General features: G+C 33.5%; 3 protein-coding genes across 5 annotated transcripts; 1 reads left to right on the forward strand and 2 right to left on the reverse strand.

The window, feature by feature from the left end:
* The first annotated feature begins 2413 nt into the window (after positions 1-2413).
* Positions 2414-5824, forward strand: LOC120072251 (zinc finger CCCH domain-containing protein 14-like). The gene is made up of 3 exons (XM_039024675.1): positions 2414-2699; positions 3742-3802; positions 4803-5824. Exons 1-3 carry the CDS (start codon positions 2618-2620, stop codon positions 5587-5589), a joined length of 930 nt encoding a protein of 309 aa, XP_038880603.1. The 5' UTR covers positions 2414-2617; the 3' UTR covers positions 5590-5824.
* Positions 5825-31411: 25587 nt separating this feature from the next.
* On the reverse strand, positions 31412-41383 carry LOC120070721 (putative E3 ubiquitin-protein ligase LIN-1). 3 transcript variants are annotated; one of them, XM_039022573.1, is made up of 11 exons: positions 41187-41381; positions 40922-41097; positions 40580-40624; positions 38277-40010; positions 37518-37706; positions 36971-36998; positions 36228-36876; positions 35486-35630; positions 34883-35137; positions 33037-33346; positions 31412-31967 (listed from the first exon to the last, which is right to left on the reverse strand). In XM_039022573.1, exons 4-11 carry the CDS (start codon positions 39984-39986, stop codon positions 31798-31800), a joined length of 3456 nt encoding a protein of 1151 aa, XP_038878501.1. In that variant the 5' UTR covers positions 39987-40010; positions 40580-40624; positions 40922-41097; positions 41187-41381; the 3' UTR covers positions 31412-31797. The 3 variants fall into 3 exon arrangements, with proteins under 3 accessions (XP_038878501.1, XP_038878500.1, XP_038878502.1); XM_039022572.1 differs by having other exon boundaries at positions 38277-40005; positions 40922-41381; XM_039022574.1 differs by lacking the exon at positions 31412-31967 and adding an exon at positions 34270-34342 and having other exon boundaries at positions 33213-33346; positions 40922-41383.
* Positions 41384-55263: 13880 nt separating this feature from the next.
* Positions 55264-59305, reverse strand: LOC120070719 (ribosome biogenesis regulatory protein homolog). The gene is made up of 8 exons (XM_039022567.1): positions 59066-59305; positions 57873-58023; positions 57652-57703; positions 57344-57472; positions 56963-57080; positions 56539-56722; positions 56330-56443; positions 55264-55626 (listed from the first exon to the last, which is right to left on the reverse strand). Exons 1-8 carry the CDS (start codon positions 59158-59160, stop codon positions 55477-55479), a joined length of 993 nt encoding a protein of 330 aa, XP_038878495.1. The 5' UTR covers positions 59161-59305; the 3' UTR covers positions 55264-55476.
* Positions 59306-72089: the final 12784 nt, after the last annotated feature.

The following is a 72089-nucleotide window of genomic DNA, read 5'->3' on the forward strand; positions in this document are numbered from 1 at the left end:
TTTTGATTCATTAGAGTTTATTTTGTTTTTAAATTGTTAGTCGCCGTCAATTCTGGATCTCAATCATTGTTGTGCGGTAAAAGATTCACTGCCTTGAAAGTAAAATTGACACGACTTCAATACTAAATCGCGAAAGTCGGTTGCTCTCCAAGGTTAACACAACACCCTTCTCAGACGTGCATTGTCGAACAATGATTGAAATCGAGTGAAAACTTTGCTCATAATTAAATTATTTTTAACAGAGTGAAATATCATGCCAAACTCAAATCTCAGCATTGAGAACTAAAATAACAATTTTTTTTCCTTTTTATAAGAATCCAACAAAAACGTTTTTCTAAATTAAATGTAGAAAACATTTTAGATCTTAATTAAATACAAAAATGTTTCATTTCTAAATTAAATAGGAAAATGTTTCATATCTAAATTAAGTATAGAAAATTGTTTTCAAATTTAAGTTAAATATGAAAATATATTTAGAAATCTTTAGAAAACAAAATTTTATTTTTCTTTCAGAATTTCCAAAAATATTAACAAAAGTTGTTCAGTTTACATTAAAAAAATGAATGCGTTGTTTAATAATCTTTCTGAACGATAAAACTTACATAATAAATATCAACAAACTTCAAATCACACATCACATTTAAATATTTTACCGTATCAATTAATATCTCAATAAGCACTATATAAGGAAAAAAAAATCAAAATCCCATGTTTCTATTTGATAAGTCTCTCTTTTTATTTAAATTTATATATACTACTTTCACGATTTCATCCTAAAATTTCTTCCTTTGTTATTATTTCACCGATGGTTTAAACAATGAAGCCAAATTTTGATAACTAAAAAAGTAGCTTTCAAGGAGTTATTTTTATCTTTTGAAATTTGATTAAGAATTTAACTATTGTATTTAAGAAAGATATAAATTATTATAAAAAATGTTGATAAAATAGATTTAATTTTCAAAAATAAAAATATAAAAAATAAAAAAATTATTATACAGACCTCAATATTTATATGTTTAATAAACTAGCATGAATGAAAAGAGTAAATAATAATTAATTAATGGTCTTAATTGATTCACTCGATGAAGTAGTTTAAATTGATTTTTTCTTTTTAATTTCCTTGTCTGTAATTCAAAGAGGGAGTGGAGGGAAAGAGGTTTGATACTTTGGTTACAAATTAATTTACTTCAAAGTAATTATGTTGAATAAAGATAGAAGTGCAGATTAACTCGGATGAGCATAACTCAACAACATGAATTTGGTTATCAATTTCGAGGTTTGAGATTCAATCCTCCATCTTATTTGTTGTCAAAAAAAAAATCATCTAGAAAAATAAAATGTCTTAGTCATTGAGTCATGCTTGTTATTTTAAGGTCAACGGATTAAAATTAGTTGACCTACGTTGATATAGTACGGGAGGACTATTTTTCTTTTATGAGTTCAACAATTGAAAGATAAAACAATCAAAGAGAATAATATATTTTTTGTTTTTAAATTTTTGGTTTAGTTTCTGTTTAGTCCATAGATTTTAAACACTTTTATTCCTTAAATTTGATCTCAATCTAGTCTTTACATTTTCGAAATTTTAGAATAATTACGATGAGAAAATTTAATTTTAATTTAGAGCATGGATTAATAGTGATTTTTTCGTTATTTTCAAATTAATTGATAATCAATTTGTCAATAAAAAAAATCGTCACAAAACGCCACCTCTACAAAGTGTAGTAGATCGAGCTCTAGTCCATCGTGTAAAACCAAACTCACAAAAAAGAGACAGAGTCATTATAAAATATGTGAAACCGACTTTCTTAAGAGAAGGGGGAGACAGAGATGAAAAATAGTGAAACTTATTAATTATAATTCTTTTAAATTAATTGCAACACGTTAATATTAATAATGAAAAAAATGAGTATTTAGTTAAAAGTTGAGGTAAGCAGTATAAATCTCGAATCCTAAAAACCAATTGAAACAAAATTTAAATCTCAAGAGTAAAATTGTTATCTTTTTGAAACCTAAAAACTAAATTAAAACCAAACTCAAAATTTAATGACTAAAAATATAATATATTGAAATATGCAATTTTTGTATATATGACTCTCTTCGAAGCATGTTCATGATTGATGACCCGCTCTTCATAAATTTATGAATTTTAAATATGAAGTTAGAATTTATATTTTTATGATAGTGAGTCATCAATCATAAAAGTACATTGAAAATAGTCATTCATATGAAAAAAAAAAAAAAAAACTCTTTGAAACATATGAACTAAATAAATTATCGATTTTGAAATGATTAACGCTAAGGTAAAGTGAAACTAAAGAATAAATGGCCTTGAATAAAAACATCAAAACTCCCGTGCAGAGCACGTGAGTCACATCCATACAAATTTCAGTCCAACTCAGATGTCTCTCCACCTCACTCTTTCATCTTTTTATCAAACCCTATTTTGACCTAATTTTCAAATCCGCCCCTCCTCTTTCCATATATCCTTCTCGTCCTCCTCCTTATTAGGGTTTCCTAATTTATTCCTCCTGCCTTGCTTCATTCCCACTTTTCTCTTCTCCAAGGTTTCCTCTTCTTCGTTTCCAGTATTGGGTCGTGTTCGCTTTTGTCTTCAATGGACCTTGACGGTGTTCGCAAGAGGGAACGAACTGAAACCGCTTTGAATGGCAATGGCGGCTTCAAGAAGTCCAAGCCAGGTTCGTTAAGCTTCATAAATGCTTGTTTTTTTTACCTTTATTCTCTTCCCTTTTTGGCATTCTCGACGTCTTCTGTGTTATCTCATTTTTCTGGTTTATGGGTTGTGTTTCCTTGCTTGGTGTGTGTGTTTGAAATGTTTGTAGTATATGGATGCTCACTACTATTTGAAGGGAATGTATTTCGTTTGATTTCTGTATGGATGTTCGTTACTTATTTCTTCATCTTGGGTTATTGGTTGAATTGATAGTTAGGTTATTTTATAGCATATTTTTCTTTTTGGATTTACTTGCGGGTAATGCTGTTTTCATCCTCACTCTAGCTAAAGAAAACTCGCAAGCTTATTGTAGAACGACTTTGAATATTCTCTCTGTTCAAGTTTATGGATTTGGGTATAGTGTTTTAGTCTTATGTTCTCTTTTTGGTTTGGAGTATTTTTATTTGGTTTTTGAGTAGTATCTGGAAGTTGCTCTAGGTATTTGGTAATGTCTTCTTTCGAGATCTGGTTAAAGTCTTGGATGTGACGAGACTACTGTTTATGGGAAGACAATTTCACATCCTTTTCTAGGAGTTATAATTTTTTTACCACTGCAATTTCTTATAGGCTAAATTGCAAGCTATGTACATTTTTTTAAAATAAATAATTGTTGAAGTAGAAGGAACAATTTTTAGTCTGTTAAGTAGTGTAATTGGTTTAATTGGTATGTTATCCAGATCTTAGTTGACTTTACTGTTTTTATTTCAGTATATAAAACAATGTAAAAATTGGTGCGAAATATTTTTCTACCTTTCTCCAGCCTGGTATAGTTATTAATTTAAATGGAAATATATGGTTCAAGATTTTGAGATATGTTTTGTTTGAGAATATAAACTTTGGAACATGATTTTCTTTCTTCCTCCTGCTGGCCCTTTTCACCGCCGTAAATAGTAGTGTGTTGTCTTAGTGATGGAAGATGGTAAACACGTTATTAGATGTTTTAAGCTGGGAGATCAATAATACCCTGAAATTTTAACTAAGGAAAGTTAATTAATGTTCTCCGACAGAAATGGACTCCTTATCTACTGGTTTAGGAAGCAAATCGAGGCCTTGCACAAAGTTTTTCAGGTTCTAATCTTAACTTATCTAAAATGAATCAATAAATGCAGTTCCAGTCAATATATTGTCAATATTTTTTTCAAGTTCCAGGAAGATTTACTTAATTTTTCAAGTAAAATTATTGTGATTTGGACTAATGAATTGGTTAGTTAAAGTTGTTTCAGGTTTTGCATTGATGTAATCATAACAACAATCACTGAACTGAAATAGTTGATTCACAGGATTCCAGTGGGAATAACATTTTGCTGGAATTTGTCTAAATTGAAAGCAATACATTTGATGCCAAACTTGTATCTCTAAAGAGAATTAATAATTCTTACTTGGACCTTTTCAAGTAAGCAGTGTGATGCAGAATTGAATTGGCATCTTAAGTTATGGTACAGGTTTTGATCAAAGAAAAAAAAAAGTTATGGTACAGGTTATTCTATTTGTTTCAATGCCATCACATGAGCGATATATCCATTTTAGGTTGAAACGGGGTGTTTTTGTATTTCCTATAGGTGCTTCTAATCGTGCCTTCTACCAGTTAATGTTTTGTGAATATTGAGCAGCCCAACTTCTTTTATTTATTTTTCTGTTTGCAAGTCTGTACTTGTTATGCTAATTTTCTGACTTCTATGGAATTATTTTGTTGAATGATGTTCAGGACAATTGAAATTTCAATTCATTTTCCGTTAAGGTTTTGGGCATTACAATTTTATGATTCTGCAGTAAACTTGTTTCTGTTGCTGAATAGAAGAGTTATCTTGTAACTTGAAAGTCAGATTTCTTTTTTTTTTTTTTTGGAGCAAATTTATTGAAATATCATTCAGGACTTGGGGACTCGGAAAATATTTTTTGCTGCTCATTTCTACTCCTGAACTAAAATATAATTATTTTGTTGTATCTACTCAAGAATTTGCATTGGCTTTTTCACAGTTTTGTTAAATCTTGTATGGCTTTGTCAAAGTATTCTGGATTTGTGATGTTATAGTGAAGTTTACACCTTTTTTGAAATATTAAAATGCAGCACTTCTGGTTGCCCTTTTGGCGAGGGGTGTCATTTTGCGCATTATGTTCCGGGTGGATTCAAAGCAATTTCTCAGATGATCGGTCCTGCTCTTCCACCTGGGATTAGAAATCCAGCTCCTCCCCAATCCTTTCCAGATGGTGTTTCTCCTCCAGCCGTCAAGACACGTTTGTGCAATAAATTCAACTCAGCCGAAGGCTGCCGGTTCGGTGACAAGTGCTATTATGCTCATGGTGAGTGGGAACTTGGAAGACCGAACCCACCGCAAGATCACGGTGGAGTGGGACCAATGCAACAACCCAGGATGGGTGGTGGCTGGAATATGCCTCCACCACCACCTAACCATGGACCTGCGGCTAGCTTTGGGGCCTCTGCAACTGCAAAGATTAGTGTCGATGCATCACTTGCAGGCCCCATTATTGGTAAGAATGGTGTCAACTCGAAGAATATCTGTCGTATGACAGGGGCAAGGCTTTCGATAAAGGAACACGAGTCAGACCCTAACCTGAAGAACATTGAGCTTGAGGGTACTTTTGATCAGATCAATCTAGCTAGTTCAATGGTGCGCGAGTTGATTGCGAACGTTGGCGCTGCCTCGGCCAATAATGCCATGAAGCAGCATCAGCATCAGCAGCATCATCATGCTTCTGGCATGCAGCAATCTTCTGGTTCAGCAAACAACTTTAAAACCAAGCTTTGTGCTAATTTTACAAAAGGTACTTGTACGTTTAGAGAGAGATGCCATTTTGCTCATGGTGAAAGTGAGTTACGCAAACCAGGTATATGAATGAATGAAAACACTTTTGCCAGCAGTCTTTGTAGCAGTCAGCGCGATCTGTTCTTGAACAAAATGTTATTTTGTTCTGCTTTTCTCTGTTTGAATCATTTGTTAATTCTGAAATACGTTATCCGATTACTTTGTAAGACGAGCATTTTTCATCTAAGAAATCGGGACGAGATTTTGTAAGCTCTTTAACTTAAATGGAATCAGCTCATGCTGTTCTCTTTTTTACAATATTGTATGCTAAGGGTTTCTTTGTTTTAGACTTTTAGTTTTAATTTTCAACGTAGTGTTCCTTCCAATATTTCACTTGTAACTATTTTGTTTTTAATTTTCTGTCTATTTTCTTTCAATTTCATAACCAGGTTCACTTTTTTTTAGAAACATTTAAATCCTTGGTCAAGATCTGAAAAACAACCTCTTTTTTTTTTTTTTTAATTATTATTTTAATTAATTAATTAATTAATTTAAATTAGACCCTTTTTGAAAATGTCATTAGAAAGTAAACAAAGGATGTAATATTTAGAAGTTTAATTCTAAATGATGCTTTAGATTTTTTATATTTCTTTGAGAAAAATACCTTTTTTGTCATTGAGTTCTTAATAATAGGTTTAAGAGGTTCTTCAATCACTACAATAATTTGGACCTTTCCCGACGACACAAACCATCGGGATTAGTCAGAAAGAGTATCGGTCGAAGTTGTCGACGGACAAAAAATTGTTTGGAGGATCGTGGGCAAAAGCCTCGACATAACCTTCTCCAATGGTATAACATGCAATCGTGGGGTGGATGGAGAATTTTACTTGAATAATTTTATCTCCTTGGTTCTTATCGATTTCTTATTAAAAGAAGAATCCTTGATTTTAGGGGAGTTATACACATTTATCTCTTTTTATATATGAACTTCATGTATGAATGAAATCGATTCTCATATTACTTTACTGTGTGACTCTTATTCTTATTGTTTATCCTTTTGGGGGGAATTATTGTATTTTCAGTAAAATCATGTTTTGAAAATTTATTTGATATTTCTACCCTCAAATTGAATTATGTGCTAATGTCTTTTGTCCCTCGTTAAGGGGGAGTGTTCTATTGATTTCAAAAGGGGGAGAAATTTGTGAAATTAGTCTTAAATAGAATTAGCTGAAACTTAGTTGATTCTTTATGATGCATCTTAAATTTATAATGTTGTTGATTGTAATATTTCTTTTAGAAGGCATGTAGACAGGAGAAGAAACACAAATTATGTATTCATGTTTTATAGAGAACTTTTATGTTATATTTATTTATCTTAGTTATCCTTTTTTTGATTGATTCCAAAAGGGGGAGAGGTAATAAGAAAAATGAAAGCATGGTGTTACTGAATATATTCTTTGTGTTCAAGTGAATTGAAATTATGTGTGTTAATTATGCATCAAGAATATATTTCATATCACACACCTATTTGGATTTCATTTTTCTTGACTTGTTTGTCATCATAAAAAATGGGAGATTGTTGGTTTTTTGGCCCTTAATCTCAAATTAATTAATTAATGTTTTGATAATAACAAATCTAAATTAGTTTATTAAAAATTTGGGTGTTTTGAAGTGTCTGTTGTTTAGAGCTCGAAACAACGATTCCATCGCAATTTAAATCGCCCAAATCGGAGCTCAAATGAAGAAGATATAGGTGAAACAAGTTTAACGAAAAAATTCCGAGATGATGACGTGACATATTTTTTTCATCAAAGTGGACCATTGAAAGGTGCCACTTAGAGCATGGGATAAATGACACATGGTGGGCTTTTGATTTTTTAATTGATTTTAAAATGAAAATGAATTTAATATTATTTTATGTTTGTGTCTAAGGGCTAGTTGGACACATGATGAACTTTTACATTTGGTTAGGTTTTAAAAGAAAATGATTAAAAATATATATATATTATAAACATAACTTTAACATAGCTTTCGTGTGAACATGGTTCTTTAAGGCATGCTTATAAACATCAAAAGTACATATACTTAAACATAACAACATGTATTTTATACTTTGCATATGCTATTGAAACTTTTTAAAAAAACTAGCATGCGTTAGTCAACCTTACTAAACATGCTTCACAAACTCAATAAACTAGCATGTTTTCATAACTTAGGAAAACTAGTTTGTTTGGAACTTCTTGTAAAATGAATAGCATGAGAATAAACTTTATTAAAACTGGATTTTTAAAAGGGTGAGTATTAATAATAAGGGTGAGCCTAATATTAATAATAACTTTAGAGAACAATCATAATCACTTATGTCTTTGACAATCTTCCTAGGGCTGATATGCTTCTCCTATTGGTGTCAACCTTGTGGACATGACAACATATTTTAGCTTCTATCAATGGTCTCCTTTTTTAGACTAACTTTCGAAATTAAACTCATATTACTCTTGACATATTGACCTTACCTTCCAATGCCAACTTCCCTAGGTGTTGAACATTTAGGACTTTCTCTAGGTGTTAACTTGGTTTATGTGAAAATCTTTCCTTCGACCACACCAACCATGTGTCAATCACCCCACCTAGGCGTCTCACATGTTGTCCAACATCGCAAGAGCCTTCCCTTGGGCGTCTAAGTCATCTATGCTTGCTACACAGCCCCACGGCCAGCCCAAGGCGTGCTGATGCTCGCTACAACCCATGCACGTTCGGCCTCTTGGAGCTGTCTGCTTGTTCAACCCAAGTAGCTGCCTGTTTGTTAAAAAATTTCTAAATTCAATTAATAATTCAAATAACTCATGATACAAACCTTATCTCAGAAAATTTTCTTCTACAAAGTTGTTCAAAATTGTCTTAATAAGCTTACCTTAAAATTTTAGCTTTGAATTTTTTGTGGTTTGGCCTGAAATTGCAAACCCTCAACACTGGCCCAGATTCACCCGATAATCTGTCCTTTCTGCAAATTTTTCAGTTTTTAGCTCGATTCCTTTGGAGTTTCCTTCTGGTAGCCCTAGCTCATTAACTAGCCTCACCTCAGCTTTTAGATAGCTTTAAAATCACCTCAATAGCAAGGGCAAATCGCCAAAATAAGCATCTGAAGTCGGCTTACCTTTTATATCTGAAGCTGTGAGCTACTCTTTATTTACTAAATTGCCACCTAGCCCACTAAGTGGGATCAACCTATAGGATCATGACAACTGACCCTTTAAAGAGTCTAATTTAGTTGAAGTCCTTTGCAATATAATGCAAAACTTACTCTTGGTCACTTAACATTGCATAGTAACCTTAACAATTAGACACTTTCCTCCACCGCTCGACTTCCTTGCCTATGCAGCCCGTTTACACCTTGGCTTGGCAAGATCATCACCTCACCATGCCATTTTCCAATGCTTCGCATCGCCTAGCTCACTAACCTCCCAAGGCTTAAATTATCGTATGCCAATTACCAATGCATGCAAGCCCTTGGCAATCGCCCACACTTATGGTCACTTGCACAAGTTCATCGCCCATCTTTAGGCCATTGCCTTACATCATCACGGGACCCACAACTTAGACATCAACAAGCTTACCTAACCTCCGATGACAAGGTTGTTGCCACTAGTCCTCCTACCAATGCTCATGGCATCCAATGCCTAGCTTCATACTTAGCCAAATTTCTTACTTGCTAGGCTATGCCTATCCACCTGAGAGCCACACTTTAAAATACTTAGGACCTCCTTCAACACTCTTCTTATTCCTCAGCTTTTCCCTACAAATTAGAATTAACTTGTATTGTAACCCATTTATCATACTAACCACACTATTAAACATACTTAAGTATGGAAAATAAAGCTTGGGGGTTTACAAATACCCATTGACGTAACGCATTTTGACTGTTAATGGTGATGTAAGTTAAAGATCGGTTTGCGTAGATAATGATGCTTGAGCTTATTTTTTAGGTAAGTGACCTTGGTATCAAAATGCCTAAGGATTCTTAAATGATATTGGTTGCTTAAGGGATTTTCTTTATTTATTTTATTCTTATACAAACATGATATGAGACTAGAGAAGTTTAGTACGATTTACGAAGTAAACAAATATTAATAAGAATCGAGACTACTCAAGTCGAGAATTAGCTGGAGGAAAGACACCATAGCACCTTAGCTGATCTAAAAGAAAATGAAGTTTTTGCATTCATACAGGCTCAAACTCGTAATTAAGTACATGTAAGTGACCATCAACTTGATATTTTAAAACTTATTATATATAATGTATCGACCGATTCAGTTTTGCAGCTTTCTTTTCCTAACCTGAATCCTACCAACATATTTCAATTTTTAATATTTTTAACCCGACGTAACCAAACCGACCAGCTTCAAGCTGACTCGACAAGCGACTTTGGTTGGCTTAAGTGGGGTTTTCAGTTTTTTCTTGCACCCCTAATTTATGAGGAGGTTTCCAAGTACATGCCCAAGTACTTATTACTTCTTGGGACCCATTGATGACATGTAGCAGGTTAGACAAGTAGTGCCATTTTATCCTCCTAATACTATCTATGTATAACCGCGAGCGGATGGGTTCACTACTAAGTTACTGTGACCCTACAGTTTCCTTACTACATTACTCTGATCCTACAAGTTCACTACTATGTTACCGGGAGATGACACGAGTTCTTTATTATGTTACTGGGATTCAACGAGTTCCTAGTATGTTTGTGTGCCTTCGACCCACTAGTTGTGTGTTTGGACGGGTTAAATTGTTCATAGTATGAATGCACTTATTTGATATGAATGCAAATGATGATCCCAACAATGGGATTACTTATGATATTTTATACTCACCCTTTCATATTATATGTGTTTCACGTAAATGGAAGAACATATGGGCACACGACAAGAAGAATCTGTGACGATCTCAGGAGACAAGTTAAAAGCTTTCGCTCAATGTTCATGTTTTGTTGCAATTCTTAAAATACTAAATCTAGAACTTTTTTTTTCCTCTGCATTTTTTAAAATTTGAAGTGTTTCATGTTTTTAGTTATGAACTTTAGGGTACTCCGACCAATGATTTTACATTATTGACCATTCGTTTTGCTAATGGTGCTTATTTTAATAAACTTGTTTTGTTTCACTAAAATTAGTCAAAGGTTTTCATTCTGAAAGTTGCGTAAATGAAGTAATGACCATGTTAGTGGTTATAGAACAGTTGGATCCTTACATGTATGTTCAAGTGGAGATCAGAGAAATTGTTCTCTTTTATCGTCAAAAAGCATTGGAAGATAACCTACGATAATATATTATTATTCAATGGTCAACTTCTTGTTCGACGTTATATTTCTCAAACATTAACTCAAATTGAAAAAGATTTATTATGATTCATTGGGGTGAGTGAGTAGCCAAAATTCAATATATGATAACTAACATAATTACGTCGGATGCTCGTAAGAAAAATTTTCAACTTTCCATGCAAACTAAGAGCAATTTTTTAAAATCGATATTGATGATTGAACATTGTGGAAAACACCTAAGATTTGTTAATGGCAGCTTTGAAAATGAGAAAATGCTTCAAAATTATTATTGATACAAATGATTCATGAACCATGTGCAAAACTTGGGGGAAACTGATTACTTGACTAGATGAATTGATTATTTGAAGGAAATATGAAAAAATGACGTGGAACCAATTACTTTGTAAAATCACTCCAATCGAACAGCTAAAATCGACAGTTTCATCGATTCAATTCCCAGTTCATCGTTTGCCAAGCACACACGGGTCATAGACTCGGGCTAGTCAGGTCATTCAATTTATGGGCCCACCACTTACTCTTTTTTTTCCTTTCATTTATTTTCTATTGCTCGTTACTTTTTTTTAAATAATAATTAAAATATATTTCCCTTTTCCATTCGGTATTTTCCACTTGGGAAATTGTCAAAAATGGAAAAAATGGAGCAAAAAAATGGACCGACGAAATCAACTTTCAATTTTTTAGAAATTCCAAAATTACCCCATAAATATTTGAATTTTGTATGCATATGATTGTCGATTTCTTCAGACTTCGTCTTCTTCATTGCATCATCGAGCAACTGACTTTTAATACAATACACTTCTTCTTCTTTTTCGTCTTTTTCTTTATTCTTCTTCTTTTTCGTCTTTTTTTTCTTCATCTTCTTCTCCTCTCCCTCTTTGCCCAGTTATTCATCTCTCTCTTCTTCTTCTTCGTCTTTCTTCTTTATCGTCTCTCTTCTTCTTCACAATCTTTTGTGACTGTGTTTCTTTTCTTCCTTCTTCTTCTCCTTCACAAAATTTTATGCTACATTTATATATTCCTTATTCTATTTTTGTTATTTTTCCCCTTCTTCTACAAAGAATCGACTACCTTTTCTTCATCAATGTCTATCTCTTTTTTTTTTTTTTCTTTTTTTTTAATTGTATTAATATATCTATCACCATTGTTGGTTTTTTTTCTTTGAAATCGGACACTACTTTATCAGTACTCTATCTTTGTCTATCATGATAGACAGAGATAGATGCCTATTTTTGTCTATCTTTTTGTTTTGTCCCTGCTTTATTTTGAATTGAATTCACTACTTTCTATTATATCAGCGTGAAATACTTCTATTCGTGGTAGATAAACAATGATATATCACCATTTCTATCTATCACTCATCATTTTGTCTTTCGGTGATAGACAACAATAGAACTCTATTTTTGTCTATCACTGATAGACAGAGATAGGCACCTATCTTTGTCTATCACTGATAGACAGTTATAGGTGACAGAGATAGGCACCTATCACTGTCTATCTGAAAGACAGTGATAGAATTCTATCTTTGTCTATCACTGATAGACAAAGACATAACTCTATATCTATCTATCACTATTGGATATTTTCATTATGAGTTTCTTACATAATCTTAGTGACATTTTCATTATGAGTTTCTTATATAATCTTTTTTTCATTTGGCGGAATACCATGCCTATTTCTATAGTTTTTTATTTTTTTATTTTTATGGAGGACAATGAAATGATTATCATTTCTATGAGAGTTATGAGGTTGGTAGAATTTTGGTAGATGACCGAATAGACTTCATTGGTTTAGTTGATTTAATATATGAAGAGAATGAATTAAATGAGTCGGTAGATTTGTCAGTTTTATTGGATTTTGGTAAAAATAGTATTCAAATTGTGGTTTCGATAAAAAAGGACAAAGATATTTTTTAGTATTTGACTTTGGCTAAAGATGCAATCAGTAGATATTCATTAGTTGCTCATGTTCTTGCTTGTTCTTTGGAAGGGTCTTCTACTGCTATTAGTAGTGTAGGTGATGATGGTGATAGAATGTTATATTTAAGTTATTCTTATTCTTCTTGAAATGATAATGTTATAAGAGATATTTTTTTATGGTGATTTGAAGGGAAAAAATGTATTTGGAAGTAAAGAAGTACTTTCAATGTGTTTTTACATAAATGCAGTGAAGAATAATTTTCAATTTAGGACTACAAGATCAAATTTGAAGTTTGTTGAGTTCAAATGTTTACAAGAAGACTGCAAATGATATTGTAGGGCATCTGGGCATAGGAACAGTGAGTTGTGGATGCTAAGGAAGTACATTTCTGAGCATGATTGTCAATTGAATACAACTCAGAGTTGTCATAGGCAAGCTTCTTCATTAGTAATTAGCAATTAATAGATGATTTTAGGTTCATGTCTATTGATTAATCCATTCTTGGAGACATTCATATGACTCGTACAAAACTTAGAGTTAATCTAAGTTATCAAAAAGCTTGGAGGGTAAAAGAACACATAGTAAAGATATTAAAAGGTGATGCAGTTGAATTATACACCTTGATTCCAGGACTTTTTGAAAAGTTGAATGAAATGAATCCATGTATGAGAATCCAGGTATGATCCATTTTCCTTAACAAATCTCTATCTCTTTCTATTGTAGATAGAAAGTGATAGACAACTATTACTATCTATCAGTGATAGTTATCAATCACAGTATATCTTAGATAGATAGTGATAGTTGTCTGTCACAATCTATCTTAAATAGACAGGGATCATTGTCTATTACTTTCTATCTTAGATAGACAAGGATAGATGTCTACCACAGTCTATCTTAGATAGACAACGATTGTAACATCCCGAAAGATAGTTATCTCAAATTATTGAGTTTTAGTTGCTCTTTCATTTTTTTGGAAATAGGGATTAAATTGAAATAATTGAAAAGATTTTATTGGCTAAACTGGATTTAATTGAATTGAGAGATTTGGGAGTTTGAATTAAATTTGGAGATGTAGAGTTTTGGACGAAATTAATTTTTTTTTTAATTTGGAAAAATGAATGTGGAAGTTAAAATTTAATTAACTTGCTAAATTAATTCCAATTTAATTATTTTTCATTAATTGGAGTTACATTTATGGTTGAAATTAAATTATAAAAAAGATGATTCAATTTTATTAAGTAGTGGAAGATATAAAATATATTGGAGGTAAGTTTGGATAAAGATTTGAAGCATGCGATGTAGCTATCGTATAGACGATCGGGGAACAAGTGCCAAGTAACACTTACCGTGTGATCGAGTAGCCAGTGACTATGTGATGAAGCATGCTAGCCTACACGATCATTTAGTGCGCGCGCCTACCATGCTATGAGTATCCCATACTCAATAATCGTTTACCCCCATCGTTTACACAATCGAGTAGCCAATGCAAATCGATTAAGTAAATGTTTTACTTATTTATTTAGAATCAACCATATGATCGTTTAGTAAATGCTACATGATCGAGTTAGAACTTTTCTACTCGATCGTTTAGCCTAGGCTACATGATATGACCAACTCTTGGTCTTTTTCTTCCTCGAAGTGAACTGCATCTCCATGCCTTAAAGCTTCATCATGAGCGACTCTTACAAACTCAAACTCTTTGAATACAGACTTGGTAGCAAGTTAATATGCCCAAAAACAAAGGTGCCCTTACAAATTAACTTTTAAATGTAAAATAAAGTAACAACTAGAGCCATCATCCCAGAAACTCCATTAATTCACATCCACAAAAACATTTAGCACTTAAATGTAATGTGGACTTGCTTTAAAACCCACCAGAAATTTAAATGCAATTCAATACATCAATAGATTTGAAATATCAGAACAACCTGACTCTGATACCAATTGAAGGAACTATTATTCAAGAGAACCTTTGAGCAAAAGCAAGATCTTTCCAAGTCCATTGTGAAAGAATAAAGCATTTACAAGTATACAACCACAGTTATGCATTATAGAGAAAATTAGAGCATGCTTTAAAAGAAAAATACTAAAGATCAAGAGAACTTACCCCTGAAGAACTATTCTTCTCGTTCCCTTAATGTCGTAGAATAATTGTTCATCAACACGGACGTCATGCCTCAGCAATCTCCTCGATCACGAACAAATAACACTCGTCCCTCGAACCGTATGAAGACACCACTAGAAGGCTACCTTGGTATTTTTGGAGTAAGAATTCAGGAGGTGTGGGCTCTGTATGAATTTGGTAGAGGGAAGGAAGAAGTATACGATCGAGTAAGTGGGAGAAAGTGTTAGTCTATGGTATAGACAAAGAACTCGATCATTTAGAAAACAAGTGACTATCATATAGAAAACTCTTTGCACGATCATGTATGCTCTCAAGCTATCGTATAGCTAATTGTTTTGATCGTACGATTCTCAATCGCTTAATGATCTCTTCTTGTAAAAATGAAAACCATTTTCATTTTAACCATCAGTTATCATAACTGATCACAACTTCCCACTTGCACGATTAATGGAGAAAAGAAAATAAGCAACTAACAATTATCTCATAATTGTTTTTATTATAAATAAATATAATAACTAATTTATCATATTTTATTTATAACCTAGGCTTTCCCCCTTCTCGACCAGACGAAGGAGATATGAATTATATTCAGGCGGGCCAAGTCCTTACCCTGTGTTCTCTCCAGGTCGGGTCGGAGGCGAAGACTGGCAAAGTTCATCATTCAGTGATGGAGTGTTCATAGAAAATAAGGCATCGCCAAACGAGTGGCAGATTTTGATGGAGTCTTGCTTTGATGCTGGGGAGATCCATAGATCTGTATAGAGTCACTTCGGGACTCACTTCGCTCCCTTTCGAGGTGTAGGAACTAACTAACTGCAGCTCTCATTGCTGCTTGAAAGACAGAGACTCTTAATATCACATCATATGTAATATTTAAACTATAGTTTTTTTCTTCTTTATTTAATATAAATCATATTTGCATTAATTCCTCCAAATAATGTATCTAATACATCAAATCAATTATATTACATATAATTGAATCAATTTAATTATATCATATATAATCAACCTGCCTCTTGTTAATTTAAACACTTCAAACTAACCCAAAAACTGATTCTCAACGTGAATCCATTGAGCTACCAAGGGGACCTTACGGACTTGTAGCTTGAAGCTCCAACGGTACGTGAATAACTGATTAAACTCTTGAGTCAAGATATCCACCATCCGTTAACTGTCAGACACTCCACTAAAGACCGACAGATGCACTCTTCTCACTACAGATATATTTTTATGTCCATTGGATATAACTAATCAACAGTACGCTAACCATTCAAAGATCGCTCGTAAATACAGTTGGGCCAATTTACCGTTTTGCCCCTGTAGTTACATCTAACTTCTTAAGTACCATTGAATCCTCTAATGAATAATACATTATAGTTTTACTATGAATGAACACTTCTCGGGCCATGAGAAAGTGTGTAGCGCCACATTGTTCAAGCCTCGGAATCAACCCTTGAGGGGAAAATCTATCTACTTACCCTTGCTTCGGGGAAGGAGTGAATTCCATCTTGTGTAGCCGAGTTCTCAGCTCCCCATTCAGATGAATCCCAAAAGTGATAGGTTTGAGTCGGCAATCTGGCCACTTGCACCCATGCAAATCAAAGGACCGCTCTCATAGGCAAGAGTTCCCAACTCACTCAAGATTAAGGTCATGTTACCTATGGTCATCCTAGTGAAATAAAAGTCTCTGTCATGAACGATGTTGTATAACGAGACTAAACATTTTGTGGTCCGGTCTTATACAAACTCCTTTGCATGGGATAACCCCACTCGCATGTATCCATATGAACGATCAGGATCAGGCCATCTGTAGCACTTTACAACACTTGTAACATCTACAAAGCGGGTCATATCCGTAGTGTCACAAGGATAAGGTTTCCCTCCTTTATCCATATACTATAGACTATTTAGGTTATCACTTAAGGCATGATCCACTTGTATGTCTCCACACACATGCTTAAGTTACAACGATAACCAGGGATCTTAATTTATTAGTTTGTAGTTAATGTAACTAAAATACTCATATTTCATAACCAATAGTGAAGAAAATAACACATATTATTACATAAAAAAAGTTTGTTCATACACGTCTTTACAAACTACAGGACCCTACGAGATTTAGGGCATCAACCCCAACAACAAGTTCTTAACTTCAGTTTTAAATACCTTGAACATTGCTAATGAACAATTCATTTATGTTAAAAGATACTTTTAATTGTTCTAATAAGAGATAGATATAAGATTTCTTTTCATTTTAAAAACAAAAAGTACATTACCTAATATAATGAATCTATCTTCGGATAACAACTCAAGAAACTCTCACTGATTTTGCTGAGATAATCTCTCATGTTCAAAACTTGGAGAATTATCTCTTCTTCTACAAATAATCTTTAGGAACTAATTTCCTTGTTTTGCTTTCTCCGTTTTCTTCTCCGCAAGGTACTTTGGGCAGTTTCTTTTCCAGTGCCCGTCCTCGTTGCAGCATAAACATTTTCCTTTATCTGCACATTTAGCCTTGCCTCTACTATCAGTAGGAGTCTTCCCTTTCCCCTTACCCTTTTTCATCAGAACATTATTGTTCTTAGAAAAAGAAGGGCCAGTGTCCTAGAGGACAATTCTTTGTTGACCTTATTCATGGTGGTAACATTTACCTCCAATTCCTGTCCCTTAGGTTTCAAGATGGACTAATAAGTCTGAAGCTCAGAAGAGTGGTCAAGTTATATTCTATCTTTATTCATCATCACATTTGTGCGAAACTGTAGGAAACTCTTTGGAAGAGATTCTAGACTAAAATTGACTTGACTTTTCTCATCTATGAAAACTCTGTTTACTTCTGCCACATTGAAATGGACCATCATGTCCAGGACATGTTCTCTAACAGAGGCCCCTTCTTTCATACGACAATTGTAAACATACTTGATGACATCATGTGTAAGGGAGAAGAACGACTGTCTAAACATACCTTGCGATTCCATAATCTCTTTAGCGATATGCATGTGATCGTGTTTCTTAGCCAAAACATCAAATATGCTGGCAAGAATGTAGACTCTGGCTTTTTCATTCACCCTTGTCCACTTGTCATATGCACCCTGAACAGTTCGGTTTTTGTTTGGGCTGGTGAGGACATTCCTCAAATAAAACAAACCTAAGATCATCGATTACCAGTATTGTGTTCAAGTTTGATTTCCACATAGCATAATTGTTCCCATTAAGATTTTCAAAAACAAGCAATTGTACTAAAGAGCTAGTCATACTGAAAATATAAACAAATTCTATTAGCGAATTGATTTTTATACCTAATCAAATTTTAGCAAAGTAATAATGTGCAGAACTGTAGGAATCTCTTTGGAAGAGATTTTAGACTAAAATTGACCTGACTTTTCTCATCTATGACAGCTCTGTTTACTTCTGCCACATTGAAATGGACCATCATGTCTAGGACATGGTCTCTAACAGAGGCCCCTTCTTTCATACGGCAGTTGTAAACATACTTGATGACATCATGTCTAAGGGAGAAGGACGACTGTCTAAACAGCCCCCACGATTCCATAATCTCTTTAGTGATATGCATGTGATCGTGTTTCTTAGCCAAAACATCAAATATGCTGGCAAGAATGTAGACTCTTGCTTTTTCATTCGCCCTTGTCCACTTATCATATGCATCCTGAACAGTTCGATTTGTGTTTGAGCTGGTGAGGACATTCCTCAAATAAAACAAACCTAAGATCATCGATTACCAGTATTGTGTTCAAGTTTGATTTCCACATAGCATAATTGTCCCCATTAAGTTTTTCAAAAGCAAGCAATTGTACTAAAGAGCAGTCATACTGAAAATATAAACAAATTCTATTAGTGAATTGCTTTTTAAACCCAATCAAATTTTAGCAAAGTAATAATGTACCCAAATTTCACTATTTTATTTGCAATAATACTTAGTGAGTCAAAATAAGTGCTACTAAGGGGCAGTCAAATACTTCTTCACTAAAGCAAGACATTCTTGACTAAATACTATCTCTAGAATAACTCATATTTTGATAGTTATTTAGCTACTGTTTTTGGTCAAGAACTTACTAACACTTAGTAGTTCTGTAAATGTAACCCTCCATTTTCAGATCTCAGAGATTAAAGCCCCCAACGATGCTACCAAATTGGAGAGTCAAAATTGGGAAATGACCTAAGAAATCCTACCCATTTCTGGAGTTTGAGTTATTTCGAATCCTATGTTACAACCCTCCGAAGGGATAGCCGTGGTTAGCGACTAGCTAGTGGCGACCTAAAGACCAAAAACAGACGTAACATAGAAATCTCACAGTCCAAATTAATGAAAGAGACCGCATGACACATTAACACACATCCTTCACCTACATACTTGTTGGGATTGTTATCCTAATTCTCCCGAAGTCTCATTGTTTTGTAAAGATACACATTGTTCAAAGAATAAAATAAGTGTTATTTAATTCTGGCATTTACTCATATCCAATAAACAAAGCTCCTTGGTTATCTTATGTGAACTTAAGCATGTATATGTGATATACAAGTGGATCATGCCTTAAAAGATAACCTAAATCGATCTGTAGTATAAGGATTAAGGTGAGATACCTAATCCTTGTGACACTACGGATACGACCCGCTTTGTAGAGGTTTGCAAGTGTTGTAAACTATTACATATGGTTGATTCTGACTATTCATGTGGAGACGTGGAGCAGGGGTGTCCTAACAAAGAGTTTGTATAAGACCTGGACCACGAGATGACTAGACTCTGTATATAACATCGTTGATACTAAAGACTTGCATCTCACCTAAACGACCATAGGTGACATGACCTTTATCCTGAGTGTTTTGGGAACTCCTGCCTTTGAGAGTGGTCCTTTGATTAGTATGGGTGAGAATGGCCATATTGCCAACTCAACATGCCTACCTTTTTGGGGACTTGTCTGATCTGGGAGCTGGAAACTCAATCCACAAGATGGAATTCACTTCTTTCCCGAAGCAGGGATAAGTAGAGAGATTGCTCCCTTAAGGGCTGATTCTAAGGCTTGAACATAGTGGCCACAGCTTCTCTATGGAAGAAAAGACTAAGTCATAGTAGAACTATGACTTATGTTCATTAGAGGGATCAGTGATACTTAAGGAGACAGATGTAACTACAGGGGCATAACGGTTATTGGCTCAGTTGTACTTATGAGCGATCTGTGAAGGGTTGTCGCACTGCTGATTGGTTAAGATGAACACATAATATATCTGTAGTAAGAAGAGTTCAGTTGTCGGTCTTTAGTGGAGTGCCTGGCAGTTAACAGATGGTGGATCCCGTGATTAAAGAGTTTAATAAATTATTCGCGTACCGTTAGAGCTTCGGAGCTACAGGTCCATGAGGTCCCCTTGGTAGCTTGGATTCTGTTGAGGATCAGTTATTGGTGTTGATTTGAAATGTTCAAATTGACAAGAGGTATTTTGATTATATATGATATAATCGGTATGATGTATAAGATATATTTAGTGGAGGATTGATGTAAATGAGATTTACATTAAGTACCATGGAATAGAAAAAGAACTATGGTCTATATGTTTCATGAGATGAAATATTAAAACTATAGGTTATAAATATAGTATGATAAGTTGGTTATCATTTATGTTTATAATAATATTAATAATTAGATAATTAATTCTTTTTCTTTTAAATAACCAAAGTAGTGGGTGGTTATTGGATCATGGTAACCGTGAGTTTAAAAGGAAAGTGGTTTCCTATTTTGAAAAGAAGTTTTTACAAACATTTGAAAAAGTTTTTGAGTTTTCTCTCCGCGCAAAGAAACTCACGTAAGTCGTCAAGTAAACACGGATTTACTAAACGACAGCTGGACGAGCTAAACGATCGTGCAGTATTTACTAAATGATCATATAGCTTTGCAAAACGATCGCTGGCCAAAGGTACATGATCATGTAGAGTCTGTAGGCAACAGACCGAGCTAAATGATATAGCTAAACGATCGCATAGCTTTTGCTAGACGATCACATAGCTTTATCTAAACGATTGGGCATCGACGTATACGATAGGTCTCCGCCATCTCCCACTTGCCCAGTCGTGTACGCGATCGTTGTTTCTTCCATTCGTCTGCCTCATACCAAGTTCGAACAGAGCCTATCCTCTGGGTTCTCACACCGAAAATACCAAGGTCGCCTTATTGGTGGTGTCAGACTCAACTCGACACTGTCAAGGTTTTCTGGAGGCCGTTCGCTGTTGCAGAGGAGATCGTGACCAAGGAGATCGTTGAGGAGTTCGTGATTGAGCACGAAGTGTTCGTGATGTGTTGCTATGGTGTTGCGGTCATATAGATCGAGTGCTCGTGGTTGCTGTTGTTCGATTAGAGTCACGCAACGGAGCGTGGAGACACATTCTCATATGTTCGTACAACTTTTTCCTCTGTACATTTGTTATTCATGCTGTAATTTCTGAAATTATTTGTATAACTGCTTGTTTTGAAGTCGACTGTAAATATATGTTCATTCATGATTGTAATTTGGAATATCGTTCTTCTGCTGCTATTCACCTTGATATTGACCCATGGAAACACTTTCTGAATGGAGGTCACTTCCAGGGTGAAACGAAGCGTTGCTTGGATCTCACAGTGTAAACTCTTAGGGACGTGAGAGCAAAGAACAACATACCGTATATGTTATTAATCTCCCACTAAAGTGTTCTATTTATTTTTGGGTAAATCTTTACTTAGGAATGTTTCGGCTAATAAACAACCTAAATCTATGTGTTTATCCTAGTATAACATTTATAATTGGATTTAACCTACGGTATCTAGGTGATAAACCAATTTTAATACCTCACACCGCTCACATATCCTCATAAAACCAGTTAATAACACTAAATTATTTGACCATAATCATCAGGTAGGAGGTGTTCTGTTGACTATCAACTTAAGCACCCCCAGCTTTAGACAGGCTTATATACCAATTGAGTTTATAACCGTATTTTACAAGATGTCGACCTATTTTAACTATTAGAACAGGTGGTTAACCTACGTAAGCATGCTACTTATCTTTGTTATAGATTTTAAAGTTTATCTCCTTTTATAACACTTATAAAAAGACAATAAACTTATAACAAGCATCTACCATGCTTTATATAACAATTATATAAACATTCATTCCATGAATTTTATATCAAAAACCATGGAATCCGACATATGCATACTATACATTATAACACTTATAATATACTTGCAATGCATGATACATGCTTATCATATGGTGGGATTTTAAATCTACATGGCATACAATGTGCACACAATAGATAATTTATTTAATTCATACATTCACAATGGATCGGTTTTGGCATCCTAAGCTAGTTACAAGCTACACTTAGTACAATAATAAACAAAAACCATCCTCAAACCGCCTCCGAACACTTCGAACTAGCTTGAACCACTTGAAAAATGCTTGAACCAGCTTTAAAAACCCAAAAAATAGAAAACACCACCCAAAACCAATCAAAACTGGTCAAAGCAGTCAAACTAGACTAATCCAGATCATCTGAACCGACTGAGCCAACAACCAGGCGCACGCGGGTCAAGGGTCGGATGGCCGCGCCGGTTGACGGGTCGACTAGAGCGGATGAAGATCCGGATGGCTTGGATTGGCGTGGAACAGCTGGTGAACCTGAACGCAGACCCTGGTGCGGCTAGAGCTGGGCACGGGCAAAAGTGGGTCGAACAAGAGCGGGTTGCTGGGTCTGGAGTTGCAACACGTGTCAACGCTTCCTTGCATATTAGGTGTCAATCCAGGTCGAGTCAACGAATCGCGAACCGAGTTTGAGGTGCAGCCGGGTTTGTGAGCAAATTTTCACCAAAAAGAAGTTGTCCTCTTTGCCGAAAACGAGCAATTACAACCTAAAAATGACTTTAATGACTCTAACAAAAAAACAAACCCTTCATGGCACATTAAAACCCATAAAACACCAGGCAATTACAATAATTATTACAGCACAAGAGATAAAAAGGATGCCAAAACTGAAATGATCTACTTTAGCACATAAACATTCATCACATGAATCAATACCCACCACATGCAAAAAAAATAAACAAAATTGAGTACTTTAGGCATGCTCTGATACCAATTGATGGAACGAACACATGCGTGGCGGAAGGAAAAACGGATCTAAAGTACTCTAATTAGATTAATTTCAAAGTAAGAATGCAATTAAAACAAGTAAATAAGGATAAAAGAAATACAACCTTTGTAGACTTGAATCTTCTCCACATTAGTGCCAATCTCCTTACGAACAGTTCATAGACCACCACGAGAGTCTTTTTGACCTAGTCAATAATTTTCATATTTAATTATATTTTTACCAATTCCTTTTAATTTCAAAATTAAATCTAATAATTAATTTCAAAATTTAATTTATATTAAATCCGACAATAATCCCAATGAATATGAATCCCTATTCATAATCCTGATATTTAAATCTTATTTAAATATCTCCTATTTTCTTTCTCCTTATGTTTAATTCACAATTAAACATTAGGTTAAATATATCATATATATTCACACGTTGCTCCAAAAATCGAATTTAAACACTTCAAATTCGTTCGTCACACTGTTCTAAGGTTTAATCGATATGAGCTTGTAGGGGAACCTCATGGACCTACAGATCATGGGCTCCAACGATCCGAGATTAATCAACTAAACTCTTTAACCTAATTAACCACCATTCGTTAACTACCAGGTCACTCCATTAAAGCCCAGTAGTTGCACTCCCCTCACTGTAGATATTTTATGTCCACTCAATATAACCATGATTAGTAAGTCAACCATTCACAGGTTATTCGTAATAACGGTTTGGTCAAAAAAAAATTTTACCCCTGAGATTACATCTTGCTCCTTATGTCCACTAATCCTCTAATGAACAATTGGTTTGTGATCCAATCACTAAACCAAGTCCCTCTCGAGCCAATAAGAAGGTGGGGCCCCTTGTTCAAGACTCGAAGTCATCACTTAAGGGAACAACCTCTCTACTATCCCTAAAAGTAGGTAAGAGTGAGTTCCGTCTTGCACCCTATGTCCCTAGCTATCTATCGGTTCTTACCCCTGAAGTTGGAGGCTTATTGAGTTGGCACTGTTACCAACCCTCACCCATGCAAATCTAAGGATAATCCCGAATAAACAGGAGTTCATAGTTAGCTCAGGATTAAGGTCAAGTTACCTAGGTCATTGCTTTGAAATAGTCGATCTGAAATAGTAAACAACGCTATAAAGTAAGAATGACTTCTTTCTTGGTCCGATCTTATGCAAACTTATTACAGAGGACGCTCCCGCTCCTCATGTCAATACATGAACGAATCAGGATCACTTCATTTATAGCACTTTACAATAAATTGTAACAACTACAGAGTAGGCCGCATCCGATAGTGTTACCAAAATAAGATACTTAGCCTTATTTATATACTATAGACCGTTTTGGTTATTTACTGAACTTGATCCACTCTTATGTCTCCACATAAAGTTAAAGTATTCATATAATAGCCATGGATCTTTAGTTTATTGAATTTATTCTTCTTTCTAAAACGAAATGAGCAATTCATATATTCAATAACAATTTTATGGAATAAAACCTCATTAACGTCTTTATTGATAATAGAATAAGTTTATTGTTTACAAACTACGAGTTTTAGGACATAAAACCCAACACCATCAATATCACATCCCTGCTAATGAAAACTTTATGGGCAGTGGGATCCCACAAGCGATACCCCTTTACATCATCAGAATACACCAAGAATAAAAATTTCCTGGATTTTGGATCCAACTTTGTAGTTTGCTGGGCATTGTACATCACGTACACCAGACTTTTAAATATGTGGAGGTTCGAATAAGCACCCGACTTCCTAGTCCACATCTGCATTGGTGTCTTCAACTCAATTGTAGTTGATGGAGCACGACTCACTACATAACAAGCGGTATTGACTACTTCTGCCCAAAAAGTTTTCTCTAAGCCTGCAGCTCCCAACATTGCTCTTGTTCTCTCTAACAAGGTTTTGTTTATCCGCTATGCTAGTCCATTTTGTTGGGGAGTATAAGCAGTAGTGAATTGTCTTTTGATGTTTTCTTGATTGCAAAATTTCGCAAAATCGTTGTTTGTATATTCTCCTCCATTATCCTTCCGTAAACACTTAATCTTCTTATCAAATTGAAGTTCCACTTGTGCTTTGAAGACTTTGAAGACCAAACACACATTTGCTTTCTTCTTGATAGGATACACCCAACATTTTTTGGAGTAATCATCTATAAAGGACACAAAGTACCTTGCTCCTCCTAGAGATGTAACTAGTGTTTGCCATACATCAAAATGAATCAATTCTAGGATCACTTTGCTTTTAGAATTTTATGTATTGAACTTTAATCTGTGTTGCTTACTTATATGGAGCAACTTGGGGGATTCATAACCTAAAATCAAGAGCAAAAGGTTTGCAAGCTTACTTGGTCCATTTATGGATTGAACTAAGCTTCTCGATCTTGGAATATAAGATTTGATACTACAATCAAATCTTATGGCTTTGATCAGAATGTTGATGAGCCTTGTGTTTACAAAAAAATAATCAAAAGTTCAGTAGCTTTTCTTGTGTTATATGTAGATGACATCCTACTCATTGCGAATGATGTAAGTATGTTGACTAAAATTAAGAATTGGCTAACGATCTGATTCCCAATGAAAGATTTGGGAGAGGCACAATTTTTTATGGGCATTCGGATATTTAGAGATCGAAAGAATAAAACACTAGTCTTGTCTCAGGCATCGTATATTGATAAGATGTTTGCCAAGTTTTCGATATAGAACTCCAAGAGGAGTTTACTCCCTTTCAAGTATGGAGTTATTTTGTCTAAGGAACAGTGTCCTAAGACACCTCAAGACGTTGAGGAAATGAGACGGATCCCATATGCATCAGCTATTGGTAGCCTGATGTACGCGATGTTATGTACTAGACTTGACATCTGCTATGCAATGGGAATAGTTAGTAGATATTAGTCTAATCCAGGATTTGATCACTGGACTGTTATAAGAATATCCTCAAGTATTTTCGGAGAATGAAGGGCAACATCTCGTGTATGGTTCTAAGGATTTGTTCCTTACAGGATACACGGATGTTCAGACTGATAAGGATTCTAGGAAATTCACATTAGAATTTGTGTTCACTCTTAACAGAGGGACAATAGTCTGGAGGAACACCAAGTAGCAGTGTATTACTGACTCCACTATAGAGTTGAGTATGTAACGACTTGTGAAGCTGTTAAGAAAATTGTGTGGCTCAGAAAGTTCCTGAATAATCTGGAAGTGGTTCAAGATATGTCTAGGCTCATCACCCTTTATTGTGATAATAGTGGTGTTGTGGCTAATTCCCGAGAGCCTTGGAGTCACAAGCGTCGGAAGCACATAGAGCGAAGTATCATCTCATTTGGGAGATTGCGCATCGAGGGGACGTGATTGTCACGTAGATAGATTTGGCACACAAAATTGCTTATCCATTTACAAAGGCCTTCATAATTAAGGTGTTTGAGGGTTACCTGCGGAGTATGGGTCTACGAGACATGCCACATTTAGTCTAGGGCAAGTGGGAGATTTTGTACTGGACGCGTATTATGCCCTAGTTTACTGTTTGTGTACTTTTATATTAGTGTGACTTTTATGATGTACACCCCACTAGCTTTAGGATAAGTGGGAGATTGCTGGGGTTGATGCCCTAAATCTCGTAGGTCCTGTAGTTTGTAATTGTGATATATAAATGATTTATTTATTTAATGAAATATGAGATATTTTATTCGATATTTAGTAGCATTAATCCACAAAACCAATAAACTAACATCCAAGGTTATCTTCTATAACTTAAACATGTATGTAGTGATATATAGGTAGATTATGTTTAAGTGATAATCTAAATGGTCTATAGTAGATGAATAAGCCTGGATACCTTATCCTAGTGACACTACGAATACGACCCGCTTTGTAGATGTTACAATTGTTGTAAAGTGCTACAAATGATCTGATCCCGATCATTCATGTAGAGACATGTGAATGGGAGTGTTCTATACAAAAGGGTTTGTATAAGACCAGACCATGAAATGAATAATCTCTTTATATAATGTCGTTAATAGTAGAGACTTAAATTTAACCAGGATGACCATAGATGACATGACCTAAATCCTGAGTAAGTTATGAACTTCTGCCTATGAAGGCAGTCCTTTGATTTGTATGGGTGAGAGTGGCTAGTTCGCTAACTCAATAAGCCTACCATTTTGGGGATTCGCCTTATTGGGGAGTTGAGAACACAATTACATAAGATGGTATTCATTTCTTCCCTAATGTCAAGATAAGTAGATAAATTGCTCCCTTAAGGGCTGATTTCAAGGCTTGAACAATGTGGCACCAAACCCTCTCTTGGCCGGAGAAAGGTTTGGTTATAGTTGGACTAAGCTGATTCCAGGGCTTGAAAAATATGGTGCCACACCCTCTCTTGGCCGGAGAAAGGTTTGGTCATAGTTGGACTATGACTTATTGTTTAGAGAGATCAATGGTACTTAAGGCGTTAGATGTAATTATAGGGGCAAAAAGGTAATTTTGGCCCAGTTGTACTTACGAGCAATTTGTGAAGGGTCATCACCCTATTGATTGTTATATCTAATGGACATAGAAATATATCTGTAGTACGAAGAGTGCAACTGGATATTGAATAATTTAATTAAAGGAGTTTAATTAATTATTCAAGTATCATTGGAACTTCAATCTACAAGTCCATAAGTTCTTCTCTATAGCTCAACATGGATTCTTAAGAATTAATTTTGGATTAATTTAAATGATTCAAATTAATTGAGGGAGTTAATTATATATGATATAATTCATTTAAATTAATTGCATGTAATATAATTAATATAATGTATTTGATACATTATAATATAAAGTCTATTTCGAGAGGAATTAAGTATTTGAATATGATTCAAATACTAATTATATGGATAGAATTCATATTTAGTATAAATGTGATTTATATTAAATATCATGCATTATTGAGAGAAATAAAACTAGCGGCTATATTATATTTGATACAATATAAAAACTATAGGTTATTTGTTATATTTGATATAACATATAATTATATATACATATAATAAGTTAGTTATTATATATATATATATATATATAATTATTATTTAAATTTAAGTTAATTTCAAAATTAAAGGGAGAGAGTTGCAATTCCCTCCCCTTAATTCTCTCAATCAGGCTCCGCCTTTGAGCGATGGCCAATCTTTTACTGCCCTATCACGTAAGGGAGAAGAAAGACTGAATGTGTGAAGCATACGGGGGGTAAGGGCATTTTTTTTTCCACAAGAACTTCATCTTCTTCCCAGAAGATTTTATAGAAGGTGCTTTCTAATTTTTTCCCAAGAACTCACATATTTTTTTTTCTCTAAAATCTCTCCCTCTTCCCAAAAGATTTTAAAGCCCACACCTCCTGAAATTCTCAACCCCTAAAGAGAATATAAAAGGTTCGACTTGTGGTGGTGTCTTACCGCGGTTATTGGAAAATCAAAATTTTGAAGTTTCGTGATCAATTAGGAGCGATTACATGAAGACTATTAGCTTCAAGGGTAAGTTTATTATTATTCCCTTCTCACTCCTTTCTAATAAGCATGTTGTAAATACTATGTTGATGCATAATCAATATTCTATGAATTTTGATTCTGTGAAATATTTAAAATTGGGAACAATCCCGCTTCCGTTGCGGACCTCACAGTTCTTTCAAATACATTATCAGCTAATGCTAAATGAATGTCTGCCATAGCATTCTCATCCATCTCGTTTCATTTGTTATCATTTGTGCTCTCCGTCAGCCTCTCACCGATGGTTGCAAGGCAATTATCTTTTCTCAAGAAAGCCTTCATCTTCAACTTCCACAACGAGAAATTAGTTTCATTGAACTTCTCAATCTCGAACTTTGCTGTCATTACTTCTATCACAAAATATAAACAATCCTCAATCATGCCTTTTAATTTGGGTGAAAATATTTTACTTATTTTCTGATGTGGAGGATCCACCTACTAGTGGCAACCACAGAGCATATGATAAGTAGATATTAATACACAAAAATAAACCAAGCTTTGATACCACTTGTAGAGAAAAAGGATTGTGATCGAATAGAGTAAAATCACAATTAAAGTAGATTGAGAATAATAATTGTGAAGAAGAAGAAAGGAAAGAATAACACACAGTGATTTTACATGGAAAATCCTTAAACAAATTCAGGGTAAAAACCATGGGCAAAGATTGAAGAATGGCACTATATGAAATAGGATTTACAAGCTTTTTTTCCCTTATAGAGGAACACCAAGTTCTCTTACAAGAAGAAACTCTCTCTATTTTATCTCACTCATTTGTTGGAGATTTTGGGATGGTTTGGCACCCATAGGTCTTCACATATTTATAGTCCAAAAAAACTTGGTCATCAAGCAAATCTAATGGCTCCAAATTATTCTTGATGTATGTGAATGTTCCAATGGCTTCAATTTCCCTAGAGAGATGTGAAAGATCAAATGATCATGAATTGATCGTGAACAATGTGTAAGATCCAATGGCCCAAAATTTCTCCAAGAAACTTCTTAATAATAAATAAGATTCTTAAAAAATCTTGATAATTATCCAACACCAATAACTGATATTATTCATTAACCATGGGATTTAGTGTCATTTTAAGGTAGTTTAGAAAATATTTGTAAAAATAAGGTGATTTGCAAAAAAAAGGAGTGCTTTTTCTCAAATTAATTCATTGTTTTTTTTTTCATCTTTGTTATTTTAATTATATTTTATTGTGAATTTGAGGAGTACAACGAGAACTCGGATATGGAACAAATATAATATATTAATAAAATATATTTAAAATAAAATAAAATAACTAAATAATTAAATTAAATAAAGAAAATCATAGGAAATGGAAAAATATGGAAATTTCTTGCAAGCCTTTTGGATTTCTTACTAATACGTGTGCGTCTTACAAAACTCATCAAATGTCATTATTAGACAATTTGACAAGTAGGGGTGGATTATATGGATACTAATACAACACTTGGGAAAATGAAGGTATGACACATGATTAATGGACATTAAGCATGAACATCTAATAAGCATCTATTATCATAATATTTATAATATCTTTTTCATATTTGACAAATTTTTTATTTTAGATTTTTTAATCTTTTATACATTTTTTGCTCTAGATTTTTTTTTAATCTTTTAATCAAATTATAATGTATATATAATTTTCAAAACTTGTAAAGAAATTATGGTTGTTTTAAATTAATAGGTGGTCATTAAATCAACAAATTTCGTTCCTCATTACAAAAATAGATAACATTTCCTAAAAACCAAATCATAAAATTTGTTTAACAAAATCACACTATTAATATGTTAAAGAATGGGAAGTAATGGTTATTTTAGCCCTCGTTTTGCTACAATAAAATTATTTACAGCTGAGTAGTCAATACTTAAAATGACCAATTCTTCCTCCCTCCAATGTTTTCAATGACTTCACCCATTGATGATCAACTCTGGAAACCAATTCCAATGAAGACCATCTCTGACCCCTAATTTCAACGACTAGCTCCTTCGAATTAAACTTGAGAATAAGATTTTTTTAAAAAACCCCAGGAATCTTGTACAACAATATCTACATTTTAATTCAATTGATATAATTTAATAACTTATTTTCCTCAAGTTGATTAACAAATTTTCTTTGAATTGTTTATTTTCAAATTTTCAAAGTGGCGGGACCATCAATAGATGGAGTCATTGAAAACAATAGAGGGAAAATTGATCATTTTAAGTTTTAACCATTAGGTTGTAAATAATTTCACGATAGCAAAATGGATGTTAAAATAACCGTTACTTCTCATTGTTTTACATATTTATTGTGTGATTACGTTGAGTAAACAAATTTTATAATTTGGTTTTTAGAAAACATTATCTACTTTTAATTTATTGATTTAATGACTAACGGTGATTTTAAAACAACACTATTTTCCTTACAAGTTTTGAAACTTATATATATTTATAATTTGGTTAAAAGATTTTTAAAAAAAAACATATAAAGTAAAAAATGTATAAACGATTAAAAAAAATCTAAAATAAAAAATTTAAGAAAATTAGAATAACAAAGATGAAAAAAATTAAAACAAAAAAAAAAAAAAAACAATGAACTAATTATAGAAAAAAGATGCACGGTTGAATTGGCTAAACAAGCCAAAGAAAAAAAAAAGGAAAAAAATGAATATTCAATCTCTCCAACAGAGTGAATTAAATAAGACAACAAAATGCCTATATTTTTGCAAATAGTTTGCAAATTGCGTTATTTTTTCAAATACTTTCTAAAACTACCACAAAATGACACTAGATCCTCAACCAAGTCGCGAATCTCCATTCCAACTTAAAAAAATAATTATAATAATAAACCAATATTAGTCGAACATTTTCCAATAATACCAAGAAACAAAGTAGGCAGAGTCCACAAATTTACTGTCGCAATTGGTTGGAGAAAGGGAATACCATACTTAAATATACACTCTTCATAACATACACTCTAAATCATTTGAAAACGATTTCAAATGGCTCTACATAGAAAGCAAGAAAAAAAGTGACCGTTGTAAATACAACAATCGTCCAGAAAAGTGCTATCCATTATAATTATCCAAAAAAAAAAAAAAAATCTTTTTGTACAAATTTGTAGAGAGATGCTATTAATTTCCTAGTACTATTCTTTCACAGGGACTTTAGGTCATCCCTTTTTTCCCTTCTCATATCAAACCTCAGGAGATGTGCAGTGTTTCATCATGGTAGTAAAAAAAAAGGGTTAGTAATTAGCTACAAAACCGTAAACTATGAATATGAATCAAAATTTTTCTTATCTTCTTTTCTTCCGTTCAAATATCTATCTTCCCTTGTAGAAATCATGGCATAAAGTTGCTTAGCAGTCTGTGAGATTTTCGCAATGCTTCTAAGAGGATCTTCAATCTCTTTGCGCATAGCAATCACAATTGGCCTGTATTCTGCATCACACAAGGGCATTATAGGTTGACAATTTGCCTATTTGTATTTATAGCATCATGAATAAGTAAAAGATAATTTTCCTAATTAAACAGGGTGTCTATATAAAAATAAAATTCTAGGGATTAGTCCTCTCTCTACTCGATCAAGTAGTTTTTCTCTCTACCATGATGACCTAATCAAGTTCTACGGGAAGTTCAAGAGAGAGAAACACAATCTCTTTCAAGATTAATGAGTTCACATAGACAATAGTAACTGATGGTTCTCTCTCTCTTCCCCCACCCAACAACAATCTCCAATTCTCTAATCAACTATTTTGATGTCCCTCAAAATTGGGTGATCAGATTCTAATTTCCTATTTCTCTATGGGATAAATGACAGTTGTAACTTATAAGATTGAAGATGTTTTATGTAAGTTTGCTGACTTTTCTGGATTGAGCATATTAGCAGAACCATTGGAATGGAGACTGAAGGAATGAGTCAATGACTACAGGAATGAGGGATGGGGGATTGAACTTTCAAACTCTAAGGAGGAAGACCATGTCAATTTATTGTTGAGCTAAGCTCACTTTGGCTACTGAGGGAATGAGTTGATCGATGGTATTACTCGTTGGAATTTTAATAAATGGATTGGGACTATCCTTGTTTGAACTTATTTATAGCACCTATGCTACACAAATATATGCAACCCAAATCCATATGTAGTTTGTTTATATGTCCATCCATATGCTTTTTCATGAGTGGTTTGTTTTACATGAGTGCACATGCATTCGGTAATATCTACAAGGACTAAAATGTTGTTAGATGCTATGAAACAATATGCAAAAACGATAAAACTCTATGAAGCCGGTTTTCTTATAAAGAGATACTAAAAGGGCCAAATTATACAAAATATCCCAAAGAAATCCCGAGATTTGTATTATAGCTATCAATCTACAAGAATACAGAATTTATAAACAGAAATCTGCCTTGTGAACACAATGTCGTATGTAACAAGCACAAATTGAATACCTAGACTAACAGAAGCAGCAGAAACAACCAAAAAATAAAATAAAAAATAAAAAGACAAACCTGCAATTTTGCTGAGATTGAGCAGACAAGTTGAAGCAAGAACCTTGTGTTCAACTAGCATACTATTTTGCAAGCTATCTTTAAGCATACAGATAATATCTGATATGGCTAAGGAATGAAACTTTGGAGCAGAAAGGAGAGGTAGGGTAAAACTCAACCATGTCAAAGTTGATAGCCCTACCCCCACTAAATCAAGGCTTCCAGTAGCCAAACATTTAGAAACGATCACAAAAAATGATTGCTTCACACTCTTCATCAAGGATAAAGTCAACTTCCTCTGCCATTCTTCAATTGCCTGCTTTTCATCATCCTATAGTTTGAAACCAAACACCAGATAAGTAGTTAGTATATAGGCCAAACTATTCATTCCAGCAAATAGTATTTCATGAAATAGCAAGAATAAGGGGGTCGAGGGAAGTGGATTTGTAACGATTAGGGAAGTCGATTTGTAACTATTCAGAAACTATAAAAAAAATTAATTTTATAAAGTTTTCAGTTCTCTTGCTCCATGTTCAGATAATTATTTCAGACAATTTGAGGAGCATGTTCAGACTGAAAAATACCAACATTTAATTAGCCATTAAAAAATTGGAACGTAACTGACAACGACTACAATGCTGAAATTTCATGGCATAACACCACCTCTCTCAAGTGCATTTATCATCTCCTTTCTTCTTTTTTGATGGGAAACATAGTGTTTCGTTAACATAAAAGACACAATTTAAACGACCAATGGAGTTGAATCCAATAGGTCTCCATATCAAACATAGAATAATCGAAAAAGGTTATAGATTTAAACACTAAAAAGGGAAATAACGTTCTAAATCTAATCTAGAGTTCTTTCTTCTCAGTCTTAGAAACTTCAAAAGGTTAAGGCTTATTGGAGAACAAAACAAGTATATCCATTAGTTGAGAGGAATGAGTGTAGAATTAGAATGATAAGTAGAAAAATTACGAGGTAGCGAGAGAATAATAGCATCAAAGGTTAAAAAATTCTTACTAGCAGAGCATTACCCATATCACACCACTTCATGCTAATGTTAGTGTAATACCCGATATCATTCGTTCATAATATTGGTCATTTTTATATACATTAATCATGAAAACTAAAACCATTAAAAGACTCCTTGTGTAAAAGCTATATCATAGATGATTAAATCAACAAAATAAATGACTATCAATATTCGTTCACATCCATGCACTTCTTTTATGATAGTAAACAGTAGACTCAACTAAAAACTTCTTTGGAGGGATAGGAACACATATATCGATCTTGAATGAGACGTGAGACAACAAGACAAAATACCTGTCCAAGAGGCAATAGAATAAAATAAATAACCCCCCAGCATATACCATAAAGGAACAACAAAAATGCTTTGAGAAGAAACTCCATACTGAAACAAGAAAAATAGAGAGATCCCTAATGTGATGGACCTTCATGTGGTATTGTTCATTGCAGGGATCTTTAATTATTTCCATGAACAATCATCTTGTCTTTTCTTTTTTGTTTTGTTTTTTTCTTCTTCTTCTTTATTTATTTATTTTTTTTTTTTTTGGAAGAGAATAATTTTGAACCTTTTTTTTATAACAATTTCATTTTTAGTTTCTTATAAATTTATTTTTGTTTCCTTCCAATTTCTCAATTATGATTTTCACCTTTGTTCAAGAAACACAATTCAAATTCTAATAACAAAAACATGTTTTGAAAATTTCTTTTTATGTTTTCAAACTCTAAAAACTAGTAGAAAGTGGATAATAAAACAAATGGAAGTAATATTTATAAGTTTAATTTTAAAAAATAAGAAACTAAATGGTTATCAAATGCAACTTTAGTAGTTGAAGTTACCAATATCTTTTTGTTGTCCATTTCTGGATTCTCTTCTTTATAGTCAATAGAATTCACTTCACAATTGTTAATAAACCCTGCGTCTTTTAGCGTCGAAATCCCAAACGTCTCAGGCAAAGAAAAGTGCCCCCCCAAAATTAAAATTGCTTTGCAACAGCTTTCTCTGATCTTCTCATTAGTTAAGCTAGAATCAAGGGCTTCGATAATGGCATCAAGAGCTTCTTCCATGTACATGCTGTGGTTCAGAGATTCTACCTACAATACCAATATATCTCATTAATCTAATTGTATGCCTGAATCCATGCATAAATGCATATCTTAATGTGCAGGGGGGCTTAGGTTTAGATAGAACACTGAAATGGACATTCAACTGAACCCATCCTTTTTAAAAAAAAAAAAAAAAAAAAAAAAAACCAACTTGATGGAGCTAAGCACCAAGTAATTTTCAAATCTCATGAAGCATAATTAAGAATAAACAAGACAGAAGTTAACAATGATATACTTCTTGACACATTACAAAGTAGAACGACACCAATTTTCAAAGCAATAAATAAAGTTTGCATTAGTAAGTGCCTTTTAATAATCAAAATTCAAGAAAGTTACCACTAGGTTGAAGTGTAACAGAAGTACAGCAACAAGTGGCCTTTGCACAGGGGGAGAATTTTGGAGGTATACAAGGATAGCCTGCAGTGTATCTTCTGAATCTTCACTCAGCAAGCGGCTTAAAAATAAACTAACATCTTTTCTCCTGCAGCAATGAAAAGGACAATATTAATCGCTAGTCCTTCAAAAAAAATTTCCTTCAACTTAACTCAGATAAGACCATTCCAAGAGACATGTTTTGCCCCCCACAACCAGTTTCAAATGATTTATCTAACATTCCATTCTATATCACTTGAAAGGAATCAAGTTTCCTTTCCCATTGATATCAGTTAACACACTTCGGGAAGAATTTTCAAGAGCCTTCCGCTAGCAGCTACTAACATAACCTTAAAAAAATCTTTTCAACCTTAGGCAGTTACTCTCTCCTCTTAGAGATTCTGCCATTCCCCTCCACATCATGATTTCAACGCCTAATCAGACTGTCCCACCCTCAAAGCAACTACAAGTGCTTCGTCCTAAGTTGCCTTCTCCTTGTTTCTTTTTAAATAACTTTATATAAAAAGTTAGAAGTAAAAGGAATGTGTATCATTGTACAACTTGATAGCACAGTCGTTAGAAGAGTCGGGGTAAAGATTTCTGGGTTTCTTGTTAACAACGCCAGTATATGTACTAAGAAGTAAAAGGAATAGCTATAAAGCGTTGCCAGCTTCTACGAAAGGTAAGTTGGTAAGTATTAAAATACCTCTCGAGGCAAATTAATTTGGTCAGAAGCTGCACGACACTTTCTAATGTCTTAACCTGATTGCTATAAAGTAGATTGACAAGAGAACTTATACTAATTTCATTAGCTATCTGATTTCTGCACTGTCCATCTGCTTCAATACAACAAGATAAGAGTGCCAAAATACGTGTCTTCTCTTCCAGATTTCCCGATTCAAACAGTCGAATAAGAAACCACAAGTATCCATTAGCAATAAGATAATTGGCATTCTCCATTGCTTCCACTTTGCCACAAGCAGTTAGAAACTGATCTAATATAAATATTGTCATTTCACTCTTGTCTTTAGTCGTAGATTTTCCTGAACTGTTCACTCTCTGAGAAAGGCAGGCCAGAAGATTCCTCCGGCGATTGGAATTCCAATTTTTAATGACACGTTGCAAAACAAGATTCGTAAGAGGAATGGCCAAAGTTTCCAATTTCTTTCCTGTTACAGGACAAGTTCTGTGTCCTTGATCAAGCCATGCCTTGATAGCCGTCTTCTCAAAACTTTGACCAGTTTCCAGGGTCACAGGATCTTCATATAACTGTCCAGTTAAAGGGCAGATGAAGTCCTTAGGGATGTTCAAGAGAGAGGATCTTTCATCAGAGGACTCATAACTATCATGTGGCTCTGTAACATGAAAGAAATAATAATAGTAAGTACATTAATATAGCATAATATACCAAGAGTAGGGTATAAACGTACCTAAGACTTCTTAACTTACCTCTTAAAGAGGGATTAACTTTGATAGGCTGCAGACATAGAATAAAAGATTAAAAAGTACAATTAAAAAATATAAAACAAACAAAATCTTTGAAGTAAAAAAAAAAAATTATGGAGAATATTGTAAGACCCCTAATCTTGGGAATAGTAAGATTATTAGTAAATGTTAGGATAAGTATTAGAAGGGGCAAATGAGTAATTAGATATGAAGTTTGTTAGGGATTTTAGTAATAAATAGAAGGAGAGGGGTTGGAGGGGGGTGTTGAAGAATTTGGTGGGAATTTCCATTTGGGAACTTGGGAGAGACTAGCCCTCTCGAAAGGCTAAGGTTTATCTTGTTAGTTTGTGAGTTTATAGCATATTTCAATACATTTTCCTATATTTCTATAATTGAATTGTCCTTTAGTTTTTCTATATCCTTTAGTACCGTTCTTGTTAGGAGGGTTCCTAACAAATATCCACATATTTACAAGAGAATAGAGTGATGCATGGCTGAAATCTGAAGGATCAAATGATTTAAAATCTTCAGAAGCATGCGAATGACTTACTTCAAGGCAGGGTTGTGCAAGCTTTTGTCGACTATAGCTGTTTTCTTTTGTATGTGGCTGAGCATGCAGCACTTCAAAGTCAATTTCATTATTTTTGCATGTTGTAGAACTGCAGGAATCATCACTACCGTCCATTTCAGATAGAACATTGATATTGTACGTCTTCCATTCTTGTGCTTTACAATTTTCCTGCAGAAAATTATTGAGCATTTAAATATGGTCGGGTCATAGAGAAACAGATGGACAGAAGAATGGCAATTGAGAATAACTAGCATAGGTTAAACCCCTTCTTTTTTCAAGAAAGTGAACAAACAGTCCCGTTATAGCAGGAAGAGACTAAGAGAGATTTGTGTTTAGTTTAGAGGTTATATAAACCCTGATCCTTAATACATAGCCGTCAAAACAATTTGGCTCCCACCAATTAAGATTCCGTATATGAATTTCTATGTCAACACATATACCTATGCACTTTATTCTATGGAAAAACAAGCTTAATGATTACACCTTCCATGGCACACAGTTCAGTAGCTAAGACCTGCAATATGGTAGCGATCATTGCAGAAAGTTCTTGATATTGCTAAAGTCCTAAACGACCGACAATCTTTCTTTTTGAAATAGGAAACAAGAAAATTTCATAACAACCTATAATCTTTTTGAAAGCTCTTCAAGTTATCAACACAACAACTAGAGTTAAGAAGGAATATTTATAATGATATAAGACATTGACATGAAAGAAAAAAAAATTGAGGAAATACTTACGAAAGAGGATGTGTTCTCCGTTGTGCTTCCTGTAGAATCCTCATCAGTATCTTGATCAAAGTCTTTAACTGTGTCAGAGTAGTATATCTGTGTATGTTTTGAAACAGTGGAACTAGTAGAGCTTCTGACACAATTGTCAAGTTTCTCTAATTCCCATTCACTTTCAGTATCTGGAGCTCCCTGATTCTTTGAGGTGGCAAACATAGCCTCATATAGTTTTTTACTGACCATCAGATTAGGTGAGACAAAATCACTTGGAAGAGTCGTTGCAGTAGAATTATTAAGAGGAATTTCCTGATGAAATCCCTCAAAAGATGCAGCTGGGACCACGATGGAGGGTTCAGAAGCTTCAATTCCACTGATCCAATCCTTGTAGTAAACAGCAAATTTACAAGTACCAGAATCCAGGGTTTCATAATACACTGTGTCGAGAAGTTTCTGGTTTCTTGACTGGCTTGGAGTATTGACTAATGAATCAGCTTCATGGTCATACCAGGAATTTATATGTAATAGATGTGGAAGAAATAGCTCGTCCCATAGTTCTGGAAACAAAACGATCCGTGCCTGAAAGGGCAGATTGCAAAATACTTGTAAAATATGCTTGGCTGCACTATTTTCTTTATTTTGTATCTTGAATATTATACCGAGATAGAGATGTGCACAAGCAGATAATTTTGAATTAGATGTCCCAAATGTAAAGCCATCCTTTAAACCATTTGTATTCAGACCTGCTATCATACTCAGCTGCAATAATGCTTTCTTTAAATCCTTTTCAGTTGACAGTCCTTCAACAGCTTTTTCTACTACGTCAATTGCTTGTTCAAGGTTGGCAACAACCTTGGAACTGTTGCATTTTTCAACTCCATTAACATTCAGTGGGTTGAAACTATTTTTCCGAAGCATCAAGCGGAAATCCTTGTCTTTGAGGAAATATTTAAGATGACCATTAATGATAGAAACCACAGCTCGGACAGCAACTACATCTAAAGCAGGAATAGAAACTGAATTTACAAAAGTATCGTGTGTTTGACTGTGATCATCTTCAAAGTTTCTCCAAATGCTTGTACTGTCGTTGGTTTTATCATAAGATCTCTCTGGAAAATATACAGCTGTCTTATTGCAATGATGAAAATTTATACGCCCAAATAAATTTTTCTTCAAACTGTTTCTTTGCCTTTTTTCCACATCTATGTTCTTCACTGACCACCTCTCTTTATATTGCTCCTTTTCTTTGGCTACACATTTTACTCCATGCTGGACATGCACTTCATTAGAATATATGCCCTTGCAATTCTCATTTTCTTCCTCAGAAATATATCTATCTCCTCTTTGTGGTTTATCCTTGGCTAAATTCACAAGGCATGGTTTTTGTTCTATTACACCATCATGTCTTTTCCCATCAAGTCTCTCCACGTATTGTTTATTTGACTTTTCATCTCTCTTTTCTCTGTATGTAAAATTACCTCCTTCTGCCAAATTCTTCATTATACCTCTTGAACGAAAATCTCCACTAGAGCTATGCCGGAGTAGAGAAGGCTTCATAGTGGTTCTACCTTGACCACCCAGATCAGAATCTAAGTTTCTTATTTCTTGGGAATCATCGTTAGAGGTGCTTGTGGCATGTGATTTGAATGGCCCTTTAGACTTCCTTAACCTTCTTTTTCCTCTAAAACCTTCTTCAGCAAGAAGCTCCTCCAGAGATGAAGCCATTGACTCTGAATAATTTCCTCTGCACTAAATCATTTGGTAAGTTAAAAGAGGTCCTCGGAAACTTTATTTTAAATGCTCGGCCCAATTGGCCTGAAGAGTGGGATACATTTTTGGTCAAACTCATGCAAATGCACTTCTAGCATATTGAATGTTCTGTAGTCATTGCACATGAACACAAAACTGAAAGGAATTATGATTCTCGTTTTACCATGAGTACTCTTAAATTAAAAGAATAATGTAAAAGTTGAAATTCAAAGTTCTCCCTCTAATTTATCTCCTAAATTTTAAGAATTGAAAAATTATTATTTATAAAAATTTAGGATGTATGTAACACTCCCCCACCACAACCACCACCACCCCCCCCCCCCCCCCCCCCCCCCCGCGCACAGCTTAATGAAAACAAAGGGAATGAGCAAAGGCAAAGCAAGCACGAATACATCCAGATAGAATTTCCATATCCCCACGTAAACCACTTCTCCTTGAAATTTTACAAGAACATGATTGACCCAGCAAGTATCCACTCCAGTATGCCACAATAAATGCAAAGACGAGATAAAAAAAATTATACAAAAAGACAAGGAATGAAAACTTACCTAAAATGATGAGTCCTGGGGATGAGTGTCTTCTGTTATTGATAACTGATCAAGCAAGAGAAAGATCAGAGTTGTTATAGATTCAAAAAATAAGAACTGCGAAAATCAAACATCTAAGTAATTTTAAATGAAATGATTTAACAATTTTTGTCTAATTCAAAATCACTCCAAAATACACTTTTAATCATTCAAAATCAATTTGAATGGTATGCAAATCATGTTTAAAAGTGTATAACCAAAAATGATGATTACATGCAGATCCTGAATTGATTTTAACCGCTACAAAATCACTCCCAAAAATGGTCTAAATTTGTAACCAAAAAATGTAGAAGAATCACTCACCACTTGGGTGTGCCTTAGAGTGGGAATTTCATCGAACATCTAGAGGCATAAAAACCCAATACGAAAAAATGAGCCGATCCTCCTGTAATGGCTTGAAACTCCAAATGGGGTTCCAAACTGGGAAACACAGGGAAAGTGGGGGAAGCTTCGGAAATGACGAGGATAGAATAATGGACCTGGTAGAAGATAAAAGGGCGCCATATAAAAGACTGCAGAAGACAGAAAGTTCCAAAGAGAGGAGAGAGAGGAAGAAGAAGGGACTAACACTGGGCAACAAGGGAAATGATGGAATGGGAAGAGTGACAAAAGAAAGCCGACGAATGAGAGAGATCTTTGAAAGAGGACCTCGTCAATGGAATGAAATGAAGGATTTTTGTTTTTGCTGTCATCTGTGCTCTGTTGAGTCGGCACTTTGAGCATTCACTCTTCAACCGTTTCAACTGCCGCCCGCCCTGTCTTTAATCATTTTATAATTCTTTTTGTTTGGTTTTTTCTTATTTATTTATTTAGGCCAGTTTTCGTTTTCTTTTTTTTTTTTTTTTTAATTAACCACTTCTTCCGCATCTAAATTTTTTTCTTTGTTATTCACTTATGTTTTCAAAAACCTAAGCCAATTAAAAACCTAAAAAATATAGTTTTAAAAAAAATAAGAAATCAACTATTGTACTTAAAAGAAATATGCAAATCATTGTAAGAAATTGAAAAAAAATTGGTTTAGTTTTTTATAGCACAAAAAATGTGTCATCTTCCTCTTCTTAATTCGAGGTCATTACAATGTTTAATTTATTTATTTAGTATTTTTACAGATTTTGAGCGCCTCGGAGGTAGAATTGATCGTTATGAGCCATTCGGAGTTAATTTAATTAGGAGCTAAATTGAGTAATCGACTTCAAAGGAACTGAAATGATGAAAATTCTTCTAGGAAAAGTGTTGTTAAACTCAACCGAGCGTAGCATTACGTTGGAAAGCAGTAGCTGGCCATTTCATACAACGTCACTACGTTGCCTTCAGTGTAATTACGCTTCAGATGTTGACAGAGGCACTCAATGCGCATCCACGCTCAAGAGCGTAACGCCACCGTATCGCTACGTCGAAGTTTACATTGCAATTTAAGGACACCGTAATTATGCTTAGCTCAGCGTAGTTACACTACCGTGATTGCTATATAACAATTTCTTCATTTAAGGGCAAAAAAACAACTCCATTCTACCCCAACCAAATTTCTTCTCCTTCTATCTCTTCCACTTGTATTTTTCTTTCTTTTCCCTCATGTAATTGATGAAGATGATGTCGAAATTTGTCTTCTTCATTTCATGGGAAGGTAAGTTCTAGGTTTTCTTTAGTTTAGAGTATTTTAGGATGAACTCTATGTAATTTTGGGAGTTTTGTTTGGATGTGATTTTTACATCTTGACTATGGGTTTCTTTTCTGATTTTATTCCTTATAAATGGCATGATTTTGTTATTGATTGACAACCAATACTTTATTATGTAATTTAAACGCTTGAGGTTAACTTGTGATGTATGAGATGTAATTATGAGTTAATTTATAAGAAGCAAAAGGTTAGATAGACTTGTAATTGGTTGTCTATGACTAAGAGCATTGTTCCTATTGACCTAAGGGAAAGCATATTGAATGTTTAACTAGACGACGAAAATTAAATATTTATCCTAGCGTAAGCCCTAAAGCGTAATGTGGTTGGGTAAATATGTTTAAGTAATTAGGACCGTTGGTTGCATTTCCAACCAATTGGGCTAGGCATAGTTAAGAAGCTAAAATTACATTTGAATAATTCAATGAACAAAGTTACATTGAGTCATTCTGATCTTTATCCTCTAAGCTAGAATGCCTCTATTAGTTGCATTTCTGCACTTTATTTTCTAAGCATTTCCAATTATTCAATCTGCAACAACCCCCCTCCCCTCCCCATTGACCACTTTAACTAAAAATGAACATCGAGGAATTAATCTTCCATGCTTCCCTGTGGTTTGACTCCGGACATTCCACTTGTGCTACTAGTTAGTATAAGTAGTTAAATCGGTAAGATTATAAATTTATTTGATTTGTGGTCTTTTGGGAGGGACACTAAAAAGGCCTTGATCAAATTGGCATCGTTATCAGAGAAGCCAATTAGTTCTTTTTGGTAGATTTTTAGTTAAAGTTTCTTTTGTTTTGATTTGTTTTCTTTTTGAGTCAGTTGAGCATGATAGGATTTCCAAATCAATCTTGAACGTTCAAAAGCCGAATTGTAGATCTTAATGACGAGGTAAGTGGGCTTAGCCGCCAAATTACCAAGTTAGCCTCCTTGGTTGGCCACATGATGGGATGGAGTTAGCAGCAAGCAGAGGTATGTAGGAGTTACCTACTTGGGGGGCATCCTACGCAAGCATGCCCGAGGTTGCAATGGATCCCGGCATCCCAAGGATTCGTCGAAAAGGGGTATTATGATCATTTGGACTACAAGTCTCATCGTTTTATATGGGAGGAGTCCATTGTCCATGGATACTCAGGATGGCAACAAAGCATGGACATCCAAGATTTCACAACACCCCACCAGTCGACTCATGCTCAATTTCAGGGTCAGGTAAGTCTCTAGAGGCTTTGGTTTTGGAGCTTGCTGACAATACTTTTGAGTTTCAGCAAGACAACTTCCGTAGGTAGTAGGAGTTCGAGTGCTTCCAGCAAGATAATCTTTACCCTGAGGCAGAGGCTAGAACTGATTTGCAAAGTCTCAGTGACCTTGTTGCTCGGCTTGCAACTTCAGTTGGGAAGCCAGATGAGTCGTTCCCAGACTATTCCTTGGAATTTCCAGACACTCAGAGGCATGAGGTGGTCCATATCGACGCGGTGGAGGAGGAGGTACCACTTCTAAGAGATTCGTGCCCAGGTATAACTTTGGAGTTCTTAATTTTTGAACTTATTAATAGCTCTTTTCAGTTAGGATATTCAAGTTCAGCTATAAAGCATGGCCGACTATGTTACCCAGCTAATGGAGGTCATGCAGAGATTAGAGAGCCAACTAGAGCAATCCATCATTTGTACCTCAGAGGTAGAATTTCTTGCGGAGTGCTACTTCTCCAGTAATGACGAGGATATCACGCCATGCTTGCCAATTTGTGAGGCTAAGGAGGATCCCAAGCCTAAACCCGATGGCTTCCAGGTGATAGAGTTAAAGGCAAGAAAAACTCCATCATGTTCTAACTCCTGGTATTTCGTATATTTTTTAGTTCTCCCTCTCTAGTTCTCATGAGTCTATTGAATCTTATTTCATATATTTTTTTAATTCTCCCCCTCTAGTTCTCATGAGTCTATTGAGTCTTTTTTTTCTTTAGACTCTCTAGAGCCATTTGAGTCTTATTGAGTCTTTCCTTTCTTTAGACTCTCTAGAGCCATTTGAATCTTTTCATTCTTTCTTTTTTCCTTTTTTGTCTAGTTCAAAAAATTCACAAATTTGACCTATCAAGTTCTCTTTAAAAGATGAAGAATCTTATAGCCTTACCAAGTTATATTGACTCATCTAAGAAAGGACCAAAGAAATACAATAATTTCTTTATGCTTGACAAGGATCAGATGACGTTGAGCAACTAACGTTAAAAATTTTCCCTTCCTAGAGGGAGCCAGGTGAAAAAAAATTACTGCTTTTCTTTATTGGTTTCATAGCTTAGCTTATTCTTTTTCTTTTTTAGGTTCCCTTCCTTTTTCCTAAAAGAAGAAGAAGATCAATTCAAGCACGAGCCTTCATACCATCATCTCGTACTAAAAAATATCATCAGATGAGGTTTTCTGTTCCCTTGACTCTTTTATTTTATTGGGCTTAGATTAGAGATACATTAGGGATAATGTATCATTTTAAGTTAGGGGTGGGTATGTTGTGATAGTTTAGGGACCTTAAGCGTTGTGCTCGAACTATGTTTGTGTGCTTGAAATATTTGCTTACTCTTTTACTTGGTTTGTTATGATGGATAGTTGATGACGCACCCTCTTTGTGATTAGATTTGCATGAAATAATGTTTGAAGAGCATAATCATGATTTTTAGCCTTTTAAAAAAAAATCTTATCTCTCATGCATCTTTAGGTCCTTTGTCTACCGAAATTAGGTCTTGCATGCTTAGAATTGTATTACGTGGCTTATATTTTTGTTGTCAGCCTAAAAGGCCTAGGTGATAGGTGTTAAGTGATTGAAAACTCAACCTAGTAATGCATGCATAAGTTTTTTGCCAAACTTTTGTTTTGTATTGTAAAAGTCAAATATAATTTTAGCTTCTTAACTACAGGCAAGTTTGAATTATTCGACGAATAAAGTTACATTGAGTAATTCTGATCTTCATCCTCTAAGCTAGAGTGTCTCTATTGTTGCAACGCCCCCCCCCCACCCCCCCTCTCAAATTTACCACTTTAACTAAAAATGAGTTTTGAGGAACTAATCTTTCGTGCTTCCCTGTGATGCAACCTCAGACTTGCCACTTGTTCTACTAGTTAGTATAAGTAGTTACTTCGATGAGATTATAAATTTATTTGATTTGTGATCTTTTGGGAGAGACACTAGAAAGGTCGCGATCAATTTTCAAGAACAAAAAACAAAAAACGAAATAGTTACTAAACGGGGTCTTAATGTTCTGTTTTGGTTTAAATATTTTACATCAGTTCATTTTGGCTTATATGCTTTCAAAATGTCTACTTTTATCAAAATACTTTTAAAAAGTGATCAGTTTATTCTTTTCATTTTTTTTAGCATGATAATTCATTCACCATACTCAATTAAATAAAAATGGGCATTAAGGACACCAACTTTATAAGTCAGTGTTAAATAACTCAACTCTACCAATTTCATTAGCATTGTTAAAGTTTGCACATTTATCGAGAAATTTTATCTTCCTCTCTTTCTCTCCTTTACACATTTATCAAAGAACTTCATCTTCACAACTATGTACCTCAAATACAAACTTCCTTTTAGTACATTAATTAATTAAAACATCAAGCTTTAAAAAAAAAATTAACTCTTACCTTCTTCTTCTACTATAAATTAAAAGTTTATGGTAGTCAATCAACTTAACAACGATACCCATCTAGTGTTGTGGTCGAACTAATCTATTAGTTTATAAGTTTAAAATTCAACACATTTGTTAACTATTAGGTAATGGTTATAAATTTAATGTTTAAAAATTTATTACCTTTGTAAGTTTAAACATCGGTAACTATTAGCAAATGGTTACAAATTTAGTTTAACTAACGATAAAGAAAATTTGAGTATAAGATGTTGATGGAACAACATGGGAAGAAAACACCTTTTTAAAAATAATAAAAGATGATTAGAAAGTTACAAATCACGAAATTTTAAGAGTTAAAATATGTATTGCACGTGATAATACAAAATAATAATGATAAAAAAAAATCAAAACTTTTCAAAACTAAAACTTATAAAATAGTTTTACATCTCAAATGTATTATTGTACAGTAACACAATATATTAAATCACCACTATAACGCGTAAATATAAGTTTTCAATGTGTATACGTTTAACATAAACTATTATAACGATCTTAATTAACATTATTATTAAAAAAAAATCTTAATTAAAATTTAAAAATAACTTACTTTTACGTTAAAATGAAAACTATGCTAAATTTCATTCAATTTGTTCAAACTTAATTTTTTTATTTTTTTTTTTAAAGGAATACACAAGCATTTTCATTTAGGAAAAAACATATTATTAAGGGATTGTTTGGGGGTACAACATGAGATGGTATAACATGGGTTGGTATATCATCTCAATGTTTGGGAGCCCATTATCCTATCTCACCGATCTGAATTGTTTGTGGGCCCATTTTCCTTCCGTGTTTTGTATCTTACCGTTTCATTTTCCTCCACGTATCGTGTGTCACGTTTCATTTTCCTTTTACTTCACGCATATCGGTAGTCCTCTCTCTCACGTCTCTCTCAACCATACTCGATCGTTCATACTCGATCATGCTTGAACATACTCGATCATACCCGATCGTTCATACTCGTTCATGCTTGAACATACATGATCATACTCAATTGTTCATACTAGACCATGCTTGATCATACTCGATCATACTCGACCGTTCATATCGATCATGCTTGATCATACTCGATCGTTCATACTTGATCATACTCGATCATATTTGTTCATACTCGATCATATTGTTCATACTCGATATAGCAGAATTGAACTTGATGCTTTTTATTTCTCGATAAAGATATATTTATACATCATATAATAATGTAACAAGACCATGAAGGAAAAGGTATTGCATGCGCTTGTTGGACAAAACTAACTAATTACGTTCTCAGTGTTTGCAAGTTGTTTTGTTATTATTTTTTGTAACTTCCCCTAGTCTCTTATTCCATAGGTATCATATATTTGTTGATTTTTTGTGACTTGTACAAATGGCTTGTGGCATGTGACTTTTAAATATGGATGCAAATATTTCTAAGTTGTAAAATGGTCATGTATAAGGTTATCAAATTATATAAAATCTTTTGAGGGGAATGATTTTATGAATTTCATATCCGGTCTATTTTTTTTTTTTTTTATCAGTGGAATGAATTTAATGAATTTATATCCGGTCTAAATTAACACTATTTTGTAAAACCATTTGGCTTTCTTTGATGAGAAGTTTGGAATGAATAATATAACATTTAACTGTATACCATATCTTGAGATTGGAAAGAATAAAAAATGCAATCAATGTCTTATTCCAAATAGGATGGATACAATAATTGGATTATAAGATTTAAAAAAAAAAAAAAAAATAGGGTTCATATAGGCAAATTATTATAGAGTACAAAAACTAAATCAAATAGCACTAACATATGAAATCTGCACACCCAAACACAGACATGTAAACTCAGACATAATAACTCTGCACACCCAAACACAGACATGTAAACTCAGACATAATAACTCTACACACCCAAACACAGACATATTAACTCAGACATAACAACTCTACATACCCAAACACAGACATCAGAATTTTGCACATCAGAACTCCTAACATCCTATATCATCTCAACGCCCCAAACAACCTCTAACTTATATGCAAAAGCCCACTGACCCTTTATCGACCTCAATCAAACATCTAAGCCAATCGAAGAATGTATGAGACCAACAACAAGAAGAAGGGTGGCCAATGCACGGGTTGCCACATGATGGGCCAACTTATTACACTCTCTTTTAACACGTGCATTTGCATGTGGTAAAACAGTGGAAAATTGTCGATTTTTGACCTAGAAAGTTTTTTCCGACTAAAAATAACCTCATTTTAAAATCTATTTTTTTAACCTATTTTTCAACTTTTTAAATTTTAAGTGGAGGGATTCACCATGTAAAAATAAAATTTTGCCACTCAATATAATTCGAAAGGACAAATGTTATCATAAAGACTTCTTCTTCCCATGGAAGTTACGATTTTCTACTTCTTCTTCTTTTCGTTGAGTTTTCAACCATTGTTGGACTCTCTTCTCGCAAAGACTCCCCTACCTCTATAAAGAAGACCCATCTTTTGTGGTTGTTGGACGTCTTCTGTTTCCCTTTCACCCGATTCGAATTTTGACAAAAGGTACACAAGTACCTTTTCCATTTTCTTTTTTTCTAAATGATTAATCGATTCTATTTTTTATAGGGACAGTCTGTGTGATTTCTGGTAGGAATGTGTAGTGAAAAATCCCAAATTATTTTTTATCAACGACATATTTTTCATTTCATCCTATAAAATATGTGTTGTATGGGGGAAAATGTTCGTATGGGTTCGATTTTGCATTTTTTGGGTGTATTGAACTTTACGAGACAAATATCTCATGAAGTTGTTACAAATATTTGTCTCGTGAAGTATTCGCAACAGTGAAAAGTTTGTAAAATAGCTTGAAAGCTCTCTGTCAATTGTCTCATAATGTTATAAGTTTGTCTTGTGAAGTTACTTGACGAGACAAAAGACAGAAATCAACTCAACTTTACTAGAGATAAAAGTCAGTCTTTTGTCTCGTAAAGTTGAGTTGATTTATGTCTTTTATCTCTTCAAGTAACTTCACAAGACATATATATAACTTTACGAGACAAATGACAAACTAAGTCGTATGTCTCGTAATGTTGTAAGTTTGTCTTGTGAAGTTACTTAACAAGATAAAAGACAGGAATCGACTCAACTTTACGAGACACAAAAGTCTTTTGTCTCCTATTGTCTCGTAAAGTTGAGTTGATTTTTATCTTCTGTCTCGTGAAGTAACTTCACAAGACATATATATAACTTTACGAGACAAATGGCAGACTATCTCATTTGTCTCGTAACGTTATAAATTTTTCTTGTAAAATTACTTCACGAGACAAAAGACTTACTTAAGAACCCAATTTTACGAGACAAAAGATAGTCTATAATCTCGTAAAGTTGAGTTGATTTCTATCTTTTGTCTTGTGAAATAACTTCACAAGATGTTTAGAACATTACGAGACAAATAACAGAGAGCACAACTCAAGCTATTTTACAAAGTTCATGAGATGTTGTGAATACACCCAAATAACTTTGGTGATGGCTCTCTGGCTTCTTTCTCGTGAAGTTCGAGCTAGCAGGGTCTTTTCTTTCACTAGAGATTTTAACATTGTACCATGTTTCGTGGCACGTATAGGTAATTATTATGGAGCCGAGGATCAAGCCAACGAGATACTTTAAGGCTTTGTTATCTTCATGTTCTCATATGGCTAAGACTTGTATGGTGATCAGTATGAAGTTAACGAGGGTTCAGTTAGACATGTTTAGGCAGACCATATTCGGACTCATCTTAGATAGTACTCTCTCCCTCAATGGACAACTGATACATCACCTACTTCTTAGGGAGGTTGTGGATGATAGACCAAACGTAATTTCCCTGTTTGGGTCTAGGGTGTCATTTGGTAAGGAAGAGTTTGACCTCATCACTGGGTTTAAGGTACGAACGCGAGTGATAGGGAGGGAGAAGAAGCAAACTATACCATCATCGGTATAGTGGATGATTGAGAGATTTTTTGTAACTACGACTAGAGTAGTGTGATTTTCGAAAAGACAAACAATATTCTTAAGAGAGCTCTCACCAGTGATATCAATCAAGTAGAACCCAGGATGTTAGCTAGATATAGCCTGTACAAATTCCCATTCGCCTTACATATTAGTTCACATATGTATTCTATGTGTTCTTTCTTCTCCATTATCGTCAATTGTTTTTCATGATTTGATTCTATCTTCCTGTTTGTAGTTGTGGGCGTATGAGACGATTTCTTTGCTCAGAAACCTCATTACAACTTGAACTCGTGAACAGCCATTCCACATTTGTCTCGATGGGAAAGCAAGAAAACCCCAACATATGCCTTATTGGATAGAGATATTTTCAATCCATGATGGGTAATGGATTTAAAATTCTTTTGATATTTTTAAGTTTATGTTGCTTATGACCCTTAACTTGTCACATGCAGGGAAACCCGGTTATAATGATACGACTAGTACCAACAGAGGACGAGGTAGCTCACATGCATCGCATAGTTCCTACCCCTGAAGTACTCGTCCTCCTTCCGAGGTCTATTGGTAAGGGTGAGGATCGTCATGCTGAGGGTGATACTGGCCACGATTAGGGTGACCGTGGTGATGAGGGTGGGGGCCATCACGATAAGGGTGACGAAGAGGGTGATCATGGCATCAAATTGGATCATGTCTACAATGAGAGTGATCACGATAATGATGAGGGTGATTATGGACACAATGACCACCAAGACTAGAACTGGGTGGATGTTGAAATGAGTTGGGTGGAAGAAGTGTAAATTGCACTTGTAAAGACTAAATCTAATAAACTAAGATCAATGGTTATTATATGAATATTTGAACTTTATGTAGAGACATAAAGATGGATCAAGTTCGAGTAAATAGCCAAAACGGTCTATAGTATACGAATAAGGTTGGGTGCCTTATTCTGGTAACACTATTGGATGCAACCCACTCTGCAGTTATTACAATTTGTTGTAAGGTGCTACAAATGAAGTGATCCTGATTCGTTCATGTATTGACATGAGGAGTGGGGGCGTCCTATGCAATGAGTTTGCATAAAATCAGACCAAGAAATAAGTCATCTTACTTTATAATGTTGTTTACTGTTTAAAATTGACTAAATTACTTAGATGACCTAGGTAGGTTGGATTATTAACTCATTTGGATTTAACTGAATTCAAATAAATGAAAATTTTATGGGTTGAGTTGGTTCATGAATTATCCGAACCAACCCAAATTTATTCTTAATTCTAAAAAATATTTTTTTAAAAAAATTACAATGGTAGCAAAAAAAAACATAAGAGTATTTGGATATAGCAATGGTTTTCTAAAATTGTAGATATAGCAAAAAAAAAAAAAAAATTAAACCAAAATTCTGACTTTTTTATTTTTACGATTTTACCCTCATTTATGTATCAATAGATATATCTAATATACTTTATATTTTGTTATATCAGCCAATTGATCTACATTATATTTGTTAAATCAATCAATTCTTTATTTAAATAATATCATTTATATAAGTGATAGATCATGACTTTAATTGTGTTATGGTCTATTTTTTTGTTTGATTATGATAAATTTTATTTTTATTTATTTTCGTGTTGTTATAGAGTTATTTTTCTTCTATTAGTTCAATTTTGATATAGATGGTACATGTTAATTAAATGCATTAATTTTGTCAAGTGATATAACACATATAAATTATATGAGTTATTCTATTTTACTTTCAAATTTTTTATATGATTTTAATAGTATATAAGTTATATTTTATTTGGTATATCAATTATATAATAAATATTTCATATTTTGTATATTAATTATATAATTAAATATTTGGTGTATCAGTAATTTATCAAAACTCATTCAAATTTTATTTAAATTGTAACATATATGTATCAATAGTATATCAATAATCATTAAAAATTTATTTAAGGTACATTTTTAGTGTGTCAATAGTATATCACTCATGATCTAAATCAGCATGTTGTTGAATCTTGGAAATGATCTATATCAGTAATCATTAAAAATAAATTTTAATGAATCTTGAACATATATCACTCTGATTTAATGAATCTTTCTATCCAATATGTATGTTGTCAAGTGGCGTAAATTGAGGAGTTGGAGTTGGCAAGTTTCTGTATGGGGCGTTGGGGGATTTGGTCTAATCGTAAGCTAATTAATCATCGGATGAGGGTGCAGGAAGCTGAGGGGCGTAAGGAGAGAGTGTTGGGCATTTTTTAGAAAATTTGTTACAATAGTTTTTCTCGGTTCACCTCGCCTATCAATCACTGAGATTTACATGAAAATTTAATTTTTTTTTTCTAACTTATCCATTATTTTGGACTTTCTCGATAAAATCTCGGACAATTAATACCGAGATTCTAAAAAAGTTTCTAAATATTATATAATCAAAACCTCGGTGTATCACGGGCAAAGTTAATACGGGCTTTCTCGATGAAATCTTGAGCAAATTAACACCGAGATTTTTTATGTTTTCCCAAATCTTTTTTATTTATTTGCAAATTTTGATCTTTTACATAATTTTAAAATCACGGTGCACTTGAGATCCATTTGAAAAATCATAATTGGTAAATTCATTTGAAAATTTGAAAATTTATATAATTGTGGAAATAAAAATTAGGGTATAGGTTTTAAAGGTTACGTAAAAATTTGATATAAGATATGGTAAAAATAATCGAATTTGAAGAAAACTTGAAAAAATATAAGATCTGAAAAGATTATATAATATTTGAAAAAGTTAGAAGAATCTCGTTATTAATATTGCTCAAGATTTCATGCAGACAAAAAAAACGTGTTAATTTTAAAAAATAAAACTTCAATAGTGTTATTTCTAACCTTTAAAATTCTCAAGATGTAACTAATATTTGGGTTGAAACTGATTCTCAAATATTAATTAAAGTCATTCATACAAATTCTATGTTTAATTCCTCAATTAGGAAGATTTTAAATAAAATTAGATAGTGAATCAGTAAAAGGAGGTCAATGGGATTTTATCTTGAGATTTTTACATGAAAAATCTTTTTTGGATCCTATATTTTATAAATGTCTTTAAATATGAAAATTTTTAAGAAAGCTTTTTAGATATAATTATGGACAATTTTTCCCTTTTCGCATCAACCAATTATTTTTTTTTATTAAACAAAAAATTCCACAGTTTCCAAACATTCTTAGCAATTGAGAGAGAATTTGACAAATTTTTATTAATTGATGTGTTGGAAAGAGAATATGCGTTTATTATATAATATTAATAGTTGAGAATTTTTTCTCCATTTGCAATTAATATGATTTTCAATCTATTTTTATCTAAGAAACATTTTTTGCTTTTTTGTTTTTATGTATATACACAAGGTTTAATTCAGATATATATAACTATATTTCAAATATATATGAGGTTATTCTAAATGTATTTAGAAAAAGTACAGATTTAATGGTGTCGTATAATATATACTTCTTAACTTAATTATAGCATCATTTCAATTGAGTTATATATTTCACATTCTTTGTCATATATACACATATATATTTAGTTGTTTTCTAAATATATACCTCCTATTATATGATGCTAATTAGACCATAATCTAAGATAGATGTATTATCAAATTATTTATTATTTAAAAAAAAAACCAAATTTGTAGAGTTCAAATTCTTAAGCTAGTGCTCGAAATGTTTTAGTAATCTTCTTTTCCCCACAATACAAATATTTGATGGTATACTTGAGGAAGACGATATGCAATAAATTCATATATATTTAAAATTGAAATTGAAAACAAAATATAAAAATATACCCGTCCCCTTGTCCATCCATCACAACTTCAACTTCATTGACCAAATCAACCGATGTATATGAATTATTTGAAGTAGACTTAGATATATATATGAATTATTTGAAATAAACAGTCATGTATATTTAAACAATAGTGTAGATGATACTGTGACCAAATCAAAATTTTGAAATTTTGGGTTTAAAACCATAAGTTTGGAAATTTTGAAGGATCTTGGAGGAAAAATTGGAAAATGTCACACCTATATATATATTATATAAAGTCGAATATCACAGAATAACTATATTTAAACAACATTGTAGATGATATTGCATATGCAATAAACCCATATATATTTAAAAGTGGGGGAAAAAAATACAAATACACCTAGAGTCGTCGTCCATCCATCTGGAATCTTAGGTTCGTTGATCAAATCAACCGATATGTATTGATTATTTGAAATAAAATCGGGGATGTATATGAACTTAAAAATACATTTGTTTAATTATATCACTTATATATCAACATATGTTCAAAATTCAATTTCAAGTGTAACATAAGTGTACCAATAGTTTATCAATATTCAATCAAAATGTTTTTTTTTAAGGTATTGTAATTAAAGTGTGGGATGGGGGAATCAAACCTCAAATCTCGATGTCGATAGTACAAACACTATGTCAATTGAGCTACGCTCTTGTTGGCCAATCAAAATGTTACTAACATAACGGATTGAACTATTAATAAATATAACTTATATACTTTATCTTTGATATATTAACCAGCTTGTATATCACATATAAAGTATACGGATATATGAGATATAATACTGACATACATGTTGATACACCAATATGCATAAATTCGGTATAATAAAAATAAATATCTGTTTTTATGTTTTTTTTTTTTTTTTTTTGGCTATATTTGTACATTTTGAAAAACCATTGCTAAATTTGTAAATTTAATAATGTTTTTTTTTGGCTGTTTTAGCAAATGCCCTTCTTTTTCTTATGGTACTATATATATTGATTTTAATTTGACTAATTATCATGATTTTTTTTTAGATAATTTATTATCCAAACTCTTTAATTTTTTAACACTATAAAAAAAATGTTTTTATAATATAAATTCAAATTGAGTTGTTAAACTTAAAATATATGTAAGTAGTTAAATAAAATTTTTCATATCCACATTTTACTTATTTTTATAACAAAAATTTAAATAACCAACCCAACTCAAATATTTATAGTTGGATTGGGTCGAGTTCATTACTTAATAACGGTTGATTATGTTGAAGAAACTCACAACTCTAACAATTGGGTTGGATTCAAAAAGTGTTTCAATCCAACTCAACCCAATCTACGAACACTCCTAAAATAAATGTCCTCATAATGATTGGATCTCAGAGAAAAACTATCTTACACTTCAATATAAAATTTTAAGAATTAAAAAATAAACAGTAACAAATCATAGGCAAATCATATAAACTGAAGATGATTTTTCAATATATATATATATAAACTGACGATTCAAAAAGAGAACTAACAGGGCAAAATGGCATAGCTTAGAACTGGGCAGGAATTCACCACTAAAATAAAAATTTTACAAAATTGATTTTATCTCATGGGAGAGATGAGTTGGAGAAAAAGAAATTTTTTTAGAAAACTGGCATTCCTTCACTAATAAATAATGATGACAATGATGGTACAAAATTCAAAACTTCAATCAGAATGTAAGCAGATCATTTTGCCTTTCCATGCTTCGAAGATCCCTTCTTCAATGGCTTCTTCTGGAGTTTCTTATTTGGTTTCAACTTGCTCGACATTGATGAAGACTTTCCTCGTTGGTTTCTTTGTTTCTTTTCCTTTTTCACGTTGTACATATTGACAGCCTGAAAATAAAGATGAGGAATCCATAATAGGCTTAGAAATAATAGATAATTCAAAATGTCAAAACGAGCATAGCTTAGCGGTATTCGGCCTATACTCTTTCGCTTCAGGTTAGAGATGCAAATCTCTATTCTCCCACTTACTTGTACGAAAAAAAATTATAAAATCAAATTAAAAAATGCTTAGAATTTAATGTGATTATAAAAGCCCTTCTTCTCTAGCATACAACTAATTGTCGATACATGTATGCATGATAAATCATACATGAAAATTTATCACAAGATCCATTTGCAACCATGTAAATTATCTGATATAAAAAAGTAACGTGGCATCTACTTATTCCAATTTATAAGATGAAATAACAAAAAGAGGCATGTTTTTATGCTCGAGGCCATGTCATCAGAGTACAAAAGATCGATCGTTTAAAAACCATAGGAGTTGCATTGCATAAAACAAGAAAAATTATCACAAGATCTATTTGCAACCATGTAAATTAGCTAATATAAAAAAGCAACACGGCATCAACTTATTCCAATTTAGAAGATGAGATAACAAAAAGAGGCATGTTATTACACTCGATGTCATGTCATCCGAGTACAAGAGATCCATCCTTTTAAAACCATAGGAGTTACATTGCATAAAACAATAAAATATATGCATCTATTCATCATTCTTAAGTAGAGCTATGCAATTCAGCAGTCATACCTTACTAACGTTGAGAATCTCGTGTGAGTTCTTGGAAATTAATCTGTTAAGAACTTTCTCAGTTTGCTCTTTTTCTTGAGAGCCTATCCCTGTTCCCTCCACTACAGGCAGAAACTGCATGCAAATACAAAAAATGCATCACAACTTTTTACGAGAAAAATAATGTAAACCATAGCATAAATCCAGATCAACAGGTTTATTCAATTAACCTTGCGATATTTTCCTTGATGTTTTGCAGGTTTTTCGCCTGTCAACTTCTTGTCAAATTTTCCACCACTGGCCGTTGAAGTTGCTGCCATTCCAGCTACATTTCCAAGTTCATCCTTGGTAATTTTCTTAGGTGCAGCTTGAGTTCCCGTTATAGGCAAAGCAGTGGCAGCTAGTTGGATATGGCTAAAACAGTGAAGTTTATCCCATCAAGAATAGATTGTGTGAGGAAAGGAAGATATGAATGAAGATGCGAAACATGAGAAAAGCAACATGGATAATGTCTTAGATCTAATAGTTGCCTAAAACATTTTGGAAAAAACATTGATCAAGCTATAAAATTCAATGAAACTCGTGTATAAACTGAGATTGAACAAAGTGTGGCAGAACTTATATCAACAACCAGAAATGACATAAGAGGTAAACCTGGGTAGTGCGCCAACTTTTGCAGCTTGCTTCAGATTCTGTAATCGATTCTTTTCTTGCTTTTCAACTCGCTTTTTCTTATCGGCTCGCCTTGCAGCAAATGGATCCTCCCCAGGCTCTGCAAGAAGAATCAACCATGGTTAACATCCGTTTCAGCACTTTTAACGTGTCATAGGCATAAAGTGCAGCCAGTAATGAAATCCAATAATCAGTTGATTATCTGGATGTCCCAACTCAGTGCATATCTGCAAATCAAGTTCACAAAAAGCAAAAACGGGAAAAGAGAGAGGAAGAGAGGGAGAGGAGGAGGGGAAGAAAAAAAAAAAACTAGAATAACCAGTAGTACCAATAGAAGGATTAATTATAAAATAAAAATACTACCATCAGTCATCTTGGCCTCAATTATGGGTATGTTCTCCTCATCATTAGCACGATCATAACCATGGCGACGTTTCCATGTACCTGCCTGTTCATCATACACTCTCTTATCTTTTTTACGCTTCTTTATGCCTGCAAAAAAAAATTTTAAAAAACAATAATTATGAATGAAAAATAGATAGCTGTCAAATTAACTAAATTTGTGATGTTACTTCTTCTTTCGGTTTTTTCCCCTTTATTTTGGAGGGGAGGGAATATGCTATTGCTTTCTCAAATATACCCTAGCATAGGGTGCATATCAAACAACTGACCTTTTTTTTGGGCAAAAAGTTCCCATTTTGTAGGAGGTTTCGGCTTCGGCAACTGGAAAAGGAAAAGAAAAGATCACCTAAGCCAAGAACCACAGAAAAAACATTTGCAGCCACTGCTATTGGATACAGTACGATCAATGACAGTGGTTACCAAGTGAAGAAATTATATAGATTGAAAGAGAAGCAAATGAGATGATAGGTAGAGTGGCACAAGGCCTTACGGGTTTCTCTCTTGGCAATCTTGTAGTAGGAGGAGGCAGCTTCACAAGGGGACCATCTCTGTCTTCAGTTGAAGGCAGGTTGAAGAGATCATTGGCAATAAATTGAACTAACTCTGTTCCCTTTTGCAGACATTCATTCACTAGCTCCTCCCTAGTAATCAAATTAAAATAAATAAATAACTAAAACTAAGCAAAGATAATGGGAAATTATCAGAACTAACCCTTAAATGTTTTCATCTTGCACAACTAGCACCCTTTTGGAGAACTCATTGAAATAGTGTTTTTTCGGTCTTTCCCAACCAAGATCAACCCCGAAATTCGAATAAAATTTTAAACATCCAAACTATTGATTTTTTTGGCTTTCCCATTAGAATCTCAGCTAGGATAAACATCAAGATTGTATATCTTTCCCAAATCTTATACCAAACATTCAAAATTTACTCTTACATGAATTTCCAAATCTTCTTTTTAATTTTGGGAAAGATTAAGTAAGATTTGAAAAAGATTACATATGATCACTCGTCGTGCTAGCCAAGATTCCACCAAAAGTCCAAAAATTTGATGGTTTGGATGTGCGACGAAAAGAAGTTAAATTTTTATCTGAATTTCGGGGTTGGTCTTGGCCTGGGAGGACCGAGAAAAACTTTCTCAATGAGTTCTCCAAAAGGGTGCTCCTAGTTGTGAAAGACTGAAACTTTTTGAGGTTACTTCTGAAGATTTCCCAGGTCCTCTTCAAACAAAACAAGCAATTGTATATTCTAAACATTGAAAAGAGCCTCAAACAGAAGAAAGTTAAGGATTCGTAAGTTAGATATTTCTAATTGGATTGACAAAAATGTAACACTTGGAAGTCACCGAAACAGACATAGATATTCACAATCATGTCCCAATGTCTATATCTACCAGAAACGAAAAAACACAGGCAACCATGTCATCTTCACCGCCAAGGTTCAGAAAACAGAACAACAAAATGTGAATAGTACAATAGCCCAAAGCCAAACTACACCACACAAGTGTTCTTCAATCTCAGTGAGACTGAACATGAGAAATCCAGGGGGGGCGGGGGAAATCGCTACAAACCCACTTTTTTATCTTCCTACTAATAAATGAAGTTCAAAAAAATGAGGGAGAATTGCACAGTGCAAAGAAGAATCAGTGGTCCAAATATGTTTTAGGAGCGAAGAACGACTCACCTGGAGGAGGGAAGTGAAGGAAAATGATGGTGAGGATTGAACGCCATTAGGTTACCAAGGTCGACCTGGAATGGATGTTGATTTTCGATCTCCATGCTCCGACCACCGTTCTACCTTTTTCCGATTATGAGTTTGATGATTCTGAAATGCAATTTGAGGCGGGCTCTAGTAAACTGCGGACGATTGAGGGCTGCTTTGATACTGAAATTTGAAACCCTAACTATAGTTTTCCTTTTTTCTTTTTCTTTTTCTTTTCTTTTTTTTTTTAAGAAACCCTAATTATTGTATTTCATTTCTTCCCCTTTTTTTTTTATCATTTTTTTAATGGTAAAATTATTATATATATTACAAAATAGATGTCCAATGCCTAGTATCTAAAAGTCATTTGTCATCCTTTCATCTCTCCACGTGTCATTCTTCATGTCTTATTATACATCCTTAAAGTCAATGTAATTTCAGTACCTACTTGTCATTTTGTCTATAAATAGTGACATTATGTATATATTGAATTCATGCACATAGTGGTGAAAATCCATTTCATGATTCCACTCTGAATTCCATATTATCCTGTTTATTTCTTTTCTTTTGGTTATTTGTTTTATATATTTAATATTATATTATATTATATCAATTTTCGCATTTTTGTTGTGCCCCGTTTCGCTCTTCAATTTCACTACATGTTATCATCACGAGCTTTCGTCGTTTCTCCCACTAAAGGTAGGTCCTAAAGATAGGTCAGTTTTCCCTCTTTAATGTAATTAATAAATTAAAGGAAAAATTTCACATATAGAAAAAATGTCCAACTATTTACAAAAATAGCAAAAAAAAATACTAATAAACACTTATAGAAATCTATCACCGTCAGTTTCTATCACTGATGAATATTGATAGACTTCTATCAGCCTCTATAAAAAAAATTAAAATTTTGTTATTTTGTGTAAATAATTTTCCTTATATCTTTCTATTTTTTAGAATCCCCTAAATTAAATGTTATTTGCATGCTTAGTATATATTAAATTTCTTATATAAATAAAATATTTTGTGATGGTGTTGTCATGGCAAACCTTACAAAACTAAAATTCACAACTCTTGACATTAATGGCAATAATTATTTGTCATGGGTGCTTAATGTTGGGATACATTTGGATACTATGAAATTTGGAGAAACAATTAAAAAAAGAAAATAGAACGACTGGTTAAAAAAAAAATCATGATTTTTCTTCGTCATCATTTTCACAGGGGGTTAAAGATAGAATATTTAACTGTAGAAGATCCCTACATCTTGTGGATGAATTTGATGGAAAGATGCAATCATCAGAAAACAGTTATTCTTCATAAAACTCATCATGAATGAATGCATTTGAGGCTCCAGGATTGTAAATCAATAAGTGATTACAACTCTACATTATTTAAAATCAGTTCAAAATTGTTGTTATGTAAAGAGAAAAGTATTAATGTGGATATGTTAGAGAAGACATTTTCTACTTTTCAATTCTCGAATATGCTCTTCTAGCCGCAATATCGAGAGAAATGTTTTAAAAACTATTTTTAACTCGTCTCTTGTCTTTTTGTGGCTAGACAAAATAACGAGTTATTAATGAAAAACTATGAATCTCAACCAACTGGAGCAACATCATTCCCAAAAGTGAATACTATGATTTTTAACAATAAACATGGTCAAGGTCGAGGTTGTGACCGTGAAAGAAGAAGAAATAATTATATTTTCATGGTGATCATTCTAACATCCAAATTTTAAAAGAACCATGTGAAATGATGATCATAAAGGAAAAACTTCACATAGTAGGAATTCAAAAGGTGATGAACAAAAATGCTCGCGATGTGGTATGGCTAGGCATTAGTCATGTATTTGTCATACGTCAAAACACTTAGGGCATATTTGGGCCAAGAAGTTGGTTATTATACTTATAGTTTATTATAGTTGGGTTTTGATAGTTCGTGTTTGGGGTGTAGATTATTTTTGTTTGGGTTATAATAGTATGTGTTTTAGGTATAAACTATTTTAGTTTGAGAAGAAAATAGTAAACACTGTAGTAAATAATAAAACAATGGTGAACGTAAAATAGTAAAAAATGTAGCAAATAGTAAATATTGTAGCAGATGGATGTTTTAAAATAGTGTTTATTGTAGCTAATTTGGGGTTTTGAAATACTATTTACTGTAACAAGAAGTGGTTATTATAATCTTATGATAATCTTTACCCCAAATACCCCCTATCAAGGAAAAAGGGGAAAATGTTGAAGCAAATTTTGCCTACCAGGATAATGATATATTTGATCAATCCAATAGGACAAATTCAGATGTGGCAGACTTTTTTTAATCTCTTGAAGAGAAAATTAGCATCACCCCAAATGTTTCTTTTGATTTTGAGAATACCTAGGATTAATGTTTTTTTCTTTCATATTTTTTTTTAAGTTAAACTTTTGAATTTCAAGTTTTGTTTATCTTATTTTAATTATTTTGTTTAACGAAGAATCATGGATAGTTTACATATGTTGAATGACTAAAAAATGATGAATCAAGATCTATGTCTGGCAGACTGTGCAACTACGCATACAATACTTACAAGTAAAAAATATTTCTCTAAACTGATAAAGTTGGAAGCAAAAGTCAATACAATATCAGGTCCTAGAAATTTAATTGAAGGTTTTAGAAAAATAATTATTATTTTATCCAGAGGAACAAAATTTACAATTAATAATGCATCGTTCTTTAGTCAATCAAAGAGAAATCTACCAGGTTTTAAAGATATACGTTGCAATAGTTATCATATTGAGACTGATAGTAAGAATAATATGGAGTATCTTTATATTATATCTATTGTCTCACATTAAAAATGTATACTGAAAAAGTTGTCTGCTTTATCTTTTGGATTATATTATACTTATATACGAGTAATTGAAACAAATGCAACAATGAATCTGAAGTTCATGAATCCATGTGTATTTATAATTTGACATGACTGATTGGAGAATCCAAGGTCCATAACGATAAGAAGGATTATTGAGAATTCACATGGATATCTATTGAAGAGCCAAAAGATTATTAAATCTAATGAATTATTATGTGATGCTTGCTCTCAAGACAAGTTAATAATTAGACCATCACAAGCTAAAGTGGGAACTGAATCACCTAAATTTTTAGAATGAATTCATGGTGATACACGGGAAAATATTAACCCACCAAGTGGATCATTTAGATATTTTATGGTATTAATAGATGCATCCAATAGATGGTCACATATGTGCTTATTATCAAGTCGAAATTTTATGTTTGCAAGATTATTTGCTCGAATAATTAAGTTAAGACCACGATTTCCTTATTATACAATTAAGATCATTAGTCTTGATAATGCTGGTGAATTTACATCTCAAGTTTTTTATAATTATTGTATATCAATTGGGATAAGTGTGGATCATTATGTAGCTCATTTTCATACACAAAATGGTTTAACATAATCATTTATAAAACGTTTGCAACTAATTGCTAGACCATTGATTATGAGAGCTAAGTTTCATGCATCTGTATAGGGACATGCTATTTTGCATGTTGCGCCACTTGTACCATTAGGCTAGTAGCTTATCATAAGAACTTGCCAATACAATTAACTTATGGCCATGAGCCAAATATTTCTCATATGAGATTTTTTTTATATCTATATCTATATATATATATGCAGTCTATATTCTAATTGCATCACCACAACGTACTGAGATGGGTCCTCAAAGATGGTTGGAATATATGTTGGATTTGATTCCCCATCAATTATTAAATATCTCGAGCCCCTTACAGGTGATGTATTTACTGCACGATTTGTTGATTGTCATTTTAATGAGACAAATTTACCAACATTAAAGGGAGGAATAAGAAGTTGGAAAAAGAAATTACATGGAATGCATCGTTATTGTCTCACATAAGTCCCCGTACAAATCAATGTGAACTCGAAGTTCATAAAACAATTCATTTGCAAAATATAGCAAATCAATTATCATATGCGTTTATAGATTATGAGAAAGTAACTAAATCATATATACCAACTGCAAATGTTCCATCGAAAATTGATATCCCAAAACAACAAGTTATCATCAAAGAGTCTGGGACACGCCAGAAGCGTGGCAGACTAGCGGGTTCCAAAGATAAAAATCCTAAAGAAGAAAAATCATCAATAGTAGAAAAATACGTGGTTGAGGATGTGTTCGATTTCTAAGTAGGCGTCGTCAGTTACCCTAAGTGGTTTGTGTTGAGGAAGTTCATCCATGTTCTTCTTCTTCTTCTCTGTCGTGGTGTTCCTCAATACCAAAACCTCTAAAAGTTGATACAATTGCTCTAGAAATTGGAACTTTTCGCCCAATTCGCTCCTCATCTCTTGAAATTTCTACCCCGTCCCTTTGACAAAGAAAGGTAATGAAACTAGGGGCTCCTAGGCTACTGGTAGTAGAGCAACGTCCACAACGTTTGATGGAAGCGTGGATAACTCTCCCAATGTTGACAGACTTCCCTTGAATGAGACAATATAAGAGTTTTGCCCTATCTCTAGTCACGTCAGTCAGTCTAAATACAAGCATTAATCTAGAGCGAATGAAAGCATTCCAAATTTGGCTTGTTACTGACATGTTAATGGACCTGAACCGAAGTGCCACACCATTAGATCGAATCCATTGAGCTCCTTGCCCACAGAGGGCTTCTATAATTTCTTGCTCATCTATCGACTGAGACATAAAACGATTATACTCATCATTGAATTGCATCAATCCAAGGGATTCATTAATCCTTGAAGAAGAGAGGGAAACTTTAATGCCCTTACTAACGAGACATCTCTGTCAACATCAATGTTGGCATAAAATTCACAAACCAAATGGACTACAGCCTCACCAAGATTAGTTGCAAAGGCTTCCCATCCTCTCTCCTGTATGTCGGAAGTTATCTGTGGACAGAAGTCATGTTCTAACTTTAAGGCCCTCTCATTAAAGAGTCTGAGACACGCTAGAAGTGTGGCAAACTAGTGGGTTTCAAAGATAAAAATCCTAAAAGAAGAAAAATCGTCAATAGTAAAAAATATGTGGTTGAGGATGTGTTCGGTTGCTAAGTAGGCGTCGTTAGTTACCCTAAGTGGTTTGTGTTGAGGAAGTTTGTCCGTGTTCTTCTTCTTCTTCTCCGTCGTGGTGTTCCTCAACACTACAACCTCTAAAGGTTGATACGATTGCTCTAGAAATTGGAACTTTTCGCAATTCGCTCCTTGTCTTTTAAAATTTCTACCCCGTCCCTTTGACAAAGAAAGGTAATGAAACTAGGGTGTTCTAGGCTAATGGTAATAGAGCAACGTCCACAACATTTGATGGAAGCATGGATAACTCTCCCAATGTTGACAGACATCCCTTGAATGAGAATATAAGAGTTTTGCCCTATCTTTAGTCACGTCAGTTAGTCTATGTACAGACATTAATCTAAAGAAAATGAAAGCATTCCAAATTTGGCCTGTTACCGACATGTTAGTGGACCTGAACCGAAGTACCACACCATTAGATCGAGTCCATTAAGCTCCTTGCGCACAAAGGGCTTCTATAATTTCTTGCTCATCTATCGACTGAGACATAAAACGACCATACTCATCATTGAATTGCATCAATCCAAGGGACTCATTAATCTTTGAAGGAGAGAAGGAAACTCTAATGCCTCTCACTAACAAGACGTCTCTGTCAACGTCAATGTTGGCATAAAATTTACAAACCAAAGGGACTACAGCCTCACCAGGATTAGCTGTAAAGGTTTCCCATCCTCTCTCCTGCATGTCAAAAGTTATCTGTGGATAGAAGTCACGTTCTAACTTTAAGGCCCTCTCAGGTACAAGGTTCCTAAGGGCTAAGACTTGGCGGTACCTACTCTCAACACCTTCTAAGACAAACCTACGATTATGAAACTCGTGTTGTGGAGGTGAATCCTTACCACTGGAGCTGGCAACACTTTTTTCCTTTCTTCTTCTAGGCCCCATAAAGTTTTATCTAAAAGAAAACTCACAGAATATGGAAATATACTAAAGGATTTCTCAACCAAAAATATCACATCTCACAAATATTCAAACCTGCAAACAGAAAAATCCTAGACATTTTATTTCTAAACTATAAAAAATTCAACAATATCTTAGAAACTCATCTTCCAATTCAACAAAAATATTTCCTAATCAAGCAATGTCCATCTACTATGCACAAAATCATGAAAGATTCAAAGGAAACAAAAAGAATTACCCTTGAGTTGAAAAACTTTTGCTTGAGGAAGAAAAACCCTTACAAATGGGTTTTTGGATGAAAACCCATAAATCAAATGAAGAATAGTAAGGTCAGTGAGGGAAAGATTTGGTTTTGTAAAGAGAAGTTAAGATTTTTTATGTTTGCGGATGAAAATCGGTGAGGGTGGGGTGAGATTTTGAGAGAAAAAGTGTTGAAGAAGAAAAATGGTAACTAAAAAATGGCAGAATGTGCATTTAAAACATGATTCTGCCTCGCAGTGTTGCGACGCTAGCTAGCCAGCATTGCAATGTTGTGCCCTAAATTTTTATTTTTTTCAAAACTAAGACTAAAAACTTATAAAGTTTACTCTAAAAAAATAAAAACTAATTCTAAACAAATTAAATCTAAAGATGAAAAACTTATAAAAGGAATTTGTTTATTAAAAGAAAACTGAAAATTTTTATTTTATCTTTTACGCCTAGCTACCTCTAGGAAGGGAAAATTTTTAACGTCGATTGCTCGACGTGACCCGTCTTTTAACATTTTCAAGGTACATAGAAATTAGCATACTTCTCTGGTTCTCTCTTGGATGAATCTATATAGCCTAGTAAGGTTATAAGAGTACTCATCTTTTGATGAGAACCAGACAGGTCAAATTTTGTTTTGTTTTGTTTTTTGTTTTTTGTTCAATATTTGATAAAAAAAAAAAAGAAAAAAAGAAAGAATCAAATGATTCAAATGAATCAAAAGAGTCGAAAGAAATAAAAGACTCAAAAATTGACTCTGACTTATAAGGAAAATACGAGCAGTAATCAAAGATGCAATAAATTCCAGGGCAAAGAATCGTTCTAGGCTCGGAAGCATCTAACTTTTTTACCTGAGATTCCTTGAGATGTGGTGTGGGCTCATACTTATCTCTACTTACTTGTTTTAAATATGACATGGGATAAACATCATCTTCATCTTCGATCCAAGTAAACTCTTCAATTAGATTGGCTTCAGTGTCATAGACGATGGAAGGCTCTGAATGGTTTTCCAACGTGAGCATGGAGTGTACAAGCTTAGGTGTTTGATGGACCTCAACCGGCACGAGAGTTTGAGTCTCCAGGTGAAACTTAATTGAATCCTGCTCATAATCAGAACAACTATCAGTAAGTTCACACATTATTAAATCCAACGTCTTACCTTGATAGGAATTTTGAAGAACCGATGGCTCTATTGGATCATCGATGTGAATCTCTCTACCATTTAACTTAGTATCTTCAGAAGATACATCTTCCCAAGGCTCATCGATTCTCTTAACCAAATCAATAATCTAGGCAATGAGGTCACACTGCTTCTAAAAGTCAATTCTAACCTCATGTCCGGGATAGAAGCTATTTTGCTGGAAACTCGATGGTTCTTGAGAAATATTAAAATGTTCCTGCACAAACTCACAAAAGTAGTCAGAAAGTTCATCAACTAAATTTTATGAAGAATTACCTATATTGGTTAGGAATCTCCCAAGGAGCATAGCATTCTTGCTCAGGACCACGTGAATCTTGTGTATGTTCAGTAACCAAAACTTGAACAAGAGAGGTTAGTTCATTTATTTCACTTTTAAGCTCATTAAATTCTCTTACTTCTTGTTCTCTTTTATGGGTCGCATACGTCGCTTGGAGTACATAATAGATGTTTATGTCCACCATATTAAAACAAGTAGACACAAAGAAAAGAAAAATATTTTTGGTGCTTTAAAGTTTGCTGGTCAAATTAGCTAAGAAAATGATTAAATGGCTTAGCCTTCCCCGGCAACGGCGCCATTTTGTTCGATTGCCAAGGTGTCGTTAGTTCTACCTAACCCGAAATAAACAATATTTATAAAGGTCGAACAACAACCTAACTAACTCATAGTTAAAGTGGAAGTAAGAGGTCGATCCACAAGGAAGGTTTTAATTCTTATCCTTTCTTAACTAATCTTGACTATTAAAGCAATAAATAGGGGTTGATAAAATTGAACAAAAAGTACTAGAAATCAAAAGAAAGATGAATGTAAACAAGTAAGGAATGATTCTGCTTCTAATTCAAGTTAGACGTTCAATGTAATTCTTATCATCGAATTCTAGAAGTTTATTGACAATCGGATTATGCTCGCAACTACTCGCTCAACTCAATCAAGCTAGCCTCTACAAAGGCCGACAACTAGCAATAACCTAATGATCGATTAAGATTGGATAGGCCAGACCCTAATCAACCTACATGCTCCTACTTTTATTGAGTTCAATAGCGGCCATATAGAATAGAAAACATGTGCATTAGGTTTTAGGATTCAATTGTGTTGATTAATTGTTAAGATAGCTCACTCAATTAACCAAAATTTCTCTAAATCTAGTAATTAGTGCATCCTGGGATAGCCATCAAACACACAATTACTATTGCCTCTTATAGATCTTGGCTAGACATTCCATCGAACACATTGAAAGCAATGTATTTAACAACGATTGTGACAAAACCAAGCATCTAGGCTATACATATTCAAGATTTAGATCATTCAACATGATTCAAGAATTAAAATCAGATTCAAGAATACACAATTCAGATTGCAATTGATAAAGAAAAAGATGGAAACAAGATTCAATCAACTACACAAATTCATTGACAAATTGTATGAAGAATTACAAGAGTTTGTTTACAATCCAACAAAAATATAAAATCTAACCTAAATTAGAGCAAGAATTACCAAAGAAGTGAAACAACTCGGAGAGAGATCCCAACCTCCATGATTTTTCTTCTTTTCCTCTTGAAAAAATGAAACAAATTCTTTTATAGTATGCAGGATAGTGTCATAATGCTAAGGTAGCGTTGCAACGTTAAATCGATGAAAAGCCTCAAAGCGTTAGGCTTGCATTGCAACGCTACCCCCCCTCAACGCTCGTCAATGCAAGGCGCGCGAGGTGATGCGTCAAAATCCGAAGTGTTACAATGCTGCCCTGTTGCAGCGAGTAGGGGTATTCATGGGTTGGGTTGGGTTGAAAGACCTTTTAGACCCAACCCAATTGTTTTGGTTATAATTTTTTTCAACCCAAATAACCCTTATTAAAAAATGAACCTAACCTAACCCAACCATGAAATATTTGGGTTGGGTTGGTACAGGTTAATCGGGTCATTTATTTAAAATTTTGTTATAAGAAGAAGTAAAATGTAAATATGTAAAAATCTAATTTAATTGTTTTCATATATTGAAATAAAATCAACAACTCAATTTCAATTTATATTGTGAAAATTTTCTTTCTAAAGTGTAGAGAAACGACTTTTAAGAGTTGTTGAAGAATAAATTATTAAAAAAATATTGGAATTAAATAAAATTAAAATCAATATATGTATAAATAATTGTATTATAAGTAATAAAATAATATATTTTAAAGTTAATAATAAATTTGGGTTGGTTCGGGTTGGTTTGGGTTATATTAGGTGAACCCATGAACCAACCCAACCCATAAAATTTTCATTTATTTGAACCCAACTCAACCCAAACCGCACGGATTGGGTGAGGTTAATTGTTTTTTCAGATCATCGGGTTTTTTGAACACCCTAGCAAGCTAAATTTGATCCATTCTGCCTTCAAGCGTTGCTCAACGCCTCTCCTAGGGTCGTGACTTGCATTCTTGATGGCATTTTGGTAATTTGCTCGATCTCCTTCAAATTGTTGAATTTCTTAGCTATTTTGTATCTTTTTTGCCCTATCTTCTCTTAATGACTCCTAAATTCTTAGGGAACCGTTTTACCTACAAAATAATGATTTAAAACAAATAATTAACTCAATTTTGAGGAATTAACATATAAAATATGCATCCTTTAAAGACCTAACACGATGTAAACATCCATGAAGAAACCCTGGACATGACTGATAGTAGAATTAGTGAAGAATGTGAAATATCTAAAGATAATAATGAGATTTCAATAAACTATGTCACGACAGGAAAAAAAGATTGAACCAAACTAATGTAGTTATTGATAACATTTTTACGTATAATGTTGCTTTTGATATTACATCTGAAAATGAGGACCCTGAACCAAGATCTATTGAAGAATGTCAACATAGAAAAGATTGGCTTCAGTTAAAAGAAGCAATCGAGGCAGATTAAATTCAGTTTCATGACTTCAGGTTTTTTGGACCAGCAGTCTGAACACCAGAAGGTGTCAAACGTATGGAATACAAATGGATATTTGTGAGACAAATAAATGAAAATAACGAGGTTGTTGGATATAAAACAATACTAGTTGTATAAAGTTTTTCACAAATACCTAGCATTGATTATGAGAATACATACTCTCTAGTGGTGGATGTAATTACACTAAGATTTTTAATTGGTTTGACTGTGTATAAAAAATCTGGACATGCATCTTATGGATCTCTTGATAATGGCATTTATATGAGAACCTCCAAAAGATTTAAGATACCTAGAATATATAGATCTAGTTCTCGAGAATTGTATTTAACAAAGTTACAAAACATTATATCGATTGAAACAATCAGGATGAATGGGGTAAAATGATCTGAGTTGATATTTTTTGAAAAAATGACATCAAAATAATCCAATATGTCCATGTGTTGTTTTAAAGAGACTACCGTCAGGATTTGGTATTATAATTGTATTTATTGATAGCTTAAATATAATTGGAACTCCTGAAAAGTTTTCAAAGGAAATAGAATGTCTTAAGAAATAATTTAAGATGAAAGATCTCAAAAAAATAAAATTTTGTCTTGTGACAAGCACACAAGCGTATGTATCGTAGTAATAAATCTCGAACGGGGTATCTTTCTTAGGAATTGGATCCAAAGAACTTTTTTGCTAACTATTGTTATTTATAAGCTAATTTTATTTGGACAGTCGACCACTAAGGTTCATTGTCGTAATTTAATTAAATCAGAGAGCAAAACTAACAATTCAATGAGATAATCGATCTAGGGCGTTGTTCTGCTATGAAATTCCAATCAACTATTGACAAATGAATCAATTGTTTAGATTGAATGAGCTTAGAAGTCTATAATCAGGATATCTTTTTTCAAGCTCAACCGTTTTAGCATAATTATACTAAATTGAATCTCTTCCTCATTGTTATAATCATGTCGCATTATGTTCCTTCATTTTTAGCCCCCTATTATTCTCTAGTCATTCTCATGCATTATTAAATAATAGATTAATCACTAAGTTCTAGCCAAACTTCTCTTTCTCGAGCAAAAAATTCAGCCTAACAATATCGTTTAAGGATCAATCAAACAAATAGATTCACATGGAGGAATTAAATTTCAATCACCATATAATTGATTCAAACATTAAATGTCTATTAAAAAAAACTCATATAAACAACGACACCTTAGAATTGAGAGGTTTAGCTACTCATGTTTCTAAAAACAAAAGATCTAAAACAGAAAACCATCATGGAGAATAAGAAAGATAGAAAAATAAATGATGCAATCTTTCTTCACCTTGTTGTGAAACGATTTCGATCTCTCGAACTTTCATTGTTGAGTTTCAGATCAATCTCAACAATGGCTTGATTCTCTAGTTGTCTCTCTCTCAATTAGGTTGAAATCTCATAGTGTTGTGGCTTTTTTCCCCCCCTTCAATCGACACAAATCTTTTTTTAAATGCAGCACTCGTAGCTTAATTACATTGTATAGCAGCGTTGCTACACTGTGTAATAAAACGGGCACACGCCTCAATCCAGAGCGTCGCTATGCTCCTCTGTATCATAACTATCAGGTCTGCAACATAACAGGGCAGCGTAGTTACGCTCCCCCATTGGTATGATTATGCCTTTCAGCTTAACATTGTGCTCTTCAAAGGTTAATTACACTTGCTCCAGGGGCAAAATGGTCATTTTATCCTCTAAATTTATTGTTTCGTTCCAATTGCTCGATTTCCTACAATCAAACATAAAAAGCATCAATGATCTCAATTAAACATTAAACTAACCGAATTCAAAGCCCAAATATGCACTTTTGGTGTGCATTTCAATTGGCTTGACAATTGAACATTTAGCATATGGATATTTGTTCATCAATCAACTTATACAAAAAAAAATCTTTAAAATGTTATACATGGACAAAGCACATCCATTAAACATTCCAATTGAAGTTCGTTAACTGGATGTGAAGAAAGATATATTTCAACCTCGAGACGATAATGAAAAACTTTTTGGTTCTCAAGTACCATATCTCAGTGCAATTGGTGCACTTATGTACCTTGTTAATAATACAAGACCAAATATTGCATTTGCAGTAAATTTATTAGCTAGATATAGTTATTCTCCAACAAAAGACATTCGAGTGGAATTAAGCATATACTTCATTATCTCCAAGGAACGATTGATATGGGTTTATTCTATTCAAATAAATTAAATTTTAATCTAGTTGGTTATGCAGATTTTGGATATTTATCTCATCCACACAAAGCCTGATCTCAAACAAGTTATTTATTCATATGTGACGGAACTGCAATATCCTGATGGTCAGTGGAACAGGCCACAATGGCCACTTCCTCAAATCATGTCGAAATTCTTGTAATTCACGAGGCTAGGCTAGACTGTTATGACTAAGATTAATGACTCAGTACATTCATGAAACATGTGGCTTATCTTCTAGTAAAAATCTTCCAACAATAATATATGAAGACACATATAACCCAAATAAAAGAAGGATATACCAAATGAGATAAAACAAAACATATTTCACTAAAACTTTTCCATACTTATGATCTCGAAAAAATGGAGACATCACTGTACAACAAATTTGTTCG

The sequence above is a fragment of the Benincasa hispida genome, chromosome 2 (genome assembly GCF_009727055.1).
Source record: "Benincasa hispida cultivar B227 chromosome 2, ASM972705v1, whole genome shotgun sequence".
NCBI lineage: Eukaryota > Viridiplantae > Streptophyta > Magnoliopsida > Cucurbitales > Cucurbitaceae > Benincasa > Benincasa hispida.

Excerpts from the sequence above, each read along its gene's own strand:
- LOC120072251 (XM_039024675.1), top strand. The coding sequence starts at position 2,618 with ATGGACCTTGACGGTGTTCGCAAGAGGGAACGAACTGAAACCGCTTTG. Across the intron at positions 2,700-3,741 it reads CTTCAAGAAGTCCAAGCCAG|AAATGGACTCCTTATCTACT; the intron begins GTTCGTTAAGCT and ends GTTCTCCGACAG. Across the intron at positions 3,803-4,802 it reads CCTTGCACAAAGTTTTTCAG|CACTTCTGGTTGCCCTTTTG; the intron begins GTTCTAATCTTA and ends ATTAAAATGCAG.
- LOC120070721 (XM_039022573.1), bottom strand. The coding sequence starts at position 39,986 with ATGGCTTCATCTCTGGAGGAGCTTCTTGCTGAAGAAGGTTTTAGAGGA. Across the intron at positions 35,631-36,227 it reads AAATTAATTTGCCTCGAGAG|GAGAAAAGATGTTAGTTTAT; the intron begins GTATTTTAATAC and ends TCATTGCTGCAG. Across the intron at positions 31,968-33,036 it reads CAATCTCAGCAAAATTGCAG|AATACAGGCCAATTGTGATT; the intron begins GTTTGTCTTTTT and ends TGTGTGATGCAG.
- LOC120070719 (XM_039022567.1), bottom strand. The coding sequence starts at position 59,160 with ATGGAGATCGAAAATCAACATCCATTCCAGGTCGACCTTGGTAACCTA. Across the intron at positions 56,723-56,962 it reads AAAGTTGGCGCACTACCCAG|CCATATCCAACTAGCTGCCA; the intron begins GTTTACCTCTTA and ends TCACTGTTTTAG. Across the intron at positions 55,627-56,329 it reads AGATTCTCAACGTTAGTAAG|GCTGTCAATATGTACAACGT; the intron begins GTATGACTGCTG and ends CTTTATTTTCAG.